This window comes from Megalops cyprinoides, chromosome 1 (assembly GCF_013368585.1).
Source record: "Megalops cyprinoides isolate fMegCyp1 chromosome 1, fMegCyp1.pri, whole genome shotgun sequence".
Taxonomy (NCBI): domain Eukaryota; kingdom Metazoa; phylum Chordata; class Actinopteri; order Elopiformes; family Megalopidae; genus Megalops; species Megalops cyprinoides.
Genome location: NC_050583.1, coordinates 16,079,820 through 16,133,148, shown reverse-complemented (window position 1 = coordinate 16,133,148; position 53,329 = coordinate 16,079,820). Strand labels below are relative to the sequence as shown.

The 53,329-nt window shown below is 41.5% G+C and overlaps 2 protein-coding genes across 5 annotated transcripts; both read left to right on the top strand.

Moving 5' to 3' along the window:
• Positions 1–23,888: 23,888 nt before the first annotated feature.
• On the top strand, positions 23,889–29,822 carry LOC118770782 (prostaglandin E2 receptor EP1 subtype-like). Its single transcript, XM_036518556.1, has 3 exons — positions 23,889–23,967; positions 26,359–27,269; positions 28,723–29,822. Exons 2-3 carry the CDS (start codon positions 26,379–26,381, stop codon positions 28,990–28,992), a joined length of 1,161 nt encoding a protein of 386 aa, XP_036374449.1. The 5' UTR covers positions 23,889–23,967; positions 26,359–26,378; the 3' UTR covers positions 28,993–29,822.
• A 3,551-nt stretch (positions 29,823–33,373) lies between these two features.
• ilf3a (interleukin enhancer binding factor 3a) lies at positions 33,374–52,590 on the top strand. 4 transcript variants are annotated; one of them, XM_036524910.1, is made up of 21 exons: positions 33,374–33,456; positions 36,793–36,953; positions 38,535–38,652; positions 39,524–39,747; positions 39,949–40,129; positions 40,468–40,615; positions 42,615–42,706; positions 43,988–44,083; positions 44,632–44,743; positions 45,469–45,566; positions 45,742–45,853; positions 45,963–46,076; positions 46,322–46,527; positions 46,787–46,957; positions 47,046–47,183; positions 47,717–47,860; positions 48,002–48,131; positions 48,299–48,346; positions 50,363–50,794; positions 51,176–51,283; positions 51,478–52,590. In XM_036524910.1, exons 2-21 carry the CDS (start codon positions 36,796–36,798, stop codon positions 51,606–51,608), a joined length of 2,961 nt encoding a protein of 986 aa, XP_036380803.1. In that variant the 5' UTR covers positions 33,374–33,456; positions 36,793–36,795; the 3' UTR covers positions 51,609–52,590. The 4 variants fall into 4 exon arrangements, with proteins under 4 accessions (XP_036380803.1, XP_036380819.1, XP_036380811.1 ...); XM_036524926.1 differs by lacking the exon at positions 36,793–36,953; XM_036524918.1 differs by lacking the exon at positions 51,176–51,283.
• Positions 52,591–53,329: the final 739 nt, after the last annotated feature.

Sequence of the window (53,329 nt, the reverse complement as noted above, 5' to 3'; positions counted from 1 at the left end):
GAACTATTTATAAACCTGAAAGCTATCCACCACTAACAACCACCAAAAAAGAGAAAAATACAAATTTGAAAAATCTAATTAACAAGTTAATGCAGTCATTCAAAACACTCACAATATGCAGGAATATGTTACATCATTCAAAATAAATGTAAACTAAACACAGTTGTACAGCTGCCACTTTGAAACAATAATTTCACAATTTATGGATTATTCCATATTAGTACTACTAGATAGGCATATGAGTTATTTTCTTGATGTCTACCAATGCAACAGAATGCCACTGATGATGATCTGAATATTTGGGAATGGGAATATAATATAATATATATATTATATATAATATAGCCAAGATCCTGTGAGGTGTGAAAAAAACAAGGGGGGGCCTGAGCTCACAGGCCTCTTCTTCTGCTATTGAAAGAGAGGCATTGTACTAGTACCAGTTTCTAATACTCAATAAATAAATCTTATTGGTTATCCACATTCATACCGGGTCAGTAGAAACATTCTACATGTACTGTTGGAAAACTCACACCCCACTGCATCCACTGAGTTAGGCGCAGATGACACGTACCTTTTTCTGTTCTTTTTAAATGAGAAAACAATTCTCCATCTAGTCAAAACTAAGACCATGCCAAGTAATGCCTTTCCCTTGCATGTGTTGGCTAATGGCCATTCTTTTTATTTTTATCAATGTCATAATGTCCAGAAATGTGGGTGGCAGTGTAGTATAGTGGTTAAGGAGCAAGACTCGTGACCCAAAGGTTGTGGGTTTGATTCCCTGCTGGGGCACTGCTGTTGTACCCTTGAGTAAAGTTCTTAACGCACAATTACCTCAGTAAATATCCAGCTTTATACATGGGTAACATTGTACAAAAACAAAGGTATAACCTATGTAAATCCCTCTGGGTAAGAGCGTCTACTAAATGATGTCATTTAATGTAATGCAAATAGGGTCAACTGGCAGAGCTTCCAAATTCTTAACTTTGTTGTACATTATGTTCTATGCACTCAGGTCTGATGGCTTTCAACTTCAGTCATGAGAACTTATAAATTTTGAGAATACAGCTTTATTGCACTTTTAAATATACATGCATGTACAATTTAACATTCAGTCTCTGGCGGAAAACTCATTTCTGATGACGTGCACAAACCTCACTATATATGGGGGTAGTATTTATTTTTGTATTGAAATATCCTCCAGGACTTTCACTTGATCACCTCGTTGTTAGGGTTCAGGGAGTAATTTTCAGTTTTTCCCAGAATGGCCCGGTTGTAAAATGCACTATGTTAAACAATTGTTGTCATCTTTGCCTTTCAAGGTTTCCTCCCTGCCCAGAAGGAAGCATGCCCAGCAGCAGGGGGGGGGGGGGGGGTAGCTGTCAGTTCCCAATTAGGCAAAAGCCAGAAACTTTTTCAGTAGCTTTCCTTTTAGGTATGGGTTTTAACTTTAGGTATGAAAAAGGTCACAGCTTCTCTTGTGTTATCCATCTGCTTGACTGGACGAAATCACTCGGACAGGGTCCAGTTCTTGGAGCGGAATCTTTAATCCCCATTTCCCAGCCCACGGTCTCAACAAAAACGTGAGTTTTATCACCGTGATCACCAGTTCCAGAATCAGATGGTGTTTCATTCATCTTTGGTTCAGTTAATTTGAAAACCAGATTTTTTAATCATCTCAATAACCCAAGAGAAATTTCTTCTTCTAATCCAATATCATTTGATATATGAACATATTATGTAAAATATTAATTTTTGGAAGTCATATTATTGCACAATATTGTTTTACATGACTGACTTTATGTAAAGCACGGGTGTGGGTTTTTCCTGATTTAACACACAATATTTCAGGTTAATGGACATGCAGTTTAGAAACACTGATCCTCTGAGTCTTCAAAGACAAACTATGTGACAGTTCCATTCAATGATGAGGTGGTGGATTTGGCACTAAGCATTATTGGGAATAATATATCTATATTTAGCTATTAACTTTCTCTCAGGGTTGGAGATTACAGGTAAAACTTAACTCGTGCCATATGAAAATATGTTCAAATATTTAAAAAACAGGCATCATTCCCTGGTGTATTATAGCTTCAGGATGAGGATAATGTTATTAGAATACAAGAGGAGATATTAGGTACTTATAATATCAGTATTTTTTAATATAAACCAACTGTCTGGCAGGTATATAGAATGAACTTTAATAAATTCAAATTCCCTGTGCAGTTAATCTGGAACACGTCTCCACATAAAGCACCTCATTTTCAGATGTTTTGTATGCACTATAAGAGGAATTGAGGCAGACCCACAGTAACAGCGGGTTTAATTCCTTGGTCCACAGTGGTGTTTTTGACGCATTTATTTTTATATGTTTTTTGTGTATGCATGCAGAAGTACTCACACTTTTGCTCATAATATAGGTCTATATAATAAATATCATTTTTTAAAAATTTTATTTTATTTTTTGGATGCAGGGGTGAGCTTGCATGTCATCAGATGGGAATCATCATGTCTTTGGAGTCTTCACATGGTGCCATTTCTTTATTGGGGGGGGGGCAGGGCATTGTTGGGGGAAGGTAGTTGTGGGTGGTGCTGGTGTGTCCTTTTATGCCAGATGGTCTTTCACTTTCTTTAATTTTTTTACACACCGTGCATGCTCTCCATTTGCATCTTTACAGGGGCTTGAGAATGTCTGACGGGTAACCCCTCCCCCCTAGCTGCTCTTTGGCCGTGCGACAGATCGAGGAAGCAGCTGGAGTAAACACATACCGATGCCAAGCGATTGTCACCACGCGTCTGGTAACAGAGACCGGACCAGACGCTTTATCTCATGTCCTGCATCTTGTGCCGAAACAGATTTTTCAACACTTTCTTAGAGTTGTTGGCCTTGCTTTGCGTCCCGCAAGGGATACAGCTTACAGCCATTTCACTTTTGAACCTGCACGGTCCAGACAATCCAACTGACCGCCCTCCCTGTACTACAATGGCGGGTGACGGTATTGCTTTCATGAAATCGAGAAAATAATCTGACACAGATGCTAATGAGGAAATTATCTCATCAACATGAAGCTGCCAGCTGTGGAGCCTTTCTTCTGGCCTGCAGCTCGTTAGCACCCTGGATAAACTGGACATCTGGTCTCATAGCGACAGAATATGCCTGCGCAGAAACATTTATTTGTCAGAGTTAATTAAAGCTGAACTGACCCTACAATAACTCTTTCACATATTCCATGAAAGAAAATAATTACGATCTCTTTGAATGAGCAGGGTGTGAAAAAGAATTTCCAACAAGTGTTTAAGTGACCTGCATTTTTGGAAGAGCTGGTTTAGGTGGTTAGCTGCAAATGTAGGTGGTGTGTCAGAATGATGCCACGCTTGATTATTTTAATATCCATCAACAGATGTATAGCTAGGTACCTTAGTTGGCTGGCTAGGTGCATTTGCAATTACCCACAAAGTTTCTAGAGTTTTATAAAATGTGAAATCCCTGCACCATTTTTGTGTGTGTCTCTTGTATATATGGCAGGATTTCCCTTTTTTGATTTTCACATGGCCTAGACACTTGCCCCTTCATTACAAATATCAATGAGCACTCATTGCTAATGGATCTGGTTTTCAGCCAACATGCTCTGTCCATTTTCTCCCCAGGAGAAGCTGTCTGCAAAGAAAGATGACTGTGTAATCAACCATTTAAAAGTAAGGATATGCAAAGGCTTTATTAATTGACCAGAAAGCACGTCAGTGCATGCATCTTGTAGTTCAGACTTGAACAAATTCTCACTATAGTTTCTTGGATGAAAAAAAGTAAGTAATAATAAGTAGATAATAACACTGCAACATCCAATCGCCTATTATTATCATGTCATATACAGTATTGGAGTTATCCTTCTGTTTTAACTTTACTAACTTTACTAATAGCCTATATCTGAGGGTTGTTTCCATAAAACTAAATTTCAGTAACTCCCCCCCCCCCCCCCCCCCCCCAGATGAATGTAGCACATTGCAGTGCAGTATGATGCAGAGCAGTTATATAAATGTTCTGTGAAGTAAAAATAAAAATCATATTTTTTCTACATATTCACTGAATATTGCCTCCATGCAGCACAGGAAATAGCTTTGTGGATGTTCCTAGAAACTACCTCCAGGGCCTAGCAGGAAGCTGTGATATAACTGGACTGTAAAGCTGTCAAAACGCAGCTATTCATCATATTTATTTCACGAACAGATTGTCCTGACATTCATTCATGCATTGGGCGATGCTGCAGTGCACACTCTCAATCTGTCACTGGTTATGCCGTGGTTCCAGCAACATAAAGAGAATGGCATGCTGCCAGCTACTATTAGGAACCATGAAGCAGCAGCCACCCCACCAGTTTCTGCATTAGAGTCCATAAATGTGTCTAACAGATCCCAAGTGCTTTGTTACAGCATAAATATGCATTGCTAAACAGATGCCATCCAAACAGCAAGCTATACTGTTATTGTGTTAAATCACTAACTTGGCTTGAGCAATAGCTATACTTGTTATTGGGTGAAGTTGTAAAGTAAATATTTTATTTCTAAAAGCAAGAACAAAATAACAAAAAACAAATCTTTCTTTGCATGTTATCAAAATCCGACATATTAATGATTGTCATGGAAGCCATGGAACATTTCTGGCTGTTTTCTAATGCATAAATAATATATTTTACACAATTTGTGAATAACTTCTCCATCATCAGTTCTGAGTTTTCCATCTTAATCTGAGCTCACACAGTCATTTTCACTTTTGACACTGAAAGTTTTCTGAAATAACAAATGTGCAATCGACCATATTGATGGTGGGCATGGGAACAGTTCTAATCCAAAAGAGTTTATCAGCAGCCAAAGCTGAGAAGTGAGAGAGGCTCATCTTTATTTAGATCCATTCTGTCCCTATTCTAGCTGCCAAACCATGCTGGCAACTGCACTTTTGACGAGTAATATGACACAATTCAGCTTGATCAGTAACGGCTTGCGGTTTTTCACCTTTTTTCACAAATTTCGTGATAAATATTAGTATTCTGATACATTTCAGTAATCCCAGTATTGTTCATCTCTCATGAAATGATTGCAGTTATTTAATGTAAGCATGTATTATTTTTACTTCAATATATTATATTACTCAAATTTTAAAAACATTTGTAATTGCATTAACTGGTGGCTTGCCAAGGCAACAATATTTTGTTTGAAAATCTGTTTTGATATAGCATTTTGCCATTTAATTATATTAAAATCTTTTCTTTGAATCTGTTAAATCTGTTAATGCCATAACCATAACACCACACATGGATTATGAAATGTTTCGTTTAAATTAGGACGAAAAGGAAGGAGTTCAAGAGAGCATCGGAATCCTGTGATAATGGGGGAAAACGATGTCTTTTTAGATTTTCCAGATAAACGTGTAAAATTGCAGGAAATACTTCTGGGAAGCTGCAGTTTTTCTGAGGACAGTAAAAAGTTGTTGGATATTTCATACGTTGATGAAATTGATGTCCAAATATTGGATGTCCAAATCCAATATTTACTGATGTTTCCTGCGTTTAATGCCCTTTCCAGAAACTGATAGTATCACTTAGCAGCCCGAGGAGTGGAGTAACCCCTCTCTGTAAACTATGCTACAAGTGAAAACCACCAACTGTAGAGAGGCCAGCTGATTAGGAAAACTGAAGATAATTAAAGACTATAATAAGACACGTCACTTTCTATTTTTAAATTGTAATCTGAGTTCATTGACGGATCTGCCCTCAGTTGGAGGATCTGCTGTTTATTTGCACTGGTGTTTAAGTATACCCGCATCCACTCGCTGGTGTTTATCCTGCTTTATTTTCGTACGCTTGATTTTGTTTTGCTCCTGCCCGCACTTGGGAATAAACACCAGGGTTTGTTTTTTAACCCCTTGAAATAAAAGGGCTTCTGGGAAATCTCCTCCCGAATCGCGCTGCAGCTGCAGAGCACTGGAAGCTGGGACTCCTTGGGGACAGGCCCTGGCTGTGAAAGGGGAAGCGAGGGCAGGTGATTAGGTAAATAATGTCATTATGGGAATGGGCGCATCAGGGAGGGATCTCATTTTTACGTATCCTCAGACAGATCAAAGAGAAAATACACAGGAGGAGTGTCTGATCATTTAAAAAAACAAATTCAATGGCGAGGACTTTTCAGTTTATGTCTTCTGCCCCAACCACTTCAGACCAAATTCCTATCTTTGATGGATTGGCTACAACTCCAGTTTCCACGTCATAGTTGTAACCAACCATACTGATGTTTGTGGACGTTGTACAACTGGACCTATACTATATATCACTATACCCTATAACACTGGACCCAGTACCATCCTCGGGACTTGATGTTTCTTTGGTGTAGATATCCCCCTGGATAAACTGGTTAGGGAAGGCTATCAATAATCAGAGAAAACATGGAAAAACACCGGAGGTGTACAAAACACCAAATTAAACTGTGAATATCAGTTAATCCAGGGGAAAAAAAAAACGCCTGACTGAGTGCAAGATGTGTTTTGCGGAAGCGTCGCTGAGAAAGCCTCTTTGTCAGGCATCTGTTTCTGTTTGAGCCGTTCATGTGCGCTGCAGCCAGGAGGGGGCTGGCACCTGATGAATTGGCTATTATAGGGGCTCTGGACTCTGCACAAGGCCCACACCAACCTGAAGAGACGCAAATAGCACTTCCATCATCTCCAACAGCTTTAATACCTCCACAAGCTCTGTTTTCACCCTTAGCAATTATTTTTGTGTGTGTGTGTGTGTGTGTGTGTGTGTGTGTGTTTGTAACTGGGTTATTTCAAAAAAGCAGTTCTATTCTGCAGATCTTTTTTAGATTTGTTCATTTGGCTGGTTCCTTTATCCAGGGCCACCTGTGTAGAACTGCTTACACTTTGCAAAGCAAAACCTGTGTCAAGTATGCAGAGGTTTCATTGTAAGTCAGACGACTGGAACGCATTCCTGGGCAAAACACTGTGCCGGGCCGTGTGTGCTGGGGCCAGGGCAGGATCAAAAGAGTTTCAGGCTGAAGCCGAGCTCATGTAAGACAAAATACAGGTATGCAGCATGGAGGCCAGTCAGTTCCATCATTGATGCCATATTATCTAAGACAGAGGAAACACACGCTAACCATACTAAACAAGCTGCAGTGTGGTCTGTTAATTTATGACCCTTTAATTTTTTTTTTTTTTGCTTGAATGATTTTCATGCCTCATTTTTCTAAACCATTTGTATAAAGGAGATGGTCTGTGCGGGGAGATTCTGAATTGGGGATTTAGTAAGGGTTCGTTGCAGGCTTTGGTATAAGTTAGCGAAATGTGACTGTAATAGTGATATCACTAATCGCAAATAATGCACCCTAGACCACTAATGACACATGATTTCACTATGTAATAAAACCACAGGTGCAGTGGCAATCTCCGGTTCCAAGGAGTTTGAGAGCATTTTTCCGAAAAGCCGAGGTCTTTGGCACCAGGGCCCGGCTGGGACAAAATCCTACAGAGGGACACAGAAGGTCAAGGCGAGGGCAGTATACTGCTGTCTGCAAGAGTCTCGAAGACGCTGGCAGAGAACAACATGGAGACAATAGACAGAGATCTGTGAAGGCCACATTTCAGTTATAAAGCACCCACAGTAGAATAACATGCAGGATGCCTTGAACACTTTCATTCCGCATTTAAATGTCCTCTTTTTAAGTGTGTGAGAGGACGATTTGATAGAAAACCGAGAAACTGAGGAAAGTGAGGGCAAAATTATGGGGAGAAGATAATGTTCGCACAATAAGCTTCATTGAGGGTTCAAAAAATAAACATTTGCTGTGCATTTAGAAAAAAAAGTCAACGACAAGGTCAGCGCTGATGAACTGATTATGTGAACTTTTGGATATCCAAAGTTAGTGCCTAATGGAGAAATGAGAAAAGCCTACTATATGCAACTGGTTATTCAAAAACAGGGCTGCATGAAGGGGAAAAAAAACATAAAAATAAAAAGGCAAAATGCTCATTTTTTCTTTACTGTCTCAAAATAGTTTTTCTTTATGTGTTAGTTTTTAGTGTCTACTGTTTGATGTATTTTTAGGCTCTTACATCCTCACATTATCACAACGAGCCAATACTTTCCCTAGGTGGTCATGTTATCCTTGGCCATTTTACACATTTAATGTCATCTATTTTTGTTTCTTAGTGTGATTTATGTTAATATAGTAGAAATAAAAATATACACCATCAATCAATAAATGTGTGCTTTTCATGGCTTGTTTGTTTCATTTTCCCAAAGCAAAAATTATACCAGCCTCTGTCATTCTCTTGTACAGTCCATGTGTGCTACTTCTGATACTGCTAATTTCGATCCATGGAGCCAGGTACAGGGAGAATAGTGAGGAGCAGAGGTAGCTGTAAATACATAGCAATAAACACCTACATTTTCTCTCATCTCTGTTTTATTGAATGTTGTGGAGTGGAATGGGAGAGGTCATACACTTTTCTTAACGACCAAGGAGAAGACATTTGATTAAGTATAACAGCCTCGGGTTTGTTGAGAACCACAGCGGTCCCAAGGCTTTTTTCTTGACTGTGGTGTTTACCATAGCAAGACTGCATCCGTTTCAGGAAAAGGCTGTTAGAGATGACTATGTTAATTGGCTTGGCATGGATTAAGAGATTGATTGATAAAACCCCTCCAAAGAACAGATCTATTCTCTCTGCAAGCACATATGAGAGCACTGGGCTCTGCTCTGAATGCTTAGTGGAAAACTGCTGTTGGCTCCACCTAAGTAAGGTGATTCAACTCAGTTGCCTCAGTAACTACACCAATTAGTATAAACTACTTGCGGGATATGACGAGCATGATGTAAAAATTAAACTTTGTCCTGGTTAAAGGCATGTGAAAAGTGAATACATCAATACAGAGTATGTTCTATCAAAAAATCAGGATGACTATGAGAATGTTTATATTCTAACATATCCTTAATTGCATATCTGTATGTCCTACAAATGTAGCAAAATGGTGACCTACTGAAGTGGCTCCTTTTCAGACTCCAGCATAAAAGATCGTTGGACATAGCACTCCATTCACTCTCTGTGGTTGTTAAAATGCAGTAATGCCCAGACTCTCCACAAGCACTTCTGGGAAGTATCCTTCCATGAAATTAATGGTTGTGACAGCAGGATTCTTGTGAAGCATCAGAGGAGTACTTGAGAAAAGAGTTGCATTTTGCAGGAGAAGGAAATGTTTCTCAGAGTGACTGGCATTTGCATTTTATTGTCCTTCTTCCAGTAGTTAAAATAAGCAGATGCAGAAGCCTCCTGTTGCAGAATTCTTCAGAAGAGGCTGAATGAAAAGGGGGTGGGGAATTATTCAGAAAGGGAAAAAGAAGGAAGATGACCCGTGTCCACGTGTCACGCTGAAGGCCGCCGTGAACGGGCCTTCCTTTTTTGGTAAAGCAATGTCTCCCATTTTAATACTTGTATTGCCAAGTAAAATATCCAACCTGATTATTTATCCTGGTACATACAAGTTCTCATGCTGTAGTCATCCGTGGCGAATGGAATTTTAAAAGATGTAATTTTGGTAATGGCACTTCTCATGAAAGACATCACAAAGATTTGTCAAGATAACGCAGTCTGATAAGGAGCAAAGTTAGTTGAATGATATCCATTATTCCAGTGAATATACTGTGTATGTTTCTGTGTTTTTTTTTTTTTCGTGTCAGTGGACTTTTATTTGCCTTTTAAATTAAATTAATGATTTAAATTAATGGTTTAATGAACATCATTAATTAAAAAACTTCAGAGAGTCAGAGATCAGAGAGTTTCACTACCCTCAGTACTACACAGTATCATTATCTTTTAAATCCTTAAAGTCTGAGGCCATTCCCTCTGAAGAAAAGGTTTTTCCACATGCTGAGCAAAGCACAAATGAACAGAATGAATCCAAGCATGTAACACAATCCAACCAAAATGTTCAACAAGCATATAAACGGCCCGGTACTGTAAACACTCGGGGGAGTCCCAAGGTTAGTACTTTGGATTCTCTAAACCAGCGTGTTTTTAATCATGTGGAAAGTGTTAATGCAGCTTCCCGACATCACAGTTCAGGAATGAATCTCTCCATGCAAATGCCCTCGGCACACAATGGAGCCGTGTAATGTATGTCAGCAGGAGACACTCACACACATGGATCCCATCAGGGCAAACCAATAATGACGATTGCCAAACGCCACAGACATAACTGACCCCTCCGAAAGACTGTCTGGTGTATTATTATCGGAATTTTTTCAATCCCAATTCCCATTGGCTGTTATCTTGCATGGGCAAGAGTGTTTTGACACAAGGCACAGCACCGTGTGGCTCTAACTTACATTCTCCGCCTCGGGAAGTAAGGCAGTTTGAACACACATTAACCATCAATTACATGTTCATAAATAATATCCTCTGCATTGGCTCTGAAAGCTGTAAGAAGTACCATAATACTGTAGGTGTGATTTGAAAGCCTCTGTGAAATTGAAATCCATGAAAACTGGGCACACAACAAATGTCAAAAGGTGCAGGAAGAAAGAATTATTACCTCACTGGTGCAGTGTTCAGACATGATCATATTTTTGATCTGTTTATAAACTGTTACTTTTTGAAAACCTCTGTTTATGCATTCCATTTCTTGACTCACCTCACAATATTACCTTATTTTGTTCCTTGAGGCTTTCATGAAAGCAGTCGCTTTTGTTACAGTTTCAAATCTATCCCTGTTTGATTGCCTGCTTTCTCTGAAGAGATATTATGAGAATAAGGATTATTGGACAACGACTTCCAGCATTCTTATTACACTTTTCATGCGGCAGGGTGACCAAAACTGACCTCATAGTGTAACCACATTTTACTCAGATGGGATTAAAGTTTGCCCATGCTGAACCCTGCATCCTTCTTGTTTGCTGTCTTTAATGACATCTGTACTGCCTTACACTTAGGATGGAGGCGCAAAAATATCTCTTTGCTTTGGGGAGACATTATACATTACACATGTGTATATCCACAGCTCCTATTTATTACTCTGAAATTCACACATTTGAGTTTGCTTTCCATTATATTGCACACAGAGCTTGCAGAGATTAAAATTTTGACATTACGTTACATTTATATTTTGTCTCTTAGCAGATACTATTATCCAGAGTGACGTACAAGATGTGCATCTTGTACATGAGTACATCTAATGTTACATTTACATCCAGCAAATGTTCTTATCTAGAGTGACATACCATACATTTAGTGTTACGTTTACATTTTTGATATCCTGCAGTGCTAAGCAACACACTTTTAACATACAACACAGCTATAAAAAAGTGGCACGTTTTACATTTACTTTTTTTTGACATGTAATCCATGTAACCAGTTGGATATTTACTGCGGTAATTCAGATTAAGTACCTTTCCCAAGCCCTAAATTTCCCTTTCATTTCTGAGATTAAAAATTCTATGAATAAGATATTACTATTAAAACAGACCATCTTGCATCATGTTCTTGTGATGCCAATGGATGTGTGTACTTACTGACTCATTTGTGCAAAACTGGAATGGTTAGTAGAAAGTAGAAAGATGTTGAAAGAAGGAACATGACAATATGACAATAGCAATTTTACAAAGTACACATTCAGTCATGGTCCTTATAAACCATAATCAATTTAATAATATTCTAAAAATAAATGTAAAAACAATTCAGGGGGAGAAACTGCACTCTGCTCCAAAAGCATATTAGAGCAGTTTCTCTACGTGAGTAACTCATTATGAACCTAGCATCAGTAGGAACAGAGCTAAATATTGGCTTAGCAGCATATAATACAAAGAAAAATGATCAGCAGAATCACACTTGATGGAGGAGTTCTCAGCGGTGGAGCCTCCCAGGAATCTGCTGTTTCTTATTTGAATCAATGATGGTGAGGACGTTAGAAGCAAAATGGTTAAATTTGCTGATGACATAAAATTTGAGGGCGAAAAATCAAACAGGACCTGGCAAATGAAGCCCACAGACTGATGAAATGTAAGATTGCCAAGTGCAAAGTTGTAAATGCGGACACTAATAATTTGTAATAAAGGCAGAGTTATTTTATCCTATTAAATTACAGTGTGTGTGATGTGAAAAGAGCTTGGGTGAATAGTCTACCTGGATCTAGACATTGTGCTGAAGCTGTAAAAAAGTGCTGGAATATACAACAAAATGTATTGATTACAAATCAAAGGAGGTTATATTAATGCTATACAGTGCCTTTGTAAGACCACATTTTGAGTACTACAGTGCTAGAGTACTGGGGCTATACGAGACAGAGATACTCTGGAACAAGTACAGAGGAGAACAAGTGGTTCATCGCAAATCCCTAGTGCTGAAGCAGAGAATAATCCTTTGGATGTGTCAGCGGAGTTCAGTGAGGAGAAGCTTTCCTTCCAAAGCACACTATTTCATCTCACATTGCATCTGATCCCGCTTAATCTCATTTTGTTTTATGATTTCATGTGCTGCTGCTCAAAGTTTGGAAACACTCAATACCATCTGGCTTTTTAAAGCATCAATAATAGTTTCATATGTCATTTTTTTGCAGGATTCAGGATGTCTCATTTATGCCTAGTGCTGTGCCACTGTGGTTTATTAAGGTACTGAATCGGGCTCAGTGTACATTTGCCTTTACAGAGGAACAGCAGGCAATTTGACTCAAAATAGGGCAAATCTCTCAGATAATCACTCACTTTAGGCATCAGAAACATTTGACTTGTCCATGGCTTGCATATATGTTATCCAAAATCTGCACGTTTTTGTTGTGTTGATATTTTTGCTACTTTGATCGTGATATTTAGTATGGATGAATGTTTATTTTTTACTGTGTAATGTAATTTGGAGAGATATGATTACAGATATCAGAAATGTGTCACTCCATCTGTATTTGTCCAGTTTACAAGGGAGAGATAAATCCATTTTGTGTTCTTGTACATTGTAAGACATTCTGTCAAAAATGTATTCCCAGCACACATGATTAAATGTTATTCTTATGATTTTGTTAAATTGAGATCAGGCTCTTTGAATAATCGAATCACAGACATAATTCTAAACAGATGAAATAAGAAATTGTGGAGATACAATTGGAATGTGTGTGAGCGTGTGTCTGTCTGTCTGTGTGTGTGTGTGTGTGTGTATGAGTGTGATATTCACGTAATACGAAACCAAGACATACTGTAAGTCTGCTTGTGTATTTTTGTTGACACACCATTATGAATTATATATCAAAACAAATGGATGCAGCTTACCTTTCTCCTCTTCAAGGTTACACTTAAATGGAGAAATGGTGACAGATATGTAAGGGCAACAGAGGCCAACCCCTGTAATAACACAAGCTGAACACAAAACGTGCAGGTAGATGATATAGGCAATTCTCTGGACCAGAGGCATAACACAGCGTATATCCAATCCTACAGTCCACTACATCCATATGATTAATGAAAACCATTTAATTTCAGACTGGGATACAGGTCATATCTGGGGTCAGGTGGAGGATGTGGATCTGAGGAGACTGACAAAATGTACTTCCTGCAACACAAAGTGTGTATCTGGGGAAGAGCCTGTTTGATTTCAGGAAACACGCACACACACAAATACCCACTCCCAAACAGGGACAGTTTTGGAATTTTCTCTGTAATGATTTCTCTGTGAATGATTATAATGACCATGTACAGTACAAGTAGCAACAAAGAGACACGTCTTTCTATCATACGCCAGAAAAGGGGAACATAGTTTTAAGTGATTAAAGAAGAAACAAAGAGCACAGCAACAGAAAGAGTGAAGACTGTCAGGTGAAGAAAAGAGAAGAAAGAAAAGGAAAAAAAGAGAGTGGGAAAGTAACTTGAAACGTGAAGTGACAAAAGTCAGTCATTGATTAAGCGCTTGCTGATTCAACATACCCCTATTTATGTGCTACATAAATCTCTCTGCACTGCAGCCACATTTAATTACTGCCTCTGGTTGTTTTATATCCCCCAACAGGATGTTCATTTGTCATGTCTATCCCAAGCCAATATTCATTCTTAGCAGCGTCAGCAAAGATACTGGAGATACTAGTCCAGCAGTCCTACAGTCCTATGCTACAGTATGCAGTACAGCTGACCTCAAGTCCTTTCCTATTATGGTCTCAGTATTGGTATTTTATGGGCTTCATTGCACTAATGAACTCAAGATTGATTTTCTGATGTTTTTTAAAATATACTGATTGCGCTTAATATCTTTTCAAACATCAGCCAGCGGGCCCTCATCACAATAATTACCTCACAGTCGATTTCAGGTGCCCTCTGTAGGCTGCAGCGTGGCCTTGCTCTTCCACACATGAGGGACCTGTAATGGCAGTTCATCTGTGAAAGATTTATTAAAGGCAATCATGCATCAAGGGGTCAAGAATGGCAGAATAAGAGGGTTGATATATTCCTCATCCGGCGTGTTCTGTGAGCACAAGAAAAGGCAAATGGATTTCTCCCTGTTTGAACAGGCATGGTGAGAGAAATGCATTGCTTGGTTGGACGCTGGATTCTGCTGTTTATCTGGCTGTGGGCAAGATCGCAAAAGGAAAGTGTAGCCTGTGAACTGTCACTAATACTGTCTGGAAAATGTGTTTAAATTATGATGTTCCTCACAAAGGTTTAATTGAGTGTTATAAACCATTCATTTGTCAATGCATGAGCCAAATAAAGCTAAATCATACACCTGCCTGAGGTAATGTCTCATTTATAATAAAGAATTATTGGACTGGCAAAATGGTGCACACCTGCTATGAATCTTCATTAAGTGGCCACTGTTTAACAGCTAAAACTCTGTGGTAATCCAGTTATGAGTTAGAAATATCTTCTTTTAATAAATGGCATGAATGAATTTAAATATGATTGTTGAGTATGTGAAACAAACACCGTAAATTTACAGGATGTTATGTTAACCTTATTGCATTTAAACAGCTGCATTTGGAATGAAATGTATTAAGAGAAGATAAGGAGATAAGCAGGTTTTTTTCCTTTCTCCAGCACCCAGCTGTGATGCCTTAAACACAAAGCACCTACAGAGAGAAAACTTCAGGGGGTTCACATGGCTGTGTGAAATTGGGAGGCATGTATCCATTACTGTCCGTATATATGGTTTGCAGTTTGGAAGAGGTGTGCCCCACTGAGAGGGAAACTTCTGTAATGACCCTCTCATTCTAGAAGTCTGATTGCGTTGAGTGCTGAGATAAAACAGGTTTGGGGGCAGATTGATCCAGAGTTTCTGCTGATCTCAAAGCAGACCCATTGCATTTGTGTATGTTGCTCGGGGGCAGGTGAGTCTCGTTATCCCCCCATGTTCTGTCCAGCAACCGCGGTGACACACACACACAGGGGCGGCCCATGGCTTATCGGTCCTTTGATGAGGAACACTGGTCTATTTTAATGTGTTTACCTCAGTTCCCGGGGCACCCCGCAAGGATCCAATCTCTTCTCCGAGGGACTTGGGGGATGTATTACTGACGTAAATGTGGCCCGAGTCCATTTTCCTCCATTGTTATTGTATTTCAGTCCCCATCTCCCTCCGAATCAGTCTTTTCTCTCTTCTCTTATCAATATCTCATTATCTCTCTCTCTCTTGTGTGTGTGTGTGTGTGTTTGCTTGTGTGTGTGTGTGTGTTTGCATGTAGTATGCATATTTGTGTAGAGACCTGAAGACTGTAAATTACTATCCATAGCTGATTTTGGAAGACAGTCTTTGTGCAATGTAATATACTGCAGAATGGGCACGTCAGAGGAAAATAACGCATACAGCCATAAGTGTACATGATTCTGTAGGCTCACTGGGTTACACATTCGCTCAGAGTAAATGAAGGATGTCTCTTGCCAAGACAGAAACTTTGTAGAAATGTTGGCCGTCTCTGCATTTTTCCTCCCCAACTCGCTGACCTCTCTCTCGATCTCTTGTTGTGACAGTTACCATCTTGGCAAGCATGTCTTACAGCATAAATAACAATAAACAAAATATTCCTGCCTCAAAGGGATTTGAATTGAATTACACAGATGTGCTACTTTACTCAAGGGGCTTGTTCAACAAAAAAATAGATTTACATTTTCTATGCAGATGGATACATTTATGTGGAGCAAATCATTGGTGTCTTAGTAGATTGGATAACTGATTAATGTTATTAAAATGTATCATTCCAGTAGAGATAGCCAGGAGATGTGAGGGTAAAACATTCAGAATAACTAGGAATTATTAACAATCAGTCTCCTCTTACAGTATCTTTTACTCAAAAATGCTTTGGCAGGTCCAGGGCCATTTCTCCCTCTCTCATCTCTTCATCTTATTTCACCACACTTTGTTTATTTTACATTCTCCATCTGTCCATCTCCTGTCTGAGTTCCCCAATTATTGGTCCGCATACTTTCCATTCATCCCCACAGACACGATCACAAGTCCATCAACATTCATTAATGCGCCAATCCGCTCTCTCCGAAATTCCTGATCAGCATCTACTCCTGCAGAAGGAAACGAGTGCTTCTTCTGGCGTTCAAACCAGATCAATTATTTGCTCTCTGAGTACATCCAGCCCCTTCATCATTCCCTCCAGATCCCGAGACCACATTGGCTTTCCATCTGTGGAAGGGAAAAGCACTCACATTTCTAAGTGCATGTGGTGAACCACCCTTGGTTAGAGATGCATGGCTAGGAGGAACTGGGGGTGGATTGGGGTAATTCTCCCATTTCCCCATGTCATGAGTCAAAAAAGGGTTCACTTTATAAGCACGTAAATCAGGGGATCACCTGGAATAAATCATACATATACACAGAGACACAGAGCAGTGAGAAAGAACTACTCTGGACCTCAAAGTCTCAGTTGTTTTATGAGACACCTTTAAATGAACCAGCCTTACCTAAATGTTTTTTTTTTTAGATTTAGTCATCTCTATCACAGCTGGGCCACGAGGCTTTTTTTTCTTTATCATGTTACAAAAAATCAAGACTATTGTGGTGGTATATCATGGCCTTGCGTTTCAGAATGCTGACTACCAAAGCTCTTTAAATTCATGCATGAAATGCTCCACTGGTGTGCCTCATGCCCTGCTTTGGATTCTGATGTCGTCAGTATGACTGTTAAAATAAAGGGGTAGAGAATGGGCACAGGCCCATGGGGGAGGGAGGGGGGGGGGGGGTGCTGAGGCTTAAAAAATGGGATCAGAACCAACGGGGATTCAGTTGCAGCTCCAGTGGTGCATGTCTATTAGCGATTTGGGAATTTGCAGGCATTGTTTGCAAGCCTTTACTCAATACATCAAGTATGCAGAACATTTGTGCGTTACATGCCGTCTTTTGCCAGAAATAAGTACAGGAATCCAGCCTTGCATGTGGAGCCGTGAACTTGCGCTGAAGTGTTAATTAAACGCATAAGACACTCTAAATATGTTTATAAAAGCTCCAGGGCAGTTCATGCCCTTCTTCAGTCGGAGGTGCCAGAAACATTTGCACGTTCAGCACGGTGTTATGAATGTGATGCTGGAGAGGTTGATTCACTTTCTCTTAGAGTTATTCAGCCAGGGTAACACAGTCTAATGCTGTTCTAGTGTACAGCACATGAGGCACCGTACTGGTTCATGGCAAAATGTAGGAGAGAGATCTATTTCCAAATCCAAAGGAGGGCTGGAAACTAAGGTAATAAGTTTGTGCTCCAGGAAACAAGGGAGTAATAAGTGAGAAAACTGAGTTCATTCAGTACAATTTTGTGCTGTATAATGGTTTGAAGAGCTGGATAAGCTGTAGCTCGAGTTTTGGTACAGTGTCATACAACAGATTGTGGTTAGGGTGTCTGCCCTGATCCCAATAGGTTGTGAGGTCAGTTGCATCAATTGGCAGTGATTGCTTCTCAGGTTGGTGCTTAGGAGTAGAAGAGATCCATTTGAGTGACAGTCTTGTGTTAGGCCACTCTGCTGTCCAGGGGGTGTCGGTGTACATCACACTGCTTCACTTCATAGAATTGGGGATAAACTCTGACCCTACGGGCCGACTAAGTTTGGCCATGGCTTCAATGATGCAAAACACTGGAAAATGGGAGCGGGACATGGGAAGGCTAGGGGAGAATAATACCAGGGTCCACATGCTTGCATCAAAGGGTGATGGAATAAAAAACTGTGTTCGATAAAGAGTTGTTTAAAAAAAAATTGGAGGCCACCTCAAGTATTTTTACTGGCTGACTTGACACCAATCAAGATCTGTGTTGGACCATTTAGAACTACGTAAGTCACATACATTGCATGCTAGGAATGTGAAATAGTTTTTAACAGCAAAGTGATAGAGAAATCCAGCTTGGTTTCCTTTTCAGTACACATGGCTTGCTCCTGAGTGATGACCTTGCATTATATGTGGGTGTATTTGATTTGTGCAGTGGTTGGGTTTGGAATGGTTGTTATTGATTCCAGTGTAAATCCAAGGCAGTACAGCTCGTGAAGGGTTTGCCTGTGACTGATGACAAGGCTATATCTGTGGGTGTATTTGATTTTTGTGGCTTTTTAGTATGGAGTTGATGCTGCTATTGATTCCGTAGAACATTCACATGATACATTTTTTCATTACCCACCTGGCTGTATAGTTTTTTTTTATGTAAGAGCAATTCTCTTTAACCACTTGCAGCCGATTTTACAACCTTTGTTTGCGTGTTCATTGACGTAGTTCAGATAACCATCCAGGCACAAGTATCGAAAAAGCGACACAAGTATCCAATCACTCAGCCCTGAGGTGGCAGCAGATTGATTAAACTGAAGATTTAACCTCTTGAGTTTACTCGGAAACGAGAGTAGTCTGGCCACCATAAACATTGATGTCTGATTTCCGCAGGTTGAACCGAGATCTGTGAGTGCAGGTTGATTTATTATGTGTGGCAGAGGGGACAAATATTCCAATCTGTGTGGTAAATCAAGAATGACTGTCTGCGCTAGTCGATAATAATTTCTCTCTAGAAAGTGACACATCTGCCTGTGCTTCTCTATTCCTCCACTTCACTCCTGTTGATGTTTCAGTATTCTATTATTCTGGCTGTGCCAATATGAAACCGAATGCCAATAGACTCCGCCCTTAGCACAAACAAAAACTGTCTTGTGTGAAATGCACATGTGTAGCACCAGAACAAATAAGCTCCCTTTGAGTCTTAGCCATGTGTTTACAAACATCCAGCCTGAACGTTCATCTGTGCCTTCTTGTGTAGTCAGACGTTCAGCAACGACATCATGTTGTATTTCAATGGAAATGTAATAATGTTTTACAGCTGGACTTTCACAATTTGCCGTAAAATTTGGAGAAACGTGGCAATTTAGGGCAATTGCAACTGTTTTTGTTACACAAACTGTTATCAATATTGTTGTTATTGCTGTTGTTGTTATCATCATTATTATCAAATTTTTATTATTATGTAAATTGGTTAACTTAACAGATTTCAGACATAACAATACGTCTTATATGGGTGGGACGGATCAATATGGTGGCCAGATGTGGAGGAGCAGAGAAAGCCAGACTGAGGCGATTAGCCAAGCAAATAAATAATGCCCTGTAAAAGTAAGGGTGGTGCAGTATGTCAGGACAAGAATACTTGGCACCATCTGTCCTGCTTTATGAATTGCATCACATGGAAAGAAAGATGTTAATCACACCATAGGTGCCCCCTTTCAAACCCTCCTCTCTGCTTTGTTTGGGACATGTTCAAAGCACAGCAGGTTGACTACCAGAAAGAAATGTGTCAGCGGTTTCCAAGTTCGTATTGCAGTTTGGAGAAAGAAAGCGGAGTTTCAAAACCTAGACTTGGTGTTGGAGGGTGGTGGTACTGTTTGGGCCAAATGGCAACCTTGGTAACAGCAAATGATGGAGAAATTGGAAGGATGGGTTTCTCCTCAGGGCGAGCGAGTGGAAAATCTGTTCTGCGGCCAAGTCCTTGACTTCTGCTCTCCATGTCCGAGTCTTGCAGCTGCCTCGCTCCTGGTTTTGGAATCCAATGTCAACATTTGAAAAATGCGCTGTTCCACGAGCAGCTTCTCTGTGATGTCGGATCTGAGCATTCACACAGTTCCAAGCAGTAGGTTTTGGTTCATGCATGTGGTTGTCACATGACTCCTGCCAATGTTATCAGATTCTGGGCACCAGAGAGATGCTTTGGCACAAATCCAGTTGCCCGTGCAAGAAGAGAATGTTTATTGTTTATGTCTGGGTGATTACTTAGCCACTAGAGTCAGTCTCATATTTGCAAAATGGTTTCTGCTGTAGGCCTGAAAAAATGCAGCTCCATCTTTTAAGTTGGACTTACTTTTGATGGTCTTTTTTGTTTGCAAGTTTTTCTTTTTTTGCTAAACTTTACACCACTGATCATATCTATATTCCTTTAATTCACACCTGTTGCGGTTTTATATCCTATTATTCTAGCTGTGTCAATATGAAACTGAATGCCAATAGACTACACCCTCAGCAGGAACAAAACTGTCTTGTGTGAAATGCTTTGAATTTCTGAGGGCCCGGTTCATTATAAAGCCATCTGGATGGATCCCCGAAAAAGTCTCTCGACTGAATGTCTCCTCTCAGCATCATCTGACTCCTCGCCAAAGGAACATAATTAGGAAGCCACACATCAGGTTTTACCCCAACCTCCCTCACTCTTGCTCTCTGCTGCTATGGAGTCCTGCTGCCAAGATGATGTTGTTCCTAACCTGATTCCAGACCACAAGGCCAGAAAGTTCCAGGCAACTGATTTAGTTGAGCAAACAGACAAACCTGTCTCCAATATACCCTACCACGTCTGGGCAGTACCCTTTGCATACTGTCAGTCAATGAAAGATCAACCTCTGTTTCATTATTTCAAAACACGGTAACTTCTAAACTCCATTTCATGGATTCAGACAGTTTAAGTGATTTGCCCTATACCGACAAAGAATAACAGAGTAGTAATGGAGGATTTAAGATGTTCCATTCAACTGCTTTTAAATCCGTTTTGAAAACTCTTTGTGACCTCATTTTATTTGTCTTATTTATATTTTCATTAAGCTTGATTGATTATTTTAATAAATAGACAACAGTTCTCTTTGGATTTTGTATTTTGGTTATAAGATTTAGCCTGAAAGAACTTCTAGATTCCCCTAGATGTGACAGGTGCTATCAATGTTGTTTGTGTATGTTCACATATAAATAACATCCCATATGCACACATACACACATACTGTCAGAATGCTACAATCTTCACGGTCAAAAACTTTATAACCTTCATGCATTTACTTGTGGTGTTTTGTAATGTATGAATGTGTTACTGCTTTTTGAAGGGTTTTGTAAATTCATTTTTTATGAAACAATACAGTATGTAACCTTTTTTTCTTAGTCAGTTTGTGTGCATGAGCTTATTGTGTGTTGCTGCACAGACGTTGGATAATTGATTAACTGTTTGGTTAGCTGGAGAATCATGAACAGAAGAGAGAAAGAGCAAGGACAGAGCCAGGGAGATTTGCTCATGCTACACTCCTTGGTCTGAACATTTTTAGTTCTTGTTTTAACCTATTTATCCTTTTTATGTATGCCTGTTTTATCCTGTCCAGTGTATTTACAATGAAGTAAGTATTTTGACATCTCAGTTGCTGTATTTTTAAAAGAAAATCTTCTTTCATCTCTAGAAATATTTGACCAACTTCTTCACAAATGGTGTTAGTATGTGGAAAGACGGAAAGACCTCTGGTTTTAACCATTTTTAAAAGTTTTTTTTTTTTTTACTGAAATTGAGCAGGTGAGCAGGTGCAGGCAGTAGAGACTCCAGAACAAATAAGCTACCTCCAGGTCTTAGTCATGTGTTTACCAACATCCAGCCTGAATGCTGGACTGTTGCCTTGTTAACTGGAAGTCGAGGATTCAGAAAGGCTACAGCTGAATACTGGGGAGCGGCCACAGCCTGAAGAGATGAGGAGTTTGGAATCCCCCTGATGCTGCTCTGAGCCAGAGGGAGAGCTGCCGCTGTCGCTCTGGGAGATGGAAATCTGGAGACTGTAAAGGACATTCTCATACAAGTCCAGAGAGGGAGCAGCCCATGGCCTGGTTGGAGGCCACAGCTCAGGAACTCCAGAGAACTGCTGTCAAAGGCAGGTGGGGGAGCTGATGGAAAGAGGGCCAGTTCCTGCAGTCTGGAAGGGGAGGCGACTGGTGGGAAGTTGTCCACAGAAGACATAAGGTCTCTGATTTATAATCCTGGGACATTTTTTGGTCACGGAGAGGAACAGCTCATCAGCAGCTGTGTTTGCTGAGCCGGAAGATAATGCAATCTTCACATTCATAGACATTCTTTCCCCAATGCTTTTCATTTTTTGGTGTTTTGTGACGTGTTACTGTGCAACTGTTTAGAGATCTGTACGTTAAAATACGTTTTCTACAAACTTTTCAATATGTAAGCTTTTTGTCAGAGGATGTGTACATAAGTGTAGGGGTGGCAGTGTAGCATAGTGGTAAGGAACAGGGCTTGTACCCAAAAGGTTACTAGTTCAATCCCCCACTGGGGCACTGCTGCTGCATCTTTGGGCAAGATACAGAACCCAGAACTGCCTCAGTAAATGTCCAGCTGTATAAATGGACAACATTTAACCTATGTAAGTTGCTCTGGATAAGATAAGGGTGTCAGCTAAATGCCAATAATGTAATTTAATGTGTTATGTAACATCTTTGACCAAGACATTTGCACAGCAACCAATGCATAAACAGTAACATAGATAATGTTTTCCATCCCCATTAGCAAATATTAAATGTCCTGTATCAGATAACAAGAGCACCTACACGTCAGCTGCATTCTTTTAGAACGGTGGCTCCCATCAACCTGACACTCCTCCAACAGCAGCTCCCGTAAATATTGACTCATCCACATGGTTACTTTCAAACCCACTCTGGATTCTCTCCTAGAACTGGTAGCTCATTCATAATCCAAGTAACACTCCCTGTCAATCAGTTGCCCAAAAAAATCGCAAAGGATTAAGTTTGTCAAGACAATGCATCTGAATGTACACAGTATGCTGTTTGCCAGGTAAACTTTAAAAATGGCAAAATGGTAACGTTGGTAAGTGCGCATACGAGGAAATTCAGATCCATTACATAGATCAGAAACAGCGCTTGACATGCCTGTGTTGATGTGGATATACTTGGACGTGTCCGGGGGATTTGTCTCTGTGCAGCCTCTCTGTACCTCTCCCAATTGGTCCATTCCCCTGTCCCTCACCACTGCTCTAAACATTGCTGGAAGGCTGTCCAGATTACAACGCGCATCCCGTAAGGAACCCAAACCCGCAGCAGATGGACTCCATAACCTGCATCCCAATCTTTGTCACATTCACTCAAGCGTCGCAATTTTGTATAACATGAGGACCCCTCGCAGTTTTGGGACGTGCAGCTGTTGAACCGAGGGAGTCCACTGAAAACATCGCGCTAAAGGCTAAAAAGGAGAAAGTATTTCCCAGCACTTCAGACATGTATCAGCCTGCGCCGCGTGTTCTTGGCTCACAGAGCCGCCTAGGGGTTGCACAGATATGGTTGCACTATAAATCGGGTGTGCAACGGGTCTTGGAGTGCACAGTAGTTCAACAGCGGTTAGAGAGACTAACGGCTTCGCTTTAATATACACGTGTAGAGTCTATAGAACCCAGTGATTGACAGGCTGAAGTCAGGATTTTTCTTAGCTGTTTCTTTTTTATTTTACTTGCTGGATTAAGAGTAACCGATTTTCACTTTAGTAAAGTGAAAGTAAATTAAGCAACTTTCCGTTTTTTATCATTATGCGTGGTGGAAATGATGAACAACCTGGCAATTTTGGAATAATGTTACGCTGTGGATTTGGGATACAGGCCCGGAAGTTTTAAAAATTGTAGGCTAATATTTTGTGTCAAAGAATGGACACTACAGTTGTCTCCGAGGAATCATCATCGCACACGGTAATAACCATTTTATTTTTGTTGTGCTTATCGATTTAGCTTGCCTAAGTATGAACAAAATATCTGATAAATAGCCCATTGTGTTTTTCTCTTGAAATACACGCTAAATGTAAGCAAACTAGTGTTGCAGTGATTCTAATTGTGGGTTTTTGTTCCTTAAATGTGTGTGAAATCTTATGATATTGTCGATGGCACAAAGCCGTGTTCCTAGATGGGCCATTCGTGCCTGAGGAAATTGCGCATCTACAGATGGGAACGTTTCAAATGAATTATGTGCACCGAACAAATTGTTCTAATTACAAGTTTTAGCAGCCATAAGTATTTTTATGCGTGTATCGTTATTGTGATTCTACTTATTCTGATACTTTAATGTATTCCTGAAGAACAACCAAGACTGTAACACTTGTAGATGAGGTGCCGAATTTCGGAAATCGGAATATTATCTGAGAGGGAAATTATTATTATTATTATTGTTTTGTTGTTGTTGTTTTTGTTGTTGTTGTTGTTAGGTGTTTGTGGCGTGGTAAATATAGCGTTTTGTAATTTATTTGAGACTTTCTTATTCAACACAACTTACAAGATGAATATGGTATGACATGTAAGAAAATACATATAACCAGCATATAACCAGAAAAAAACATAGTGCCTAACAATTATCCTTTAGTCCAAAGTATTTGTGTGATAGGTTACTGAAGTGACTCTTAGGTTACTGCAAATACTCTTTATCCTGTCTAGATACTCTCAAATTTTAGTGCTTAAATAGTTCCGAACAACCATCCATAAGAGCAAGGTTGTCAAAGTCTAGAATTATCATATTCTGTGGTCAAAGCACAGAAGGTGACAATACCTTGGAGTATTGTAGGGTTATATAATTAATTATAATTAATATATAATTTAATTAATGACTGGCTACTTTGACAAAACATACACACAATTCATAAAATACTCCCTCATGGTCTACATTAACTTTATCGATTCAATGTTGAAATTCCAGGAGCAAATGCTGTACCTGTTTGTCTGTGTTTAAGTGGCCAGGTTTGGCTAAATATAGCTGTTCACTCCAAACATGTTGGTATTAAATTTCTCATGCATCAAGCTTATTGCTTCCGTGCCTTGATATACAGCTGCTAAGACCTTGTCACGCGCTGACAAACGAGAATGGAACATCAGCTCCTTTGCCCTTGCTGTTGTGTAGGGAAAGTTGAATTGCATTCAGATGTTGCAGAAGTTTTTCCTACTATTAAACTGTCAGTAAAGTCATTTCAATCAATCACTTTCAACAACCTATAAACACCCCCCCCACTCCTCCGTGTGTTCCATTCAGCATAGTCTGAAAAGGGTGCTACATCAATGCTAAATGCATGAAGTTTCACATACACAGTTCATTTCTGTTGAAGTTCAATGTACAAACAAAAAAAAAAATTAAGGATTCTGATGTAAACATCAGCGGGCTTAGTATTCAGAGGTGTGGCTAGATTCTCTATGTGCTCAGTTAGGATCTCAGAATCTGTCTGAATCTGTAATCTGCATGGTCCTGCACTGTTACAGAGTGTCCCAGTATGTCTTCAGCCACTATCACTCATCCCGTGAGTCTGGAGGAGAGTTTGAAACAGTGCAAGATGAAATCTAAATGACTCATCCTAGTTGCAGATCACAGTATGTTCATCAGAGTGAGAAAACCATTATGCCACATCAGCATCCAGCTTGTGTGGTTACTGTGTCTTGAATAACTGCCCCAGGGCCCGACTTACACAGGGCAAACCTCATGGAATGCATGTGATAGCACTGTGCCTGTCAAGATGTACTGTTGTAACTTGTCTGCCAGCAAATGGCTACATACCGGTGATTGTTTTGTTTTTAATTTCAGGGTGGACGGAAGTAGAATGTGTGTGACACTATGTACAATTCTTTAAAATTGCAATGTTCTGGACATAGAACATTCAGTTTTAATTGCTAAAAACAGTTAAACTACTTTTGTGGGTAGATGAGATGTGTGCATGTATGATAATAATAATAAGCCATATTTGTAATAGTGTTTTTCAAATATTGAACTACCAGGCATTCATAGTACTTTCCACACAAAGGATAAAACAAAATGACAACAGTGAACATAGCAATGTAGCAACAGCTTAAATGAGTGAAAAATCCAATAAAACTCAAAGTGTACAAAGTGATTTGCAGAATAATTTTCATCAATGAAAAAGAAATCACAGAGTAATAATAATTTAACACAGGAGGTAATGGATGTCTCTTAAATGTGAGAGGCAGTGTTCATAATTGGTTCTGTAAAAAAATTTCCTGTGAAGCAGCAGCAGTTAAAATTATTTGTGGTAATTGGAAATTGTATTTCTTCATACTTGCATTGATTCCCCCTGTTGTGCTTCTCCTCAGCAACCTCTCTCTCCGGTGGGATGTCTGACCCGTGGAATGCAGTGATGTTTTCCATGCACTACAACTCCTCCGGTGCCGCCCCGGTCGCCCCGCTCGGCCCCGTCTCCAACCAGAGTCAGGGGATGTCAGGGGTGGCGGCAGTGGCCCGACGGGACAACCTAACCTCTGAGAAGTCCACGTCGACCCCCAGCGACCCCACTGTGGCAGGGCTCTCCATGACCCTGGGCATCCTCTCCAACATCGTGGCCTTGGTCATCCTGGCCAACGCCTACACCAACTTGCGCCGGCGCTCCAAGGCCACCTTCCTCCTGTTTGCCAGCTCGCTGGTGGTCACCGACTTCGCGGGCCACGTCATTCCTGGCGCCCTGGTGCTGAGGCTCTACCTCTCGGGAGGGGTCTCTGAGCCGCACGACTCTGCCGACGCACTGTGCCAGTTCCTGGGGGGTAGCATGGTGTTCTTTGGCCTGTGCCCGCTCTTCCTGGGCTGCGCCATGGCTGCCGAGCGGTGCTTGGGTGTGACGCGGCCCCTGCTCCACGCTTCCCTGGTCACCACCACTCGGACTAAACTCTGCCTCTCCGTCATCTGGCTGGTGGCCCTGTGCGTGGCCCTGCTGCCCTGTTTCCAGCTGGGCTCCTACACCTACCAGTTCCCCGGGACCTGGTGCTTCATTAAAGTGCTGGGTGACACCAATTGGACAGATGTGGCCTTTGTCTTGCTCTTTTCCGGCCTGGGCCTGACGTCGCTGGCGGTGGCGTTCATATGTAACACCGTCAGCGGAGTGACTCTGGTGCTGGCGAGACTGCGCAAAAAGCCCTGCGGCCACCGCTCCGCCAAATCCCACGACATCGAGATGGTGGTGCAGCTAGTTGGGATCATGGTCACCTCCTGCATCTGCTGGAGCCCTCTTCTGGTGAGTGCTTGCTGCAGACCGCATTCAACAGGTTTCCCTTTATGCTGCTTTATGAGTATCAGTCAGATAAAAGTCAGCTAGTTCACTGCACTTTGCTTTGCGTACTGCGCTGTCTTGCTTTGTTTCTTGAACACATAAGTTGTGTTTTTTTGAGAAACGCATTTGACTTCACCACATTTACAGTTGCTGCCATTAGATTTGTTTCATATCGTGACATTGTGCAAACAATTAGAAACTAGATTTTTTTTCTAAAACATATCCTAAGCATTTAAACATGTATAAACTGGAAATGCATGGAAATGGATGGGCTCAAAGTGAAACTGTCATGAGTGAGTTGTGCATGTTTAAGACTTTTACATTCTCCCCATCGATGTTTTTGCTTAATGCTCTGCCTACAGCAGAGAAGAGCACCGATCCACCGCAACAGTACGCATAGCTATGGATCTAATAAATGTATATCCCTTCCTTGATGTTATCAAAACCGTGGAGGACAGTTTCCTCTGACACACCCCTCATTTGAGTTTTGCAACTTGTTTTAGAATTTCTCGAGAAGAAGTGCATTGAAGCTTCTGCATTGGCATGGTTTGCAGAAGTTGTTGTAGTTTTTCTGACTTAGCGTTTTAAGCAATTTCAGCACATCAGACTAAGATTTTAAGACAACATGACTGCCGTTTTACATCCTATTTAATACATAATACTGACTCAATCCTTATGAATTTGAAAGGTATTGATATTTCATATTGCATAAATAGCATTATGGCTTTTGCTTCATACTAGACTGTTATTGCATGCCAGGTTGAGTTACAAACCACATGTGGTCACTGGCAGTAGCTGTAATCGTTGACTCTGCTTAAACTGAGTGTTTACAGCTTTAGAAAAAGTATATAAGAATAGTGAAACACCCATTCCTTCTGTTACAAAAAGCTAAATTTTTTTTGAAGATTAACATAATTACTTAACCTCCATAAGACTTTTTCAAAGGGGGTGCATTACTGAAAGACAAATATGATTATCAGACTTTTATTTTATATCAGACTGGATTTTATCCTAAAAGCAGTCAAATGACATGTGAGAACTAATCTTGCCCCAACTAATCTTGGGTTTTTAACATCAGTTTTATTGCTATACATAAAAGACATTGTTTCTATCCCAACTCACATCTAAATTAATCATAATTATTGAAATTTTTCACAGTGTTAATAGCAGCAGTTGCATTATTCTTTTTAGATTGTTTTTATCCTTGTTGAAATCTAAGTAAAATGGACATGCCTGTTTTTTTCGGCATTTTTACATATTCAGTATTTTTTGGATTAATAGAGTTGTAGTGTGTTGACATTTGTATTGGTATTACAGGCAATAATAAGAACTATGACACAGTGATACTGATAGTTATGCCATTAATGAGAATGACTGAGTGCTTCTGATAGATGGTGACAGTGTGTCTGTTTCCCAGATCTTTGGCCTGATGACAGTGGTGCGCTCCTACAGCAGTTCTTTTGGGGAAGACCTGAAGACCTATAAGACTCTGATGGTTATGGGGGTGCGCCTGGCCTCCTGGAACCAGATTCTTGACCCCTGGGTCTACATCCTCCTCCGTCGGGCCGTCCTGAGGAAGATCTACCTCATTACCAAGGGCCAGTCAGACCTGAAGGGGAGCACCTTTCGCCGCTGGGAGGCCAGCTCCTTCCAGAGCTCGGAGAAGAACGTGGTCAACAGGATCTGAGGACTCCAAACTGAAGAGGAATAAAGGAGAGTGGATAGCTGGCTCCTCTTCTTAAAAGGTTTACTTGCCCTGTGGCTTGTTACTTATCCGTTGTAATACAGCATGTTAATTTTTTCTGCGTGTTTCTAAACCTGAGGCATTGGTCAAGAGGAAGAGCCAGTTTATTACGCAGCTTTGCACAACAGCATTGGGCAATGGTACTGCCTTTGTTTCTCAGAACCTGTGGGAGAATGTTCCTGTTCACATGCAAGTCCTTCTGAATTCTACTCCATTGAAAAGAAAATGGCTGAACCAATGAAGGATTAACAAAATGGCATGAATACAATATACATAGGATGCACAGCATATCTGGAACCTGTTGAGCTCACGTTGATGAAAAGAATGTAGTATATGTGATGTAGTAGATAGGGAAATGAATTAGTGTCAAATGGACCTTGGAGCTGTGTGTCACACACACACAGTTCGGTCCACAAGCTTAAATGATCAGATTTTAGTTCAGTATGCTGTATCTAGCTGAATGTGCTTATTTGAATGTTTTGTAAATGTTTTGGAGCTTGGGCTTCAATGTTGTTGTCCTCGTGAAGTGTCCATTTTAATGAAAGTTTATCAGCAGGGAGTGCTGCTTGTTATGGAAACAGTGCAAAGTTGAAGTTAAAGTAAAAGGATGTGTGCTATGATGTGAGAAAGGCTGTATCATGTAAAGTTGTATATATACAATTTTGTAAATACTAGATATATAAGTATATTATTTTCCCAATTGTATGGGAACAGAAAAAATTATGTTGAATGTAATAATAACACAAATAAAGAGAAAACGTTTTCCTCATTTGTTACAATGACTTTTTTTTCTCCATCTGACTCCCAACTGAAGGAAAAAGCATGATCTAATTAAACTGTGGTTATTATAAACCAAAATGGAGAGTGTTTGAGCCAAGGTCTACATAACATGCTGAGAAAGGGAAGTTGTTTCCCAGCTTTGAAAAATGTGTCCTGATAAGCTGAAATAGCACAAAAAATGACTTCATTTTCTTTGCTTTTATCTTGCACTTTGGAATTTATCTTTTATCTTCTACTTCTGGAATTTTTGACTGTAATTTGAATAATAATATATATCAACGCTCTTCAACTATTTTTTCACCGGGCCAGATTTTTTTAGTCACATGGACCATTTTTTCCAAGTCAGAGAACAGTGTGAAAATATATGTGAATAAACAACGCGGACATTATTAAAATATGCACAGCATTTATTCATTAATTTCAGAATAAAGCATCATTACCCTTTGTGTTTCACATGAGTTGATTTTGTCATTTGCTCAATGATCCGAAGGAAGAGTGTGCCAGATCACATTAGCCCTTGTGCCACAAGCTGAACAGCATTGAGGTATATGCTTCACTCTTGCAAGAATGTTTAACTTTGAATTTTTCGGTTCTTTATGCAAAGAATAAAAAGATTGTTCTCATGATTGTTCGAACTGTTCTGATAATGAATCTAATGATTTTCAAGCAAAATCTCTATATTTTAAATGAATTCATTAACATCTTACTTTGATCTTGAATATATTACATTTTTTTAAGTATCTACATGCTTGATATATGAAAACAAAGAACCTGGGGGTAATGGCTTTAATTAGCTTTAATAACAGCAAAGATTTTCAAGTTATAACATGAAATTAAAAGATTAAAAGATTATATGATTGAGCTGAACCCTGGTACTTGGGTGTGGTGAAAGGTACATCCTTCAGAATGACACATGTCCGCAAACCACAGAAATTTTCTGCTACTGCTAGTTTATGCAGATTAATCCTTCAGTTGAAGTATCCCAGTAATGCAGCTTTAAGTGTATGGATATACTTGTAACGTATCTGAGTTAGAGTGAGCATGGCATTATGTGGGGTGAGTTTGTTTTTCTAATTCTTATATAAAGGGAGAGTATATTTTCATGTTTCATATTTCTCTGAGTTACTTACTGTCATCCTTTAAAAGAAGCCCACCCAGACCTTTCCTTGTATTGTTGAGCATATGTAATTAGGTTATATCCTACGCAGAAAGGTCATCTCTGACATCTGGTGGTTGCTCATTGAAATTGTTGCTCCTGCTTTTGCACCAGCTGAATTTGTATCAGCTTGAGGAACAACCCAAATAACCAAGTTACAGTAAAGGAATGCATGGAGGCAATATCACATTTTTTTAGTTGCTTAGCGGAACCTCTTATCCAGAGTGCCTTACATAGGTTACAGTTCTTACATGCTCTCCATTTATACAGCTGGATGTTTTACTGAGGCAATTCTAGGTTACGCATGTTGCCCAAGGGTACAACAGCAGTGCGCCAGTGGGGAAGCAAACCAGCAGTCTTTGGGTTATTAGCCCTGCTCCTTACCACAGCACCACACTGCTGCCACAGTTTTTTCCTGAATTAAGTCCTCATAATCCACAACCATATTTGCTTACAGGATCACCCAAACGGCAAAGAAAGTATCAGATTTGCAGCTAAATTACGTTCACTACAAAAATGTTTTTTCAACTCGTGTGTGGTAGGATTTGGCCATGTTAATGTTAAAAGGGCTTACCTACAATACATTGTTGTAAGGGCTATCTCTGAATGAATGAATACCCGAAGGTAATCATTCAAAAGCATCTGTGCCTGATGGGGGTACATGCACATTGTATTCAGTGAGGAAAACAACTTGCTGTAATTCTCAGAACTTTTGCTGGAGAGTTAGATTGATAGAGTGAAGCTTAAGCAATGACCTTAAACTGCATAAATATGACCAGGTCTAAGATGCTGCTTCTTAATTTCTCAGTTTTTCACATACTATTTATGATTATTGATTATTATGATTATTCAAAAGTCAAACATTTACCATCCATATTTCCTTTCATCACATATGAAAGCATCTTCAATCTTTCAGTCTACTGTATTTAAGCATTTGAGTTCTATGAGTAAAGTGCTCTATCACTAAATGTCAACAGCAGTCACATAACACTTTCATAAAACCTAACTACTTCACACTACTGTTACATTTTAAACTGTCCATGAACTGTATTGTAACATGAAGGGGTAAAACATTAAAGCCTCGTTATGCATTTTTCCTCCCTTTGATCCACGATCCTTCTATAATTCTTTTATGTCTTCTGTAGTTCTATTGCTGACAGTGCTAACTCCTGATGTGATGCACTGTGCCTGGTTCAGTGGGATGATCTACAGGTAAATGTTATTAACAGTGAATAAGCTGAAAGAAGGGATGGATAAAAAATGCACACTCAAACATAAGACTTTTACATGGGGAAACACAGTGAAATCATCGGCTTTACCAACTACAACCTGTTTTAGCCTTGTTAAGTGGCAAAAATGTCTCACGGTCTTGAGTCTGTGGATCAACAATAGCCTACCATTTCTTACGCAAAAAATGGCCAACTGTCTGCAATGTTTTGATATTGTCTTTTGTTGACTTGACATATGTGGATGGAATTAAAATGTCACTCTGGTGGGTGTTTGGACCACATAAATGAAACTTCCCAGTATATATTTTCTGCATCTAGGAGGCATCTACTATGTTTTGTTTGCAATATGAATCCCTTGAATTAGTTTTGCTGCAAATGTTTCACAATGCATCGTGCACTACGAAGCTAACAACTGTGAGTGAACTACCAGAAATTGAAATATATAAGGACATCAGACATGGTGAGTATGGCGTATGAAGCAAATAAAAAATTATGTATTACTTTCTTTTCCTTGAAAATACTGTATTTCGAAAGTTCTGCCTTCAGTCCTGCAGTTGTATACAGTGTATTCTAACAAGAATGCTGTCAGTATACAAAAGTCAGTCCAAAAATAAGTTTTCCATTAGAATTGCTTATCAAAGTCCAGTGACATTTAACAATCTGGCCAAAATGATCCCATACAAACTAAACAAGCACTTTTCCAAATGAATATTTCCTTCTGTAAACATTTTGTTTTCAGGACTTGCTAGATTTCACCAGACCTTTCAGCTCTACATGCGCATTTATGGACGTGAAATGTATTCAAGAATATATAATTACAAACAGCTACCGTAATTAAACATGAAATTTGTGAACCTTAATGTCATTTTTCATAATTCCAAGTAAAACTACTCTTTTGATATTTTTGGTGAATATAATTACAATTAATTGTTAAATGTGACAGAATTTTCAGTACAATCAGTAGAAATGTGCAACAAGTGAAAACAGGCTATTTCTCATCACCAAAATCACGTTTAAACGAACTGATTTTCGCTCATACACAGTTACATTAATAAAGCGTCATAACCCGCCTCGTGTCTGACATGGTTGGCTACCTTTGAGGTCACGTGTCGTCGTTCTGGCCTCGGCTACTCGTTAGTCCTTTCATGACGTACATTTGTGTTCGTCGAGTCGGGCCTGGCCTGCGGTTTTCATTGCAGCGGAAAGGTGGTCGACGGCCGAGCAGTGAGAACAGAATCACAGGTACTTAGCTATAATATGTAGCTAAATAGATACATTTGCATGTGTCTGTATATACGGGTAGAAGTATTTCAAATCTGTGACCACACACTACTGAGAGATATTGGCGGCTAAATAGCGGCACCCATTGGTAGCTAGGCTGGCTAACTTCGCTCACAGAAGGTACTATTCGACACAGCTTGTTAGCTGACTAGCTAATTTTATGTTATCTTAACGGTTAGTCTACCTAGGTAACAGTTTTAGCTCACTAAGTTGCCAGTCAGTTTTCCGACATTGATATGATCATAGCTAGCTGTCCTGAAATGCCGGGAAATAACTTACGTACCAACGTTACACCGTTTTTTTGCTTGCTACTTTGCTAGCTTGAAAGGACCCATGTTTTGTGGTCGAGAATTGTTTTGTTTAACGTTAGCTAGCTGGCTGGTAGCTAAGTAGCTAGTTAGCGGTTGCTAGCAAGCTACAACTCATTTTGCGGGGGTTCTGACCGTTTCATATCTCATTGTTGTGGGGATTGTTTTTGTTTTTTCGCAATAGCTAGTTAGCCAACTACAGTAGCTAGCCAAGTTAATAAGAAAAGAAGGCCGCGTGTGACCGGTGTTGCTACCGTTAAATGCTTCAGCCGGCATTTTTCAGCCCACCAGTGAGTATGGAGCATTCATTTGATCAATGAGAAGCTGTGAGGGTAAAATGGCGGCCTCGAAATCAGTAGATACCGAGGTAGCGGTTGTGGGAAGCTAGTTAAACGTGAATTTATCCGCGGAGGTGGTGCTACTCAGGTTACGTAGCTAGCAGCCTTCTTTGCGATACACGTGCCTTTGTCCCTGGCAGCTAGTTAGCGCGTCTTAGCTAAATGTGTATGAAGTGTGTGCACAGGCCGTAGCTTGATATTACGGAGACTGGGGAATTTGGAAGGGGGTGTGGGGTTAAAATGGTGGAGGATTGGGGTGTACCTTGAGCGTGCAGTCTTGTTGCGCAGCGTCGTTGATCCACTCCATCTTCCTGATTGTGTCGAGTTATACATCCCCTGTCATGAAATGTTTATTAATCTGGCCTTTAGCACGAGTTAATTGAATTGGTTAGATGGACAAGATAGATTGGTAACCAGCAAGCCACCATCACACTGCTTGCAAATAAACTCTCTATCTACATCGCTACGTGATGTTTTCAGGTGGTAGCTTGTTCAAAACCTACCCTGCCAACACCAAGTGTTGTCACGATGAGTCGTGGTTTCTTTTAACCGACCACGGTGTATAGATCTGGGCTAGTTTACAGTGAGACCATACTGTTTTTAAAATGGTTTACCACAGTTTCTTTGGTAGACCAATGGACAGGATTATCAGACATAATATAACAGTGTGACATGAGTTGTTTCAGATAAGCTTCTACGACATACGTAGTGATTAGTCCTAGTGAAACAATTAATTTCATAAGTCCAGTTTAGATGGCTGTATAACAAGTTATGAAACTGTAACTTGGCTATCTAATTAACTGCCCTGGGTGTAATGAAAATGTTTCCCATAGTATTATGAAAAAAATGACACACTCCCTTTTAGTTTTTGTATATCTACTAGGATTATATGTTGACAAATAATGTCTTAACTTGCGTACTAAAATCACCGGGGACAAATTGGACACCAGAGCACCTGTTATCGTAGCTTCTTTTTTATTGTAACACTCATTTTCTGGCTTAATACAGTCAAGGGTTTTCATTTCCATCTGCATCAATGGGTTGTTACATTTCCCCTCAGGGTAGGTATCATAAAATATTACTTTGCCATGTTGACTGCTGCTTGCTAGAGACTGTTGTTTAAGACAAGCAGAGGGCATCACTATAAAACAGCCTGCTATAGCCAGTAGGTGATTTTTTAATTTTTAACAGGGGGGATGGCACACGCAGGACTCTCTCTGCTACTAACTAGGGGGTAGAGAGGGAGGATGGCAGGTTAACAAGGGGGTTGTATTTTGGTCATTTTGCTTACAAGGGGCATAGCATCCCCCTCAAATCGCCTACTGGCTATAGCAGATGATTGTCTGCCCAGTTCACCCCCACATTGGTGATAATCACGGGATGGATGTGGGCTGTCTAGATCATTTTGTCATCCGTTGCCTTGCAGGGAAATCAATGACATTGCTGGTGGAGTTGACAAATTAAGATTGACTTTCCTCTGTAACTAGGCCTTTCAGCATTAAGATTATTCATCAACTATGTCAGCTATGAAAGTGGCCTTTGCTGCCTCCTCTAATTTTCGTGACTACATAGGAAATGTTAAAGAAAGGTTTTTTGAGCAGTGAAGGCCTTTGGGGTTTGGGAGGTGATTGCATAGTTCATTTAGCTGACCTATGATGTAGCATATTAGCTGTGCAGCTGGGCTGTGTCTTGCAAGGTTGTCATTGGGCGAGATGGCAGTACATTTGCTTTGTCCATTGGAAGCTTTGAATGGATTAAGCAGGATTATGGAAGGGTGGCTGCAATAAACCAAGGTGATTTCATAAAGCCGTTATCCAGTATGAACCCTGGAGGCCCTGATCTCCCCCTTGAATTTTGCTCTCCAATCACAGCTCTTTTTATAACATGGGCTGCTTACGTATCGCCAATGAATGAAATTAATGGCTGTTTATGAATTAGGTGTTCAGCTTCAAATGTCGTGGTTGACGTATATGTATTCTTACACTGCTGAAACATCTCCACAACCCTGTTCAAATGCTACTCGCAGCGCAACTTAAATAAGCATCATTTGTAAAGAGAAATAGTGCAGCGGGAGTGGTTTCTGGTGGCTATTTTTGGACAGTGGAAACAGGAGCATTGAGCTTCAGGAGTGCCCATTGACGGGGGTTAAATACCAGGCCCTGTGTGTGTTACAGTTGATTTGCTTCACTCGTTCAAAAATCTTTTATCCTGTATCTGTTCTCACATAGTGTAAAACATTTAAAATAAGTCCTGCAATGCTTTTTTATGGTAGCCCATTAGGTTACCTGTTGTGAAGTAAAATTTAATACCATCCAGCATGGAAGTAGCAGCACACTGGGATGGAGTGGACTGGAGCAATTTAAGTTTGATGACTGATAGGTAGATTTCTGGCAAGGGGAGCACACTAAAATGTTACAAAGAGAACCCAAAGCTTTCTGGGAGACCCAGTACCAACAGCAACAGAAGGAGAAATCCAAATTCAGCACTGTAATCAACCAAAAATCAGTCCCAATTCAGTCTTTTTAACCCAAGTCAAGTGTTTTGGGCACTGCTAAGCATTCCTCTCTTTAAAAGAGTTTTTAAAGAAAATCCAGAATTTCCTTGCTTGCCTTGTATCCCTGTGGGTTGAAAGGCTGACCGTTTGATTTCAGGCGATGGGCAGAGGTTGCGGTCAGAAAAGGGGTGATTTTGCTAAGCGGGTGGAGCTGGTGCCAATGCCGGTTTGGGACGAGCGCCTGGCGTATGAGGAGCTCCTTTACTGGGACAGCCTGATACAGCACGGCCGGCGCCTTCACCCACAAGACTACGATAGGTAACTGCAAGGAAAAATTTGAAATTGGAACGAGGCGAGCCCTTCAGCCAGGCCAATAATCATTTCCTTGGTCTGGTTCTCTGCACTGCATTTCAAGTCAGTGTGCGGTGAACTCTTGGCACCAACACGTTGATGGAGTGCTTTTCAATCCCAAGTCCTTTCTGTTAACTTCCTAAACTGGCCTCAGTAAAAAGATTATCATTTATTCCGCACTCAAAAGCTTGGAAATTGATTTTTGCCTGGCATTTAACTATGTTTTCGAATGGTGTCAGTCTTTTATTTTTTTTTTTTGTGGTGAGAATTTGTTTGATTGGGGGCAAAAAAAGCCTTTTTGAAACCTTTCTCTTTTTTTGAAAGTGTGTCCAGTTTCTTTTGGCTTTCCTGGTCCAGAGAGTGAATCTCAGTGAATGCTTTTGAACAGCCACTTGTAACTGAGCCCAGCTTGTATGAAAATGGAATATTGGAGCCTTTAATTCAGAGTGAGACCACAGGAGCTTACTTTATTTTCAGAAAGCTGTTGAATGTTTTGCGACACACATGTGATTTGACTGTTACGATTTAAATATTATTACCCACATTTTTTTGAAAGTTCCGAGGCAGACCATCTTCAGTCTCTGTTTCAGGATGAGCTGTATGCTGCTCAGCTCTTCAAAGGCAAGCTGAGGAGATTGAAGAGGCAGTGTTAACTACTAGCATCTCTTCAGGCTTTTTATTAGGATCAAAGGCTTAGAGGGTGGGAGTGTTTAGGTGTCTCATGTCATGTGATATTAAGCTTAATATCCGTAATTGTTTTTTCTTTTGTCCCGGCTCCAGGCGGCTGACGATGAAATTCAGCCAGTGAGCTTAAATGGTTGAGTGAAACAGCAGCTTGCCTTTGCGTGTAAGGCTTACCTGCTTGCTTGATCAGTTTGCAGGTAGTATCATGGAGATGATGTCATGCAGCAGATAATGGGAGGTGACAGCGGGGGTATTCTCCACCCGTGCTAAGTTCATCTGCCAAAGAGGCACAGAGGAGAATGTAGGGAAGATTGGGTCCTTGACATGAATTATGTTACAGCACAATTATGTACAATGAATAAAGGGATTCCTTGGACATCTGCTATTGAAAATTTGCTTTAGTTCAGTGTTAATGCAGTCGGTTAAATTAGTTGATTGTTGTCATTAACAGGGTATCCAGTTACTCAGTTGGTTTTTTGCTTCTGCTAACAGCTCTTGTATCCCCCTTTATACCCTGTGCTGTTGTGTCTATGTCTCCAGTGAAGGGCTTCTAGTGAGTTTCAAGTCTCAACTGCTTTTTCAACCTCTTACTGCTTCCTTGCTTCATTGAGATATAGCAGGTCTCTGAGAGCCCTTCAGAGCAGCCTTCTGAACCGTTTCAGGTTTTCATATCAGAGATGGGCTCTGTGATGGGGTTACACTGCTGAAAATCTTTGTCATGTTCAGCCAGAGACCTGCAGTTTCTGAACATGCTACACCACTACTTAGTGTGTATTGAACCACTTTCAAATTTGGAGGAGTGTGGGAGCTGTTAGAGCGTGGATCGTTGCACGTTGTTTTGTGACCTTGTAACCGTACCCGCAGATACGAGGAACTGCGTTACTGGTACGACTGCCTGTGCTACGAGGAGGACCTGCGCCAGTACCAGCATTACATCGCTGCCACACAGGAGCCCGAAGAGGGACTGTCCGAGCGAGCCATGGTACGCCTCCCGCACTGCTCCCTGCTGCCCCAAGACTCTCGTGTTCCGTCTCTGCTGGCTAATTTAATACTTACTCACTCTGAGCAAATTTCCATGTGTCGGCAGCCCTGCATGCTTTGATTTTTGCTTATTAAAGCTGTGTGTAGGCATCCCGATCCAGCGCATTGACAGTTTCTGTGTTCCTGCTTTTGTAAATGAATGCTTTAAGAGCTGATGGAGACTGCCCCCCACACCCCCAACTCCACTCCCATATATTCCCTGAGATAAATTATTTCTGCATAGTATTTTACACATTTTTATTTTATTTTCATACACCTATGAAACTCCTTGCAGTCTTCTTGCTCTGAGTGTTTCAAATCAAGGACTTGCTAAAGCACCTATAACTAAATTGAGGTCATCATTAAATAGTCTTCTGATCTCAGGGGCATTTTGCCATTTAATGTACAGCTCTGCTTGAAGTCACTAGAGCTTTGTTTTGGCTGTGTACTAAAAGAACAGAGTCACTGAACCTTTGCCAGTAGGGTAATTTGGTACATGTGCAGAACTGTTTTTTTTCAGGCAGGCATTTTCAGTCTCTTTTTTAAGCATACAGTCTTAATTACACTTTTCTAAAGTGGTGAAATTTCATCCTTTCCTGGTTTGGTCTCTCCACCCTCCCCACCCCACCTCTGTTTTTTTTTTTTTTTACTTGTCCTACTGTGGCCTTTAAAAGTTGTTTTTCTGGTGGAGTGTTGTATTCATTCTTCTTCCTTCCTCATGGCTCTCATTCTCCAGTCTGCACGAGTTGCAAATAGATTTTTAAATGTTGAAGTAAATTGCATTGCACCTCGTGCATTCTACTGTGAACTTGTCCCCTGTCTCTCTCTACCAGCCCCCTCCCTTCCGCCAGAGACCCATGCGCATCTTCGTGAACGATGACCGCCACGTGATGGCGAAGCACTCGGCGGTCTACCCCACCCAGGAGGAGCTGGAGGGCGTGCAGAACATGGTGTCCCACACAGAGAGGGCCCTCAAGGCCGTCTCAGACTGGCTGGATGAGCAGGAGAGGGGAGGGGCCAAAACTGACGCGCCTGATGCTGACACCGAGAAAGAGAGGTGAGGGAGTGCTGTGGGCAGAATTTAGGGTAGATTACCGCTATGCTTGCCTTAAGCTGAATGTGCATTGGAAGGTTAGAACTACAGCATCACTGCTATTCCAGCCTTAAACTTCATCTCAGTTGCCAAGCAGAGAGGAGCCTTGTATTATTGTCACTAAGTTTTGCATTCTTGGTGCTGCCCCCCCATCACACTTCAAAGCGAGCCGAAGCCCTCCGAGCAGGCCACTCGCACCCTACGGGGTGTCATGAGGGTGGGCCTGGTGGCCAAGGGACTCCTGCTGAAGGGGGACTTGGACCTGGAGCTGGTGCTACTCTGTAAGGACAAGCCCACCATCTCCTTGCTCAAGAAAGTGGCCGAGAACCTGTCTGTGCAGTTCACGGTACGATCCTCCACGCGACCACCTTTCCGTTATTATTGGGAAAGTGTACTAATTCAAAAGGCCATATCCTATTTGTATAAGGGATTAGGAATGCATCTGGGTCATTGGGATTGGCATTGAGAAGGAAATATTGAGATGTTCATATTGACATTGTGATATTGGAAAGGTTTAAAAACTAAGTATTTCTTCCCCGGCTGGTGCCAAAATGGACTAGAGTAAAATGTATCTCAATTGCCTGAAAGTGATTATGGTTTTGAGGGCTGTTTTTTCGGAAGAGTGGCGGCTTGGACCTGTCTCCAGTGGAGCATGCAGTGACCTCCGTGTGCTTCCCTCTTCAGACCATCACAGAGGACAAGTATGAGATCATCCAGTGCATCCGCGAAGCCACCATCGTGGTCAAGAGCACCAAGGAGCCGGTGCTGACCCTCACCATCCATCTGACGTCCCCCGCCGTGCGGGAGGAGGCCGAGAGGCAGGCCGCGGGAGGTAGGCTCCGCCTCAGGGCCCCGCCCTCACCCAGGGTCATCCCCAGGACAGGCGTACCAGACACATATTGTTTATTGGGCCTTCAACCAAGTTTGGAGATGCATAAGTGTTACATATACAAAAGTGTGCTATGTTTTATAGCTCTTTAGACTAGCCGGTGTTCCACTTAAAGTGTAGAATTTTTGATGGCCCAATACACAGTAAAGTAACTTCATGATTTAAAACCTGTTCTCTTCCCTGTCTTATAAAAGAAATTGATACTTTTTGAAGGCTTTCTTAAACAAAAAAAAAAACACAAACAAAAAAACAAGATTGCATGTGTTTATAGTGGAACTGTATGAACAGTTTGTATTGCAGCAAAAATGAGTAGCCGCCTTTGAGTATTATTCTGGTTACTAGCCATGGTGTAAGACCGTGGACTTGAAATTTGTGAAGCCGAATGGCATGGGTTCTAGGTAACGTTAGGACATTTTTGAATCTGTGTGGTTGACATGAGCGTCACACCTGCTCACGGGGCCCGTGTGGTAAATATTCGGGGGAAATTTGATGGTCCTTCATAGATTCGGTCTTTCAAGAGGAGTACAGCAGCAAGGACAATCTGAAGAGTAAGGTCCCATAAGGTACAGGAAGGTAGCACTGCTGAGTCTGTAGCTCTGAAATACAGGTGTGGTTTAGAAAGCGGCTTTGCCGAACATGTGAGCCTAGCCTTATCTAAACCCCATGCTGAGGGGAAAGCCCTGATTTGGGCCGGTGAAGCCATCAGTTTTGCTGCAGTGTAGACTTGTTTTTAGACTGTGCATCTGATTTTTACTGCCTGTGGTTCAAAATCTGATTATCTCTATCAAGCCTTCTAGTTTGTCAATTTTTAGGGACGCTGGACCTTTGACCAACTGGACGCTCTCTGTCTCGGAAGGGGCAAAGCAGTACACCCGAAAAGGGGCAAAGGGGAGGGGTTCCACCCCCTGGTCACACACACATACACCTTGTGTGTATTCTGAGGACCTTCAAATATTATGGAGCAATGATTTAGCCTCTGATACACCCTCACAATAGAGTAATATGGTGCTCTACTTATATGTTAGGGCCACTACTTTTCAGTTTTTAAAAAAATGGCAGATTATGTGAGGTTCCTGTTTTCAATATTTCACCGTTTATTGTTTTTAACCGGTTTCGGCCATCAGCCAATGTTAGGAATTTACTGTCGCCTCCAGAGAGAGAGACGCTTTCTGGTACAAGTGCAGAATTAACCAGATAACTTTGGTTAAGGGGAGGCTACACGACCCCTTGTCTTTCTGTCTGCTCCTTCTCAATATGGTCAAGCTATCGGCCAGTTAAAAAAACAAAAGGTCTAGCGCTACTTTGCATGTGTGTGCTTGTGAAACATGGTAATCGCATTAGTGCTCACCGAGGCTGGGGGGAGGGGACACGCACCAAGTCTACAGCCTGCTGAATGAGTGTTCTGGGCAGATTGTGCTTCCTGCATAGTCTAGTTATGTGTCAGTCAGTGTGCGCACCTCCCCTTTATTTTAGTGGTTAATAAAACGGAGTAGCACTTCCCGTTTAACTCATGTTGTGCCATTTGCTGCGTTTTTAATTAATGGCAGGGCACACTATTTAGTTCTATTTTGATATGACCGATATGACTGTGTTATGGCCAGTTGCTTTGGCTTTGAAGCGTTTGCCATTTAAAATGAAAAAGATGAAATTCCCCTTCTAGGGTCAGTTCTCACTGATTCCAGGGTAGTGGAAAAATAGGGGCCCTAATATACACCTACATCTCAGCCTGAAGTAACACTTCATGATGCTATTGAGGAATTGGTCAGTCCCTCACTGTGAGGTGATAAAGGGTGTGGTCAGTGTTTAGTCTTTCTCTCGGGGGACCCCCTCCCTTCCCCCCCTCCTGCCTGTGCTTTGGGAAAGCTGCCTCTTCCCCCTGGCCGTGTGACAGAACCCCCCTTGGTCAAACTGTACCTTGTCTTCTTATTCCACCCGCCAATAGAAACGCTATCAGTCAGCGATCCCCCGGATGTTCTGGACAGGCAGAAATGCCTTACTGCCTTGGCGTCTCTTCGCCACGCAAAGTGGTTCCAGGTTTGCATTTTGTCTTTATTTGTCTTGAAGTAGTGAGTTTTTATCTATTTCTACATTTTTTTGTGCATTTGAAGTGTTTCACCCTCATAGTGTCTTATCACGTATTAGATGGTTTTGAAATGATCAATGCAGGAATTTTCTTTTCCCCTTGGCATTAGAATTGTGTGTTTGTTTAAACAAAGTACCATACTTTGATTTTCACTCTCCAGTGATCAGCTAAAACCTGTTTTACACCATTCTTCTTATTTGGAGCTTTATCAGAGTTTTTTTTAATCCACATGCTTTGAGTATTTTAACAGGCATAATGAAATATGTATCGCACATACTTGCTGCAGAAGGTGTAGATCACTAACTCACGTTTGCTATCCTCAGGTGCAATATTTCCGATGGTGTAGGCAGCGATCACCGTATCGATTCTCTTGACGTCTTGATATTAACAAGAGCTCTTGCCTTTAATGGAATTATATTAATATGACTTTCGCATTGCTGTAATATTTGTCATACTGTTGTGAAGTGGATCATTTCAGACTCTTGCTTTCTCCCACACAGTACTTGTGTTCATCTCTGCTGTATTCATGTAAAGTATGTAGTCAAATCTACCATGCTCTGCTCGTGATGCAGCTTTTTCCTGTTCAGAGGGAATATTGCACCTTTTCCAGCTTTTTGTTCATACTGGGGTTGGGGGTTCGTGATAAAACAGCCTGGCAAAGTTGTGTAAGGTCGTTGTTTGTAGAGAATTTAAGTGTGAAGTTACTCAAATGTTTTTTTTTTTTCATGGCGTCTGTATCAAGCTGAAATTGGTTTTAGCGCATCATAATTTGCATATTCTTAACTTTTTTTTTTCTTCTTTGCTGCATGTAAGTAGTCCTAAGTGCATTAGGAAGTAGTTTCTCAGTCCTGGACGAGAAGTATCTCTCAGCTAACCTCAAATGAGAAAGGATTGCATATTTTTGTATATTTTAAACTAACCCGCCCCCAAATCGGTTATAGTAACTGCTGAATTAATGCAAGTCAAGATAAAATAATACATGGAATTAATCTAATTTTAGTGTAATACTAGTAAGTAATTGAAAGTATAAACTGCTGAGATGTATTATTTGGAAGATTGCATTAAGCAGGTTGACCACAGCCAGATTACAACCAGCAGAGCACAGTACAGCTTCTACGTACAGCGCTGAAAGGGCAAGCACAATATTGACGGATTTTGAAAGCTGGATCCCATCTATCAGGACTCTTGGCTAAGTCGCGGTCTCCCCTCCCTCCTCCTGGTTGTGTCCGCAGGCTAGGGCCAATGGACTGAAGTCGTGCGTCATCGTCATCCGCATCCTCAGGGACCTATGCTCCCGGGTCCCCACCTGGGCCCCGCTGCGGGGATGGGTAAGTGGGCCCCACCTCCCACCCAGCAGCTGTCACTGTTGCCTAGGAACAGCGCTGACGCCTGCGGTTCTGCTCTGTGTGTGGTTGCGGCTTTTAGTTCGTGTTTGAAAGCTTCTTTATAAAACGAATAATACCTCGAATCTTTCCTTCATGTGGAATTTATTTTATTTTATTAATGATTTGATGGACACATCTGTCAAATAAAAAAATTATTTCCATAAATATTAAATGTCACAGTTATTGGCACCCCTCTTTTCTGTACTTGCTGCAGCCTTTTTCTATAATATTTTATGAGACTGGAAAACACATTGGGACAGATCCTAGACCATTCCTACATACAGACACAGATTTAATTTTATTTGATTTTGTGTGTAAGACTCTTTGGGGATGTGTCAATAATTTTGACAGTTATATAGCAGTAAAAGAATATAGTTTTCTCATATTCGCTAGTGTAAAATATAGCTTATTCCCTGTTCTTGAGACTATTCCAAGAGGAAGCTGATGCAGGACAAGTTAAATATCTCTCCTTTCTCTCTCTTCCTTTAAAGCCATTGGAGTTGCTTTGTGAGAAAGCAATTGGGACAGGGAACCGACCAATGGGAGCAGGAGAAGCTCTTCGCAGAGTTTTAGAGTGCCTGGCGTCAGGAATTCTGATGGCAGGTAGATGTGAAGACTAGCTGACTTTATTCACTCACTGGCTACATTAGACTGAAAAAAGGCTTGGTTTGCAACCTTTCACTGACTTACCATTCATGTTTATAGAGTGTGATAGGTGTTGCACATAGGGTTGTAACATGGATGATAACATGGTATATGGTAGCATAACTGCTAGTGAAAATCCTGTTGTGCCCTGAAGTACTGTCCATAAATGAATTATAACAGTGGCTACAATTTTGAATACATTTCCTGACAATATAAGAAAGCCTTGGAATAAAAGGACTTTTTTAGAACACCAGGTAAAAAGGGCCAGCTGGCTGACAAGACAAATTACTATCCAGTCGAATGAAAATTTGGTTTTGTGTATCTAACCGTATTTCAGCTGCTTTTGCTTAAATTTCTGGAATTTGCACACTCTCTTCAGCTCACTGGTTATGGGAGGATTTATATTGTATTAAAGTTTTAGTGTGGTTTGATGTTTGAACAACCTCTTAAGTGTCATGTGTAGCCAGTCAGTCTCATGGCATTTGGCATGTGGGAATCTTGCCTCAATTTCAGCCTAGTACGGCTGCCAGTTTGAATAAGGCCCATGGATTGTCATGTGAAGGGGGAACAACTCTCCATTAAATTGCTCCAAGTGATTGCGTAGTGTAATGTATTTGTGTAATGCCTGCATGTATTGGAACACCATCGGACCTCTCCAAACCTTAAATGCTGGCTCTCCCCAGATGGTCCTGGCATCTCAGATCCATGTGAAAAAGAGACAACAGATGCCATCAGTCACCTTAACCGCCAACAGCGTGAGGACATCACACAGAGCGCGCAGGTGCATCTCATCTGCCCCCTCCTCACACTGTATGGAGTCTCGGCTCACCTGTCTGGAATGGGCTGAGCACACTGTACACTCATTTGCTCAGTGATGAATAATGTATGGTCCACTTACAGTGTGTGAGAGACATCCTGTGACCTTTGCCTCCCTTTTTTTTTTTTTTTATCCTCAGCATGCCCTGAGGCTGGCTGCATTTGGACAGCTGCACAAAGTCTTGGGTATGGATTCTCTACCCTCCAAAATGCCCAGAAAACCCAGGAGTGACACCCCAATTGACTACACAGGTAAACACAGTCCCAAAAGTCTTACAATAGAGATCTATGATGCATACTAAAGTGCATTCTCTGTCTTGGCTCCCGTTGGGTAACTGAATTCTGTGGCTTTGCCTTACAGTCCAGATCCCACCAAGCTCCACGTATGCACCTCCCATGAAGAGGCCCATCGAGGAGGAGGAAGTAGCCGATGACAAGAGCCCCAACAAAAAGAAGAAAAAACTGCAGAAGAAATGTACGTAGCATAACACTGGTCTTACATACTTCACTGTCAGGGTGTGGGGCCAGCATTTCATTTGAATTTGAATCAGTTGATCGATTAAATAAGAATTAACAGAAGAGCTAACACCAGTGATGCTGTGGTTGATGGTGTTCTTTGCCGAAATGTTCCCCAGACAGGCAAAATAATAAAGACCAATCTGAGTCCTGTATGGGTTGTAGTGCGATGACTCGTGTTGCATTTTTGCTCCCCCTCCGCAGCCCCAGATGAGAAGTCGGAGCCGCCCCAGGCCATGAACGCCCTGATGAGGCTGAACCAGCTGAAGCCGGGGCTGCAGTACAGGCTGGTGTCTCAGACAGGGCCTGTGCACGTACCCGTCTTCACCATGGCCGTGGAGGTGGACGGAAAGAGCTTTGAGGCCTCTGGTCCGTCCAAGCGCACTGCCAAGCTGCACGTGGCTGTCAAGGTGAGCGTCCAGAGGGATGTGAAGGAGCACTGTCAAGAGACATTCTTGGATTCCTGTCTGTGTGTGGTCATTATGATGGTTCCCTGTTCAATGGACTAATCACAGAAAGCATTGGTGGCTGCTCTTGTTCATCACAATGCTGATCGGGGGGACTTTTTGTTTTCACATCATTTAATCAAAATGTCAGTTGTGTCGCATTAGCTTAGCTCATTATTGTATCAGCATTAGACTTTTTTTTTTTTTTTTTTATCCTTCACAGGTCTTGCAGGACATGGGTCTGCCCACAGGGGTAGAGCTGAAGACTGCTGACCCAGTGAAAACAGAGGAGGGGGCCAATGAGGCAGAGGCGAATCCTCTGGCCACGCCCACCACCGCCGCTGACCCATCTGCCACAGGCGCCGCCAACTCGGAAGCTGCTGACATTGCTGAGGTGAGCTTGCGGGCTGCGGCCGGTCCCAGGTGTGCCCGGTTGGAGATTGAAAATAAGCTGAACTACATTTAATTCCTCCCCCTCACAGAACGCCCGACAGCAGGGCCCGATCCTGACGAAGCACGGCAAGAACCCAGTGATGGAGCTGAACGAGAAGCGGCGTGGGCTGAAGTACGAGCTCATCTCCGAGACCGGGGGCAGCCACGATAAGCGCTTCGTCATGGAGGTGAGTCTGCGTCACCCACAGCGCACGGCTTCAGCTGCACTAATCGTATCACAAAGGCATTTTTACTGTATTTCTGTGCTGCGCTCATTATCCCTGCATTGGCAAGCGCTGGTTGCTACTTTTCAGACCTTTTTTGCCAGCGCCTGCAGGAATGCACTTGTACACCGAATCTCTAAATGATATGAGTGGCACAATTATTTAAACAAACGCAAAGACTAGGAGAATCTTGTGGTCTGTATGTCCCCAGTGTAATCAGTGCTTGGTCAAAAAAATGCATCAGCTTTCAGCAAGTCTTTGTCTGGATACAGTAAAGTGCAGCTAATGCTGACCTCTAGTGATTGATTCTGGTAGCATTTGCTGGGTCTGTTGCATGGTCTGAATTTTGTGCTCGTCTCTGAATGCATGTTTGCATTCAGTTCTTTTGATGTGAATGTAACAGAGGGTATGAATTAATTAATTTCAGCGCAGAAGGCTTTCTTGTCAGTGTTGCAGCTGTTTGATTAGTGTGACTGACAGTTTGTGGCGTCCCTTAGGTGGAGATTGATGGACAGAAATTCCAAGGAACTGGATCCAACAAGAAGGTGGCGAAGGCTTACGCTGCCCTGGCTGCTCTAGAGAGGCTCTTCCCAGAGGGCTCCACCACAGAGGCTGCTAAAAAGAAGAAACTCCCTCCGATGGTAACATGCTTTTTCTTCCATCTTTGGTTTTTGAATGAAAGCACTTCACTTATCGGTGAAAAGCACACAGCTTGTGTTTGAACGTTACGAATGTAATTGTGGTGATGGGGGTCCCTTTGTCACTCTCTTCTGTCCTGGCAGCACAACCCTGGGTTTGGCATGATGGGCGGAGCTCCAGTAGATCCAGCTGCCAATCCTAGAGGTCGAGGGAGAGGGGGACGTGGCAGGGGGAGAGGAAGAGGGTTCAACAATGCTGGTGGCTATAATCAAGGTAGAACATAAATACTGTGTTTACAAAGTATATGAAAATCTCAAAATGGTCAAAAGATGTGCATGAATAATGTAACCCCAAGGCCTTATGGGATTGTGAAAGGATACGCTGCAGGTATTCCGGCATCTTACAAAATGATTGACATTGTGTATCAATTTTTTCAACAGGCGGTTATGGGAGCTATGGATATGGGAACAATGGAAACTCTGGATATAGTGAGTGCTGATTCTCTGTTCCTCCTTTTTCACTTTCAAAGGCTTTCCACTGGACAGCTGGCTACAATGTAGTTAGAGGAATGTGCATTCTTAGGGGTGGTGACACCACTTCAGCACAATACCAGCAGCCACAGTTGCCACGGTGTAGATGTGGCTGTTTGCGTCATAACAAACCAGTATGTAAGTGCTGAATACTTCATCTGAGACACTTGGCACGGTGTTTCAAATGAAGAAAGCGCACATACTTGACTGTACTGAGCACTACACTATAACATTCTATGTACGGCTACCTTAACTAATGCAATGAATTATGTCAGAAGTCTTTCCATACTCCACACATGACATTTCTCTTTGACTTAAAAATAACTATCACACATGTCTAAAGCGAGGTTGATGGTAGATGGGATTTTGGGAGTAGGTCTTACCCCCTCCTGATTTCAAAAGACAGAGTTTGTGAATCAGAGTGGGTACTAAAGGAAAAAAAAACTCATTTATTGTACTTCCTGGTGGTGTTGTAACAGTTTTACATTTCTCTGCTTTGTTAAGCCGCAGGACTCTATCCATCAGTTATTGATTTCCCCCAAATCGGAAAATCCCCCAGCAGCATGTTCTGAGGAAAAGATCATCTTGAGGGTGACAGGAGCAGAGAAATCTAAAAAAAAAAAATTGCTAACAAAATCGCACTTTTGTCAAAGAAACAAAAGAATCCCAATAATGGCAGTACCTGCCTTTTTAAGGGCAAAAAAAAAACCTAATTTTTTTTTCTTCTCTGCTCTGTCTCACTCTTTAGGTGACTTTGTCTCAGACTGCTATGGCTACCACGATTTTGCGTCATAGAACATCCGATCCTTAAAAAAACAAAGCTCGTGTAGTGAAAAAGCCCACGGCAGCCTCCCTAAGCAGGAGGTGCCAGTGTGGACATGATCCTCCAAGGCCTCCCATCTACAGTACACCACTGCTGCTGTGAAGAGTCTCCCCACAAACCCACCCAGATGTCCCACAGACTACAAATCTGATTGTGTTTTGGACTAGAAAAAGCTTTAATTTTCCAAGACTGTAAAATAAGAGAAGTGCTTTAAGGCGAGGGGGGGGGAACTGTGGGGTTGGATTTAGTGTTTCTGTCATCCTTGGATTCCGTTTCTTTCAAACCGTAATCATGACATGTCGTGTTTTCCAATTTTTAGAACTGTGTTTTGATTATCAGTATTAATAGCAAGAAAACCCTTTCACTGCAGTTTTTGTACTTTTGAACTTTGTGTATGGGATACATTACATTAATTTCTATGCACCCATGAACTAGTGTTACTCTGCTTATTCTTCAGACTGCTTCCAAATCTGTGTGTGTGCGCGCGCGGGGGTGTGTATAAAAGATTGTCTTTGTGGTTTAGGAGGGTTTGCTAATTGTGATGGAAGTTGCAAAACTCTGGACTTTACATGTTTGCAACAGTTTGCATGAGGGATGTACACTGGTTATAACTTGAATGGCTGCTGTGTGCTAACGTGCTGTACCTGTAATTTACCACCATGGTGAATGTGAGGATGATCTTGGCCTTTTTTTTTCCTTGCCCTCGGTTCAATGGTTTTTAAATGGAATGACGCTGCTGACTCTTTGCACGATACTGTCTTTTTTATTTTAGAATCATGTATTGTTTGTAAGAGAGTCCATGAAGATATTTTCTTTTCTTTTTTTTTTTTAAATAAATGTTTTGTCCCATGAAGGAAGAGGGGACAGAGAAACAAATCTGTTTGCAGTGTTTGTCCTTGAAATAAGCCAGTATCTCTCATTAATAACCAAAAGAATGTGACTGAAGTATGCCAAGTTATATACTTCCTTCACTTTTATAATGTACGTTTTGTTGTAATGTTAACTGAACATGTAATCCAACATCTGAAGCCGACCAGTAGATGTAACCCAACAGGAGTGACATCACAGTTGTGTGATGTCACACTAGCTCTTCCTTTTTCCATGTTTCTCCACTGATCCAGCACTCAGTGTCTTACCCTTTCCTCCTGTAGATAACTACTACAACAATGGTGGGGCCAGTGATGGAATTGGGGCTGGAGGTGCTGGGGCTATGGGGCCGTCGGCCAACTCTGCAGGTGGAGGAACGGGGGCTGGCGCTGGAGGCTTTGGCACCTTCTATCAAAACGATGGCGGATACTCCGCCCCTCCTCCTCCAGCCCCCAAACCCCCCGGCAAGAAGCCCCTTCTACACCAGGGGGGGAAGGCACCGTATGCTGGGGCCGCGTCATCGGGTGGGGCACCGGGAGGCTACCAGGCCACCCCTCCCCCAGGACAAGGCTCCTATAATCAGTACGGCCAAGGCTTTGGGCAGGGGAAAAAGAACTTCAGCCAGAACCAGGGAGGAGGTGGCTACCCCAACTACAGCACTGCCTACCCCAGTCAGGTGACTGGGGGTGCAGGAAGCCAAGAATACAGCTATGAAGGTGAGAGCTAAGGGCCTCTGAAGAGTGGCACGAAGGCTGTTTTGGTGTGGAAGGAATACAAGTTATTTAGTCAAACGAGTTTATCAAACATACAAGTGTGTTTCAAGTGGCACACTGCCCCAGGATGGATGGCCTTCAGCACAGTGTGAATGTAAAGTCTCCAGGCTGTTGAAGGTAGTGTTACGCTCATTCTTCTAAAATGTCAGAATGTGACACTGCTCTCCAGAGAGCCGGAAAAGCTTATTCATGTTGTGGCTCTGTGCTGACTGGATCTCTCAGGACTTGGTGTCCAAGGCCAGAACAAAGTTGAAAAATGGCTTGTTACTGTTAAGAGGGTGAACAGTACAGTGGATTGACAGTGTGCTGATAATTTGTTCTTAGGTTACGGTAGCAACAGCACATATGAGTCAGGAGGCTCCTACCCCTCCAGCTCACAGGGTGGCTACGGGGGAGGGCCGTCCGGACAAGGGGGGGCTAGCAACTACCAAGGTCAGAATCTCTGTGGCAAAAATAGCTCAGTCCTGGTATTTTAATGTGATTGCCTATTAACAAAAATACTCCTTTAATCAGTCCAGTCTGAAGCGCTCAGGCAGAGAGATTTACTATGTGGGAAAGACAGGTGATCAAAACTATGGCTTTGTACAGAAGTACTTTAAAATCTGTACTTTTGTCTGCGTTTATAGGTTACAACAACCAGGCGAGCTTCACTGTGCCAGGAGCAGCCAATCCAAGCTATGGGGGAAACCAGGGCTCCTTCAGCAGTCCAGTGGGGTATGGGAGGGGAGAGCCCAGCATGAACTACCAGTACAGATAGACTGAAACTCTCCTTCCCATAACCCCCCCCCTCCACGCCCCTTTCTGCCATACTCACAAGCCTTTTCCAAAGCAGAAACAGCTCACTTCTACATCATGTTGTTCTCCACAACCTTTTTAATACAAAGGCTTATCTCGGCTGAAGCATTTTTTTCTTTTCCTTCCTTTGGGTCGTGCGCAAAAAGTATGTAGCAGTGATTTTCGTTTCTCTCAAATTGTGTGTTTTCCCCATGTTTTAGTTGTGCATCTCCAACCTGCTGATGCTACCAAGAAATACCAGTCCCACAAAAACACGCAATCCCACTCTACAGGTTTCAAAGAAGCTGCACTCCCACAAAAAAACGCACAAAGGCACTGTACAGGTTTCAGTGATGCTTTGTATTTCAGAGACTTGAGTTGGTTGAAAACAGTTAAAAAATTCCAGTTTTCTACGGTCCCCCTCTGATCAGCAGTCATTAATTTCAGTGTTTCCTGAAGACATTCGTAAGAAATGTGACAGAGTGTAACTGTGGGAGTCCTGATGGAATAACCCGAGTACATTCTGATGGACTGATCATTTTTGAATGTCTTAATGGATGGTAAGTCATCTTGTGTCACAAATTTCACTTTTATTTTAGTTTGAACAGTAATGAGGTTTTGGTCTCTGCCTTTCCTGTGTCTGCTCCTGTCTTTACTACATATGTGCTTGTGGTAGGATATGTTGGTCTAGCTGACATTCTATGAATACCATGACCTGCTCGCCTCATTACCAAATTATAAGGGTTTTTTATTTTGCTTGTAATTTTAAGGCTTATTTTTAACATTTGAATTTGTTTTTATTTTGCTGTATTTTCACCCAGTTGCTACTTGAATGTGAGTTGACTGGCAGTTGAAAGATTTAGTTTGTTCAAGGAAATATAGGGGAGGGGGAGTTTTTTTCTTTTTCAGAACAATGTGTAACAATGTGCATCAGTTGTGGTTTGTACCAATAAAGGATTTTTATTTTGGAGGAAAATACTTTTTTGTATCCCCCCCACCATGTGCATGCAAAACGTGTCTTTTAGTCTTATCAAAGGAGATTTCAGATCCCTAGAAGACCCACAAATTTGCTGCCATGATTTAATGACTTGTTCAATTGCTTGTACTGAGAAGATCTTCTTTGACTGACAGAACTACTGTACAGTTGCAAACATGTGGAGATGTTTCTTTATTATAAAATTATTTGCACAGAGTTCAGTCACTGATGCAGGCAGTATGCTGAGAGACATGCACTGGTTTGCCTCATATCTATACATCTGATCTGCCATGAACTTCTGAACAGGTAGGGTCTTTTTCTTTCTCTCACGTCTTCTCTACTCTACTCTACCCCCTAGTGGTGGAATGAACTCCCTTCAGCAGTCAAGACAGACCAATCACTATTTTCTGCCACAGACGAAATTAATCTGTTCAAACTGCATCTTGGTTCAAATAACTGCACTCTGATTATACGTACTTCATCCTCAAGTGTATTTGGAAAGTTAATTACATTATTGGCATGTGGCAGACGCTTTTATCCAAGAGCGCCTTAAATAGGTTACAATTTTTTCCCGCTACCCATTTATACAGCTGGGTATTTACTGAGGCAGTTAAGGGTCAAGTATTGCCCAAGGATACAACAGCAGCACCCCAGTGGAGAATCAAACCGGCAACCTATCGGTTGCGAGTCCTGCTCCTTACCGCTATGCTACACTGCCGACTGATTAT

Coding starts and splice junctions, on each gene's coding strand:
- LOC118770782 (XM_036518556.1), top strand. CDS start 26,379: ATGTCTGACCCGTGGAATGCAGTGATGTTTTCCATGCACTACAACTCC. Junction 27,270..28,722: donor TCTGCTGGAGCCCTCTTCTG/GTGAGTGCTTGC, acceptor TCTGTTTCCCAG/ATCTTTGGCCTGATGACAGT.
- ilf3a (XM_036524910.1), top strand. CDS start 36,796: ATGGGCAGAGGTTGCGGTCAGAAAAGGGGTGATTTTGCTAAGCGGGTG. Junction 40,130..40,467: donor ACCTGTCTGTGCAGTTCACG/GTACGATCCTCC, acceptor TTCCCTCTTCAG/ACCATCACAGAGGACAAGTA. Junction 50,795..51,175: donor CCAAGAATACAGCTATGAAG/GTGAGAGCTAAG, acceptor ATTTGTTCTTAG/GTTACGGTAGCAACAGCACA.